This window comes from Ischnura elegans, chromosome 4 (genome assembly GCF_921293095.1).
Source record: "Ischnura elegans chromosome 4, ioIscEleg1.1, whole genome shotgun sequence".
Taxonomy (NCBI): domain Eukaryota; kingdom Metazoa; phylum Arthropoda; class Insecta; order Odonata; family Coenagrionidae; genus Ischnura; species Ischnura elegans.
Genome location: NC_060249.1, coordinates 102,237,805 through 102,309,893, shown reverse-complemented (window position 1 = coordinate 102,309,893; position 72,089 = coordinate 102,237,805).

Sequence of the window (72,089 nt, the reverse complement as noted above, 5' to 3'; positions counted from 1 at the left end):
TTTTACACTCGTGATTGTGATGAAGCTTATCGCATATCAAAGGAGAAATCCTTTAAGGTGAAAAGTAGTTAAGATGATGTAGGAAGAAAGGGCATTGCCATTGATGCAGAGTCATTCATGCCATTGGCAAGAGCTGTAGATCAAGAGAGCCATTGCGACCATCTTCATCCAATCCTTTTAACGTCCATTAAATGAAAAAAATATTAGATTTCTTTCTTTTTAAGTGAACGATGAACATACTGATTATTGATTTCAGTTAAGAGCGTTTCTTCAAGTTACTTCGTTGTATTTTATATGAACCTATTTGTTTCTTTTGTTTTGGAACTAACGCGGTTGATGATGTGTTGATGCATAAACTGCCATAGCTTTCTGTGATATCATTTATCCTTCCTGAATATATGGCCCTTGCGATCCATTGGAGAAAGTTTGTGTTTTTAATTGTCATGCTATTAGTTATTAAATCTTGGTAATCACATTAGCATGCCATTATTATGGTCGATAGTGAATCAATGCTTTAAAATTTAATTATTTAAACATCTTTTCGACTTTTATTTTGAATTATGTTTGTAAACGCTGATGAAATATTTAAAGAATTTCTTTTTCTTAAATTAAAGGTGGAAATAAATGTGTGTAAAATATTTAATATTAATTATGTGGAGGGATTGCGTTTTAAGATCATTCCTTCCTGCTGCTTTATTTGCTAAAATATTTCCACACTCCGATTCTAAATGATAACATAAGCTTTTTTGAATTACTACTTGCGCTAAAAATTCAAAACGCAATAGATTTCTCGCTATTTGGACTGACTGAGAAAGATATACATTTGAGCTTCTTTTCAAGCATTTCCCCCGGAAAGAAATCAATTTGGGCAAATTTCAAATGTCCCAGTTAAGAAGTCCGAAATAAACCGTAAGATAACAGAAATCCTTGGGTTCCTTTGAAACCCGAACGTGAATTTTCGCGCTATGAGGTTGGTGTATTTTCAAGTGATTAACAGCAGTCTGGCGTCTTTCGCGTTTGATGTCTCGCAAGATGCAATTCCTTTGACTTGTGGGATGACTCTTAGACTGCATAGTTTCTCTTCACCGACCTTTGCGGGTGGTTTAAATTTTTACCTGCGGCGGTAATTTATGCATTTGATGCCACATGTCCCGTGGAATAGACTGATGGGCGAAATCATGTTATGCTAAATTTAAAGTTCCACTGATGAAATACCAAGTCGAAAAACTTGAAACATGTTTTTTAATTTATGATTTCTTTGATTACAACAACGTGAGAAAGTCATTCGACGAAAATTATTATCTTTCACTGGTATTGATAAAATACGATGAGAGAACTATAACGCGGAACACCCGATGCATGAAGCGATATATTTTTTCCAATTTTCCGAATTTATTTATTTTTGGTCGTTTTGGTCTCACTGTCAAAAGAAATAGGATGAAGTGTAGAAATCTATAATTCGGATATGTTATTATTTTGAGTGAGACATTAGTTCTGATTACTATAGACTCCCACTATCCAATTTTTGTCTCATCCACCGGCAGAAATTTCTGCCATAGTTTTATAGCATATTGACAAAACCTGACTTATATTTGTGTGCCACGCCTAAATTTCGTATCATGTTGAGCATCTTTTTATAGTGGTGTGGCGTAGAATGGTATTTCGAATCATGCAGGTATTTATCAAATAACCATCGATACTCATGGACGAAGAGTTTACATGCTGTAGCGTTTTCAAACTTCGGGACACTTGATATGAGGTGACTTAAGACCTATTTTTTCATGCTTTTTTGCAACGAAATTCGATGACTTTACTACCTTCACTAAGCATTTTAGATCCACTCTCTTCGCATCGAAGTCTAAAAACTTGAAATGTGTTTTTTAATTTATGACATATTTGACTACAACAACGTGAGAAAGTCATTCGACGAAAATTATTATCATATATTTCGCCTTCCGTATTGAAATTTGAGAAAAAAATCAATCTAAAGAAAAGACTGAACGAATCGTAGTAAACCGAACGGAATGACAGATTAAAAGTATTCCCACGTGAAATTTAAGAGCACAAAAATCACTTCTCTTTTTCGTGTGCTCCTTTTATTTTGTCCCTCTTCGTTTACATCAGGAGGGAAATCATTTCGCCAAGGATCAGAGTGTAGGGAAGGGATTTTTTTGAGGGATCATGTACTCCTTCTCATTTCCACTACGACTTCGGGGTATTCACCTTCTTTTTTTCAGAGTTTTTGGAAAGTCTGGCATTGCAACCGTAAAGCGGCTCCATTGGATTGTTCGAGGGAGGGAGATATTCTCGCTGTCTCTCTTATCCTCTTTCCCTATTCTGTGTTTCTTTCTCTCTTCCCTCGGGGGATCGAGATAAAGTCATGTGGAGCCGTGGGGTGGGAATGTTGTGCGGGGAACGGGTAGGAAAAGGAAGGAGAAGATAAATAGACCGGGTGAATCAATGCTCGGTGCTGGACGCAAGCAGGAGAAATTTTCGGTGGGTATTGAGAGGAGAAGGTGACGTTGCCAGCGAATCCTCCAGGGTATTGTTTAAAAGTTGATTTATACGCGGTGGTGTTAGTTTACTCTTCAGGAAGAAGAGATTTTCAATGAATCGTAAGGTATTTTTCTTGATGAGATTAGTACGTCCTTCTCGCTGCTTGAAATTTATTTTCCGATTAATTATGACGAAGATTCTTCTCTTTACGAGATGGAAGCCGTTTTTTTTGCCTTTGACCTTACTGTTTTTGTGTATTTTGCGCAATACTACGGTTTAACCCGTGTTGATTGTTTGTTACTAATAGCATCGATAAACAAGAAAATATAAGTTAAAATCAATGCTGTGAATTCTTACGCATTCCGTACTTCTTCGAACGGAGTCAAAATATATTATAATATATTTGTTTTTCACTTGATAAGGGTATATTATTGCGAGATAACGTTTAGGTGTTACACTTTCATGTATAAGTGACTTATGAATTATTTTAATATTTATTGTCTATTCTCTTTATAAGGTGACACATTCAGTAACAGAATAATTATTTTTCGTCTACACGTGGGAATTTTAGAGTAATGGTATTTGTCGGAATAATATCTATTTGTGTTTCTTTTTCATTATATCTTTTATGCATCTTTTTATTCCGGTTTTCGTTGATATCTTTTTAGTATTTTTTTGTACTCAAATTGGTCTCTCAAATGCCTCCCCGTTCATTTCTATTCGAACGTAAGAATTTTTAAAATTACTATACCTATCTAAAGAAATCGAAATTTTGTTCTCTAATTCAGATGCTTGTCTTTGGAAATTTCTTATGATCAATGGGTACTAAAAAGCGTACTATTTGAGTACTTGAGTATTATTTATTAATATATATATATAATAAGTAGTACGCGTGCTGCTTTATGCTAACTGGGCGTTTTGTATACTATGCTATACTAAACGCTCTATCCGACCAATCATTATTTCTTCCTAAAAAAATTAATATTACGTAAGGAATACTATTAATCCCCTCTCCAACTTGTCAGCAAATGTAAGAAAACTTATAACTATCCCCCTCCCTAGCCTTTGGCTTAAGAAATTCTCGATCAGCCCCTAATGCGCATTGCTCACTATCACAGATATTTTTCAATTCGAATAGTTCCTTTGATCGGTGCCGGTTTTGGCAAGAGACTGTGGAATGGGATCGGGGGTGGATATTTTATGACAGGTATTTATTTTACTCCCGTTTCCTTCTCTCCGCGCGTCGTGTGGGTCAGGAATCGTAGTAACTGAAGGGTAGATGATTTGCACGGGTGTGTATAACCCGACAGGAGTCTTAGACTGCGGCGTGGCGTTGGCAAAGAGGCTCTCGGGGAGAGACTCTTACGGTCCCCACAGTAATTTAGCCTTCCCTACCTCTCGCCTGACTCCCTGACCGCTCGCAGCTCCTTCACCCTAGAGCCTGCTCTCTTGCACTACTCCCCACAGTGTATGCATCTCCGCCGCTACTATTTTCCCCACCTTTTCCTTGGCCGCACGTTATTCTGTGTATCCACGGTTCCACCTTTTTCAACGATTTCTTTCGTATCTCACAAGTCGTACGTAGAAACTTTCCCCACCGTTAAAATTATAATTGCAGTAGCTACTTGCGAACACTATACAACGTCACCTCTTGTTTTCCCTCATCACTCGATTTCATTTTTTGCCGAATAGTGCTTAATTGCATACTTTCCATGGTTCCATTTACATGACTATTATATTGCGGCTTCCAACGGTTGCAGTGGGGTTAATAAGGCTGAAAAGATTTTGGGAAAGGAAAAAATATCGGTGTGAAGTATTTCTTAGAGTGAAAGCATTATTATATGACACTAAAATATATAAAATACATAAAAAAGTATTCGTAATTAATTCAACGCGTAGAATTGCGTTATTTTTCCGAACGTAATGTGAATCGTGATGAGAGAAGATGGTGATCGACACCTGTTATTACAAATCTGTTATTAAAAGCCGAGTTTCTGTGATATAAGTGGAGTAAAAAGTGTTTATAATTTTGCGAGAAGTTATTAAGGAGGAGTTATTATTGGTATTATAAATCAGGGGCAGGGAAGAATAGGTTGGTAAAGGTAATGAAAAGAGAGGTATTGAAATTTGTAGGATAGAACAGGAGTATACCAGTGATAAAAAAATTAAGGTTTAAAAATGGAATATCTCAGCTAATTTTCAAGCTTAGTTGGTTAAAAAGTTAGGAGGATGTGTTGACACCGCTCATTTTATTTGGGGAGGCCTTATTCGTCATTGAGTAGAGAAAGTGTGACGTCTTTCTTCGCATTTAATAACTTTGTAAAAGCTAAACGTATGACTCTTTTAGATTAGCTATTCTTAGTTAGTCTTTCCGTAAATATGAGGTCTACAAAAGTCTATTTACAACTTTCATTTGAACGTATATGGCATGTGGTTTATAGCCACATTCATGAATTGCTTCGGCTATCTCATAAAATAAATTGTTTAAGCTTAAGTTGGGCTTCAAAATTTTCTTCAAGCTAAACCATTTTAGCTTCGCTTACCTTGAAATTGCAGTATTTTTTGTAATTCCAGTATAATTTATGGAAAATTAGTGATAGAATAAAGCTGTAAAAGTAAAGTAAAAGAATATGTAGCTGATAATTGCAATGCTGATTTGAAAACAGAAATCCAATTTCTCTGAAGCTTCAAGGTGGCTTTAAAATTTGATTTCATTCTGATTTGACGAACTATAACAAGGATCTTTCCCTTGAAATAGGGTAAGAATCACAATCATACATTGAACATGCAGCTTATGTTTAGGGGAACTGAAGCGGGACTGGACGAATCGGAAAAACTTATCAAATTTACTGAACTGTCAACTGTCCAAGTGGTTACGCAAGGTAGGACTTGGATTTCAATAAATTAATAGGCTCTCAATAATTAAATGGTCATGCGACGTCCCCTGTACGTTGTACTACTTTCTGCTACGAATTTAAGATAAGAAAATGGTCCAAATTGTGTGTGTAGATCGCAATCAGACGCCGCCAAGATTTTTTCCATACAAACTCTGGTCCCTAGTTCACTCATCATACAACTGGAACGACTGTACTTCCTTGCAATTACAATGCCCAATATATCAGCTAACATAAGTCCACGGATTCCCCGTCGAGAGTACACTCCAATCCGGGTGAGAAGTGAGCGAAACCTTAATTCGGAAGTTTTCGTTGTTTTATCCGTTAAGCAACGCCATACTGCGACGCATGTAATTGAATTTCCCTGGGATTTTGGGTATGTAGTTTAAAAATTCCCGATTGTTTGAGAACATTACGAGGACAAAATTTTATAGAGTGGCGTCTTGAATTAGTTCCTAAACTGGCCGTATTCAACGAGCTTTGCGTTAATTTTGTTCCACCACTTTTCCTACATGTGTTTGAATTTTCCCGTTACAAGGGGTATGTACTTTTAATATTCCAGGTTGACGAAGACGGCGTATGAGAACATTACAAGGACAAAATTTTGGCGGACGGACGTCTTGAAATAGTTTCTGGGCTGGCCGCAGACAGACTCTGATGAACTTGGCGTTAATTTTTTCCGACACTCCACCTACAACCTGAACACTTGCTCCGATACGCTGCCACCGCTCTCCTCTTCCACTCTTGATCTCCATAAACCTCCTCGACTTCGTGTTTAGGGGTTTCAGCCCCTCTCACCCTCTCCACACTGACCACGTAGCCACGCACCACTCCACCAAGTGCTCGCCCCCGTCGCCTTCTCTTTCACCCCGTATCTCTCCCCCTAACGCACTCCACTTCCAAAAAATCCACTCCACACACCACCTCCCCTCCGAACCCACTCATCTCCCTTAACTTCCACCCTCGCAGCGGCCATTCTTCTTCCATTTCGGACCCCTATTGTCTTTTTCCCCTTCTCGCTCTTCCTCCTCTTACCCTCAACTCTCTCATTCTCAACCTCACGACACCCCCCGCCGTCTTCGTGGGCTTTTATTTAATTCTTCGCCACCACTCCCCCTTCCCTTCACGTCACTTTTTATCGCGCAATTTATCCACCTTTTAAATCACCGAACTCCCAATGCTTCCTTAACTCAGCTCTATTACTCCTCTTCCCTCGCTCCTCTTTCCTAGTTTACTCTTTAATGGAGTCTGATTTCGGGTTCTGTGCGGTAAGAATCGACTCAGCTGCGGTAATAGGAGAAGTGTTTACATGATAAGTGACCATATATTATTTGTAAATTAAATATTTTATGAGAATATCGTGCATAACACGCATCATGGAGATTCAAATGGGAATTACTGCTTCATGTATGCAACTTTGATAGTTAATTTGTAGGCTCTTTAGCCAGGCTACATTTTTGCTTTACGTTTGTTGAGATTTTACACTAGAACACCGTAGGTAAGGCATGATGTTAAACATTTGTTTCAGAGAAAGAGCTACTTTACAGCATGAATCGGTAAAGTTAGAAATAAATATATGTTTGCGTGTATATAGCATACGTAGATGTATTTGAAATGTATATTTTTCGATTGCATACCTTGAAAATTATAATCATTTGGAAAAATGTACATCAAACAGTGAAGTTAGCTTGGAAATATCTATTTTGCGTTCCCTAAACCTGAGGCACTTTCCTTACTCTAGGTAAAAGTGCGATTCTATCCTTGTTTCGGATGACAGCCAATTCTGTTCGAATTTATTAGTGTCGATCTCACCGGCGTAGTATATTTTAGTCTCTTTAAAGCTACGAAGGACCATTAAAAGTCTTCCGGAAAATAAATTACGTCGCCCTATCAGTATAAGCTCAATTTGAAGGAAAATTATTCGTACTACTCTAAGAAATTTGAAGAGGGAACATGAGAGTTTACGAGATGAAACTTGCAAATCATTATGGTCATAGATAGAGTGTCGTGATAAATGTTGCCTGATTAGCTATGGAACTCGAATATTGCGATCATTTGCGCAGTGTATCGAAAAACCGAAGTCTGTAATTGGATTCTCAGTACAGGAATATTTTCCTCAGAAAAATTAATGCAAATTTAGCTTAATTTTCACGCGGCCGATTCAAACATAGTCACATATACCTCCAGGCTCGGAAGATGCGCTGTTGTGTGATTTCGCAGTGGTTTTGGCTTCTTTGAAGCCATTTGTCCTTTGTGTTGGCATCTTTGAAGGGCAGTGAAAGTATACAAGTTACTAGAATCACCTATTTTGTAGCAGTATCTATGTAAGAGTAGCATGAACATGGGGAAAATAGGTAGTTCTAAGAGTCAGGGCAGTGGCTTTAGGTCAATGGTGTGATTCGTGGAGTTTCCTCCTGGGGCAATCGCTTTCATCTTCGTGCATGCGGTTATTTCGCACCGAACGGGGCCAAAAGCTAATGTTAGTATCATTTATTACAGTTATTTCGTACATTTGCTTGCTTATTTATCCTTATTGTTTCGTGTTAGATGAAACGAAGTCAACTAGCATGTCAAAGTATCTTTCTCTTTCTTTAGTGGGTACTCGTATTATTGGTAAAAACTATCCTCCAAAAATATATTTGATTCTGCGGGCTTAACCTCCTCGTTCGTTGCGTTTTGTGGACACTGCATCGACGTTTGACTTTTTTACCGCTAGGCTATGTGAAATATAGTTACTGCAACTAGTTCCAAGCTTCCTGATATTTGACAACATCAAATAGAAGCATAGTTTACAAATATCGCTAATGTTTAATCATAACATTTAATTAGCCAGAAAACATGAAATTCAAACCAAATATAACCTTATATACGTCCCGGGATTGAGGAGGTAAAAAAATATGCTTTTTCCGCTTTACATCATCGACTGCGATCACTCTGCTGACCTCCTTCAAAGTAAGTCCAACCCCATGCCCCCCCAGTGCAAAAGCCGTGAACGGAAGCCTGCCTTTCGAATTCGCGCATGCTGTGCCCTCCTTCCTCCCCTCCTCCCCTTGCCTCTCTTCTCGCACCGACTCTCCCTGAGGGAATATCCCGTCCACCGAGGCGGGTTCGAACTCTTCGTAGGTACCTACCTCCTGCTCCCTACATCAATCTCCAGTCTCGTATAAGCCATTGTTGTCGCGCTAATCAATCACATACCCTCCCTCCACCTTATCCCTACCACTTTTTCATTCTTTTACCATCCCTTGCACACCTATGACCTCCCTGAACTCGTTCGATGCAATGTCTAGCGATTCTTTCTGATATGTTCTTGTTCATTCTTGCGTCTCTGGCATGCCTCTGTCTTTTGCTCCTTCAATGGTAAATTATCTTTCATTTTTTTCCGATTTCTCTTGATCTTAGCTTTTTTGTCACTCTATATCATCGTCATATGGCATTATAAATGGTATTTAATAGAAAATATTCATTTATTGTGTTGATCTAACATTTGAATGCATCCCATCAGTTGAGATTTTTATTTTTTCAGTATCCGAGCGTTTTAATCACGAAAAATTATAAAATCGAGGTATACATATAGCATTATGGTATGGCATCACGGTTTTTATTAGTTTTTATATTTATTTTCATCTTAAGTATTTTATAACTCATTTTCCTTCTCTTCGTGATCCACAAACCCTCCATAAGGCCGTTTTACACGGTACACGGAACTGCGCAATCTGCGTACGTGCGAAGGCGCAATCAAAATTGCGTCGTGTAAGCGGTGAATTGCTAGAATACATGCGAGAATGCGTGGATGCGAGACGGCAAAATAGCCCCTGTTCTAATTTCGTTCATGCATTCGCGCAATTCCACGCCATTTTAGTGATTAATGCAGCTCTAACCTGCGCAGCTCCGTGCCCCGTGTAAGACGGCCTTTACACGTCCCTTTTAGCATCTCATGAGTGTTTTAGTTGCTTAATGATCCACTCCGCTTCCTTTTCCCAATCTATAACTTCTACCGTGCAACACGTAGCTATCGTTCGCAATAACGTTTATTGTTCTGTGCTAAAACTATTTCCTCTCTTATTACCTTAATGCTGCCAATTCTACCTTCTCCTCCATTTAACATGTTATTGATCTTGTCTATTCTCACCCCAGTATCTTATATGAGGGGTTGAGATGCCAAGGGGTACAAATGATTGTTTTACAAACAGAGTTAGGTGCAGTTGATTGTTAGAAGAAATATACAAAAACTTGTTTGCCAAGAGTTACGAGTGAGTCTATGTGCTGTGCTGACATCTAGTGGAAGATCGAGTGCACTCCTAAATATCTAGCTTATTTTGTTTGTTTCCTTAACCTAATTTCTTTACCTAGCTGTGTTTGGAAAAAGAACTCACTTGTACCCCTTTGGCTTCTCACCAACTCATATGATAACGGAGACTTCCGCGGTGGGCGTTGAAGTTCTTCATTTCCGGTTGCTACCGCGTAAGTTTCTGTGGCGATGACAACATTTTCTTCATGAAGACGCTGGTGGAAGGGCTAGAGAAACTGTTGCTATCTCCACAGCAACCTACGCGGTATAAACCGGAAATGAAGAAGTCTATTGTCTAATAGTTGTTTGGTTTTGGGCTCTTTTCGAATCCGCACCATCTCAAGTACACAAACTGCCGTCACAATCATGTCATGTGCAAGTCCTACACTATCTAAAATGAAAAGAGTGCTTCTTATACCAAATGAGATAATGCTATTGCAACAACGAAACACGTCGCGTTCAAATAAACCCCGTGGAAATAGTTTAATGTCTCATTGAACTTATATTAAGAACTTCCACCACATTTTGCCGCATATCATAAAAGATAAGCAGCCATTGATGATAACTTCCATATTTTGATAACTGCTGGTGACAGACAAGTACCCTGCCTAACACATCTTTCCAATTCAATTATTCGCTGTTCTCTCCTCGTATTCTTACTCTTGCCATCCATGTTCATGATAAGTGCATAATCAGTCTTTCATACGTCTATACGCGTATACGCCTTTTTTATTGAAAATTCTCATCAGTTTATGCTTTTTAATGAAGTATTTTAAATATGGAGGGGTTTATAGAAACTGAGAACATATTTACCTTACATCTTTGATCTTACGGAGTAAATATTTCATTTACAAGACTAATTGTGATCACAAATTTGATGCACAAAAAACATACGATGATCCTACCGTAGATGTGAGAGATAAAATTGCATACTAAAGCTGTTTTATCTCCTTCAAATAAGAATTGATTTTTTAAATGTAATTATATGTTCACATATGCATGATATACATTAGCTCGTAGATAATTTTGACTTATACCAATTTTTGAGAATTTTATTTTTTTTAATTTTGAATATTATATAAAATTGCTGCTCTTCATTTTCATTATTATCCTTACCTTCGAAATTATTCATATGCGTTGTTGTTAAGCCGTTTAATCGTTAGAACTTGGGAAAAGAGAATTAAAGCCAATATAACGAATTTTATATCAATGCATAAATAAGTTACGACCGAAGTGTCATGCATTGATGCACTCTAATTACTCATGACTTCTAAGATGAACTTTTATCCTATTTAATTTATTATCCTTTTTTATTCTGTTCCAGCCAATATGTACATAGACAGTTATTTCTAAAAAAATGCGTTGCACATTTTATTAATTTATTTATTAGCAACTTGATAACATTTTAGTGCAACGTTGAGCGCTAAATGTCCACTAAATCTTGCTTTAAATGGTTAGCTAGGAACAATGCACACAGCGCATCAAACCTTTTGTTAACTAGTAAACGATTAAGGTACATCTCATTCCTATCCTCATTTTCCAAAGTCTCGTATTACTTATCACCTTTTTCATCCAATCCCATTTAATCACTTTTTCCTCTTTTCCCTTCAATATACGCCTTATTTCTCGAATATTGTCATGTGTTTATCCTATCTAACGCAGTATTTAAACTATAGATAGCTAAATGTCCACTAAATCGTACTGCAAAACGAAAGCAATTCTCATATGCACATAGAGCTGTTTGTTACCTAGTCTACGATTCAGGTACTTCGTATTCCTTACCTCATTCTCTAAACTCTCTTATTCTTTCTCACCTTCTCTATCCAAGCCCATTTTATCCTTCGTTATCTCTCTTTCTTCTTTTCCACCTCTTTCCTCTTTCGCTCTCCTGCAGTCCTCCCTAATTTTTCGTCTCTAGCCAGGGTCCTTAATCCTTGCCTCCGCTCCCGTCCCTTGCAGTCCCTTAACCCTCACCCCGTACCCTTCCTTCTTCCCGTTTGCCTTTCGAGCTGCGATCCCCAAGACCCCTCCTTCTCTCCTTGTCCCGTGAGAAGTTTTTACCCCACGTACGAGGCAGATTCGGATGCTGAGATTCGCATCTCCATTCTCTTGAGTGATTTCCAGCGGGGGAAAAAGGCCGGACGATTTTCATTTTATTTTCTTCTTTCTGGCTGAAGAAAATTACGATCGCAGGTGTTTCATTTTCCTCGTCTTTTCACTGCTAATAGTCTTTTGCCTAGAGCAGGGTCATAATGTGTAACAACAAGTGATTGCCTAAAGAATATCAATTGTTTGAGGACAGCGTGGTCTGTCATGCATTTTATACAACATTATATAGCTAAATTAATGGAAATTATCTTCAAACTATTGTTTTTGACTCTATTGCTTGCGATTTTTTGGTTGCTGCATAAATTCATTTAAATTAGAAAGTAATATGTTCGCGGAATCATTCGCTCGTACTTGTATTTTTATTTTTACACATTTTTTATTCTTTTAATTGAATTTGAACAATACTTCTACTTTTAGTCGATATAATTTTTCACCGTTGGTAAAAATGTTTTAGAACTGTAGAAAAGCATTAATTTGAACTCGACGTTAATGTATTCTAGTAAACTCGTTGCAGTATATTTCTATAAATGCTCAAAATTCACTGGATTTTTTTGTTAACTTTTCATTTGCTTTTTATTCCTTTTTGTGCCCCAAAAAAGAAAAGTTCTACCGATTTCTTCCAAAAGGAAGAATGTTTCCACCCTTCTTCAAGTTTCTCCCTTTCTCAACCGGCGTAGACAAAATTTTCCTGCCATTGGCCATGGTTCTAATCTCCGGCATTTTGCTCCCTCATTCATCTCCGTTCTCCCGTGTGCTCGTTTCCTTGCTCATTCACTTCTTCCATTTCCGCTCGTGCAATCGTGTGCACAATTTCCACCCCAAACTACAACTCTCCTTTTTCAGCTTCCCTCCCTTCCTCACATATATATATAATGCTCTATCTCACCGTATTTTTTCGCTTCCAACTTTTTTGCTTTCGTTATCTTCGTTCGCCCCCATGTGTGGCCCCAATCTAGTCCTTCCCGATGCTGTCTTCTCCTTCTTTTGCTCAAGCTTTCGCTTCGATTGAACGGTTCTCATTCTCTTCAGATCCATCTCCCTTCTTGGGACACCGTAAAAAAAAACTCATCGCCTTTCCTTTTACCCCTACTTCCGCGTCATCTAGGTCACCCCCGAGTGTTTTTCTATGCGAAGGTAATCTATGCATGTCTTGTTTTATCGTTTAATGGATGTGAGCATGATGAATGTCTAGGGCCCCTTGCACAAACACCAATTTTGGACGGCCAGTAAAATATAGGTGGTACATATTCCAGTTGTGGACAATGGGAAGGTATGGGAGGTTGCAATGCACACTGACCTACAACGCACCGGTAGAAATGCGATTAGCTGCCGGCCATTGTCACTGTGGATCACTGGCGTCGGCATAACAACCAAGCAAATGATCATTTGACCGATTAAAATACCACGTGTGTGCAAGCAGCGCTCCACCGGTAAAAATCGGTCGGTTTTTTATCTGCCGTCCAAAATCGGTGTGTGTGTGTGTGCAAGAGGCTGCCGGTGATGTGAGAATAATTGCTCAGTTTTACAGGATTAGGCTACTCTTTCAATGGGTGTCGATTCACAATGGTTTTGTTTTACTTACACTTGTCATCTTATTTTCGTATTTTGCTACAAAATGGGGTTAAAATTGAACCATTAGGAAATGCAATACTTCACCCTTTGCTCTGTCTATAATTAGCATAAATATACAAATCGATCTTAGAAATAGCCACATCACTGTGGAAATTTGCATGAAAAAAATTAGATTACGTTGTAGCTGATGATGACCAGAAACTGTGGGAAATATTTTCTAATTCCGGGTGTATCTAATTGGTTTTTCTCTGTATAATTCGTGGTTCTGTGCAAGTATAGTCTTCCCCCACATGTGAGATGAACCTCCGAATCCAAATTAGTACTTATCAGTGGGTCGAAAAATAACTTCTTTTCCGAATCAAATTTTCCCTGGGCGGGAAAGTTAACGTCTTATATAAGGATCTAAGATTCAAGTTTTTCGAAATTGTACAAATTCAATCACTGCTGTCCGATCCCTGAATTTTGAAATTTTGCGAAAATTTGGGCCGAATTTGGGGTCAAATACTCATGGTGAATAAATCTGGGCAACCCAGCCCTTTTCGAATAAACAATTGACTGGTCCAAATTAAGATTTATATTTACGAATTTCAGTATTTACCAAAAGAGTTTTATGTCTTGGCGTTGGGAGAGAATTATCAACAAATTTGTAATGTAGGCAACATGCATATCACCCTAAATGACTGGCTGTGTGTGGAATCACTTTACATTTTGCCTTTTGACGGCAGAATTTGGGGAAACTACTTAATGTAACTTTTCAACTGCTATTTAAAATACTATCCCTTCTTAAATGTCTCAATGAGAAGGAAAGAATTCTCAAATGGTGCCTAGCTTATCCTCAATTTTGAAATTATCTGGCTTGGAAATATGTATCCCAAATTTCTCGCCCCGAAAGTGTTTCAAAGATTGAACGTATCACAGAGCGTCCCAAAAGTGATAACCGGTAGCCTTAACGCATATTTAGGGATCATATGTTAATTTGGTGAATGGATGGTGCAATTGTAGAGACGGTGATGATGCTGATCGTGTCCTAAGCAACGACCTACTACTTGCTTTGACAGAAAGTGTCATATTCTCATTTGAAAGTGTTATCGCATTCCCGGCTCTCCTTGAAATTTAAATTATCGCTTTATAAGAAAGTCAGTCTCACGATCTAATTACCTTTTTGCTCACGATTCGATTCTTACCTACGTTTTTCCACTGAGTTCCAGTTCACATGACTTGCCATCTCATTTAGAAGGCTGCCTATGGATTTTTCCGGTTACACACAATAATGCTTTCTAATTCGAATTTGTTTGATAACGTAGAAAAACTGCAAGAAGTTATCTCTAGAGTGCTTTACTTTACATGACCACGGATAGCTCGAATTCTTTGTTTAAAATTACCTCCCTTCTTGAGTTTTAATTTGATTCAACCTAAATTTTTAGTCGCAATGAAATTAGTGTGTAAAAAGTATCATGGATAAAATGAGTCACCATTGCTGTCAAAGGATTCAACCAAGCGATTCGAGAAGATGTAGAGATGTAAAGTCACGTTATTTAGGCATATTTCATTTCAATCTTGGCTTCATGATCAGAGAACAAAAATACCTCATTACTATTCTTACTCTGAGGTCTTAACTTGGTCCTTATTTTTAACCACTTTCCTTTTTTATTCCATTTTCGCGTCCACGTTTGCGAGCAAGCCACACCCTAAAATAAGACACCCTACGTCTTCACTGCTAGCTCTCAACGGCCCTGCATCGGCATCCAGAACGTTCTTGAATCCTTTTGGAAAGAGAAAAAAAGAATCCTGCAGCAACAAATTCACTCACGGCACGCGGCAAAAAGACTGCGGGCACGATTTCGAGACTGTTACGCGCCGTCCGCCCGTGATCGACGGAGCGGAAAACTCGCAACCCTCGTTAACATGGCCCCGTTTCGTCGCTGTTTGCATTTTAAGTGCACCGCCGCACATCTTCGCGTCGGGTATCTAGCCTCTTGGGATGGAAACCGAGGAACCGGCGGATGAGGGAATAGAGAAACCGCCGGGATAAAGATATAAACCCCTCACGCCCTGGCGAGTTTTCCTTGCTTTTAGCGGCAGTTAATAAGAACCGAAAGAACTTAAACGTCCTGAAAGATGCTATCATAGGTAATGTATGCAGATTATTACTTAATTTATAATTAACTTTTTATGATGTTTCATGGAGTTTAGGTCAATTGAAACCAAGCTATAGCCAACGTTTCGATTTATGTAAAATCATCCTCAGGGCTATGAAAGTGAAAACATGAACAATATAAAATACAAAGATGACAACGATATACAATAGTTTTACATAAAAATGTTACGATCGCGTTTTTTTACAGTAATATAATTTAAAGTATACACTTATATATACAAGAACATAATAGAATACACAAAAAATTTTGACATACCTCTTAACTTTGTACATATTTATTGATGTTATGTTACTAAGGTATTGCAACACCTAGTTACCATTAATTTTGATTGATTAAATAAAAATAAATTTTACTGAGGTTATCTATGTCTGTTTTTTTATTACAACTGTTTTTTAAGATATGTAAACCATTTCTTTGAAAAGTCTTTTTTTCAATATAATCTCATTATCTAAAATTTTAGCGTTGTCAAAATCAAAAACATGGCCATTGCTTATGCTGTGGCTAGCAAGAGCACACAGTGTTATACCACCTTTTACTGTTGATTTATGCTGTGAAATCCTATTTTTCAAATATTGTGATGTTTGTCCTATATAGCAAGTGTTACAATCGAGACATGAAATTTTATATATTATATTATTTTTCAGATTTTTAAGGGTTTCAGATTTTAATTTTGTGTATAGGAGCTTGTTTAGAGTATTCTGATTTTTGTGTGCAATTTTATAATTTATTTTTTTGAATACCTTCGTAATTTGTTCAGATAATTTACCAATATAGATTATGCCACGGTATGAGGATGTTGTATTTGATGAATCTTTTTTGTTTAGTGAATTTTGAGCATGTGAAAATATAGCGTTGTTTCTGTGAAGTATAGAATGTATAAGTTTTTTTGGAAAATGATTTTTCTTCATAATATCCTCGATTATTTTAAGGTTTTTTCGTGAAATATGTTATCACTCAAATTCAAAGCTCTAAATTTTAGTGCAAGTGCTACATTTATTTTATGTTTAAGAGGGTGATGTGATTGGAAATTTAGAAATTGTCCGATTTGTGTGGTTTCTTCCACCAATCTACCTGAATGGACCCATCGTCATTTCTAATAGTTAGCATATCAAGAAATGGTAGAGTATTATTTTTTTCATATTCTATTGTAAATTGCAATTTAGGGTGGAAACTATTAAAATAATTTAAAATGGTGTCCTCTTTGATGTCATTGGGAACTGCTTAATATAAGTCATCCACAAACTTGTAAATGAAAGGAATTTTGAAAGGCAATCTAGTGATTATATTGTCTAAGAGATGGTTCAATTTACAATAGAATATGAAAAAAATAATACTCTACCATTGGGAATACTCTAAATGTTGGGAAAGTCTCTAATCAAAACGTTGGCCAACACCATGCAGACCCTGACTCGGTTGAAAACCCGAGAAGCTTTTATCCATGCCATTCACCGGGAAAAGCTCAGATTCTTCATTACTTAATTTATACACGCAGTCGTTGAGAGAGCCGCACATAATTTTAGGGTCTTCATTCTTGGTAACCTAGAGGATGAAAATTGCACAAGTTAAGGATATCGATGGCTAAGTTCTATCAACACGTAGTATCTCAAAAATAGCAATTTTTTAGGTGAGCAAAGAAACGATTAATGTTTTTGTACTTGTACACTGAAATTTAGAACCAAAAGTTCATTAAACTGACTAAGAAGCATTCATTTACTAACAGGGAGTTGTTTTTTGCTTGTATTTTATTTTTTTAATCTTATTACACTTTGTTTAAGATACCTGTCTCAAACCGGCCGAATTCGAGATACGTGTTGTTAGAACTTAGCCATCGATAAGTACTATTTTTGGTGAACTTTTCTCAGGATTCCCACCAGGTTTAAATATTCCATTATAGCCAACGCTTCGCGCTCCGACTTTGGTATCATCCTCAGGGCTGCTGAATACCGTTTTCTTTCACAACGAATTTCTGCAGTTCTGAGCATGAATCCTGATTCGGAGCCAAAAAGTCGGCTAAAATGGAATTTAACTCGGTGGGGATCCCAGGAAAAATTTAACCACATTATTCAACGGGAAAGCATCAAATCATGTCTTTATATGTACTATTATTTTTCCGTTGTATTTTAGCCGAGATGTTCGCCAGAAGCGTCCGCGTGCCTCTCATCCATCTTGCCTTGGATGTAACTGCCGACTTTATTGTGAATACGGGGGTGTTGAACACCATGACTCCTCAACAATGTTGCTCTAAGCTCACAAAACTCGGACAAAAACATTACAGTAGTATATTTTTTCACGACACTCAGAAAGTATTTTTCTACGAAGTGGGTCGAAAACGACCCACTGGGCATAAATGGGTTTAATGGTTTAGGTATTTCAATTGAATTCCATCATCTATGGCCGTCTATAAAGAACCTCACTACCTACAAATGTGAAAAGCAAGAATAAGACAAATCCGATTATATTACGATTTTTACTATTACTATCTTTTTACCACGGTTGCTATCACTATCATGGTAAAGGTTTTCGAAGTATAGTCTTGTGATGACGCACTAAAGCGTGAATGGGTATGAGAGCTAATGAAAATGAGTTGGGGATATTAAATAGTTAGGTAGTATAAATGAATGGAAAGAAGGCTAGGGAGAACTAGAATTTACGCATAGGTTCAAGTATTTCGCGGATGGAAAAATTTCTTTAAAATGATTGAGGAATTAATTAATTTTAAAAGACAGAATTTATCAATGATCAGTACAGAGAAGCATCCGAGCATTTTTATACAAACATAATCGATACCGAGAGTTCTATCCAGAAATATTTTTTGTCACCAAACACTTTGCTTTAAATAGGAAATGAAAAAAAACTGTAGCTAACAGTTAAATGAAATTATCTGCATGCCAAGTAATGCGTATAGGATCGTTGGGTATGTTTCTACCTAGTATTTTTTGTGACCGGTTAATTAGTGATTTATTCAATAAGAATATCGCGGGTATACTCGACTATGGCGTGTCTACTTTTATTTGAAGTTTTTTATAAGATTTGGATTGTGGGTCATACTTGTAATGCTATGATATAGGTATGATATTTATGCATTCGTTGATAAAAATTGCAAAAACCTAAATTTTTGCATTTTTTTAGATTCTATATTTTCTCAAACATATCCTTATGTTAGAGATTGAAAATATAGACAATTGTAGGAGCAGAATTGCTTTCTCTCTCAGTACAAGACCGAAAAATGTTCACGGTTGTTGCCACGTCCGCGCTAACGACCAAACGACCGCCATCTGTTGTATGGGCCATTCAACACCGACTCTAAGCTGCTTCCACGGTGAAAATTAATATTCTCCTTTGTCGGTGATTACGGTCATTCACATCATAAAATCACTCTGGAAAATATTGGGAAACTAGAGTGGCCTTCAAACCAGTGTGGCTTAAGACATTCCAGAGATAATAAGTAATCACGTACATTAATTTCATATGTGATGGATCGATTGCACGCCATATTAAACAACGAGTTTCATTCTAATTTCATTTCCTTTGAAATTTCAAATTTTACGCCACTTCAATGAGATTTAGGGGTTCACAAATTCTGTTCATTTTCGTAAACACATTTAATCATATGTTTGTGTCTGCGAAGCCTCGTAGGGTGCTTGGGAAATTTATTGCTGCCCTTCTGATGCTTTAGTGCTATTGCATGGCTTCTGGGCCCCCGTATGCCAATACTGAACAGCGTTGAATTTGTACCTTTCGGATGTAAGATAGGACTGTGGCCGGATTAAAGGAGATACCCATTGGGTAAGATTGTTCTCGTTTGCTTTATGGTAAAACGTCCAGGGCAAAGGATTCGGTTGATCTCGTGACTTCGAATGTGGGGTTATCTACGTCAGGGAGACTGGGAAAACGATATCCACTCAACTGAAGGAACATTGAAGACATTTCCGGATTTTCCAACAGGAATAATCAACAGTTGTCGAACACAGCCTGAATCAATATCATAAAATCGATTGCCATTAGGTGTGAGTAGTCTGGCGATCCAGTCAAATTTAAGGATCGATTATCAAAAAAGGGGAATACATGTAAGGTTTGAGAGAAAGAATTTCAACCGAGATACAGGTTAATTTATCAGCCGCTCTTGGAATAGAAGTGGGAAAGAGTTTAGAACGCCAGAGTTGAAGCCTCTTCAACTTCAAACTGGCGTCTGTAGCTTTGAGAACGTTGAGTTGGAGCCCGAAACATCGGCTGCCTTCAGTTTTTGATGCGGTGGCGAGCACGAGAATATTTCATTCGCATATTTTCTGGCACACTGGGCATACTAAGCTGGTAAATGTTATATGTACTAATTTATAAACAATTTGGCAAAATAAAATTAACATCGCATATTGTTTTCGGTTGTTATTATATTTTTTATTCAAGCGTTTTCAGTTAACGAATTATGGAATCATATAAGAAGAGAATGACATGGTATTGTTCAAAACATTTTTTCACCTGTGTTGCGTTTGTAATGCTAAGAGCCTATTGGGAAACTGATTTTCTTCTTGGAATATTTGTTTACCCCCTTACTTTTCCACTCCGAATGAATAATTGCCGGTTCTAAAATTTCCCTCACCGGTGCTACCATTCTCCCCACCGTCAGGATAATTAGATGTAAGCGACATGTTAGTGAGGCTCATAATAGCCGTTTCAAGGTATATCTGCAGTTGATTTACAAAGGTACGCAATATATGTTCTAGTATACGGTGTTTTACGTCTTTATACACTCAGGTAATTGTAGAACACTATTAAAAACCCTCATTTATCCTTATTAAAAAGTGTTATCGTAACTAAGTACGCAAGGAATAAAATAATAAGCTAGGTACTCCTAATATGGACTGTTATCTTATTATTGCCAGAGTAACTCCTATCTCTAGAGAAGTTTCAATTATGTATAAAAAATGCATATAAGTAGATTGCTCAAGTGAACAATCACAACATTGTTTAATTTAACTATCTGAAAACCTATTTTTTAATCCCTTATTAACACTTTTTGGGCATGGAGATTCAAAAATAGTGATTATATTAAGATAAATATCGTTGATATCCTAGTTTTATGCTCATCCATATAGGTTGTCTGATTGGTTTTTGATGTGTTTATTCGGCATCTTTAGTTCGTTGTGCTGCACCCTCAATGCCATTGTTGTTGAAGTAGTAATTCGACGTATTATAAAACCCTTCCTTTTGTTTCCTGCTTTACAAGCTCTCCATAACTGCTCACCCTCTTCACTCAACAGTTTTCTCTCGCTAATTATAGCCTTGAGCACGCCTAGCAGGATACGAGGATAAAATTGAAAACGCCGTTTCGTGGAGCTCGAAATTTCAGCCATAAGACCATCGAGCGAGCGCGTTCATAGTACACTGGTCGTAAATTGATGATGGCCTTCTCACATGTGACTTAAAAGCAATGTCAGTGGAAACGTCAAAAACCTCTCTTTACGTTCACAAGGCTGTGTGGTTCTCCTACTTCCTCAATAAATATCTTTCCGTATCCCCTTATTGCTGTTTCGACTATTCCCCTGCTGGATCTGTTTAGTAACATGTGCAGTTATTGACAACCGTTGTGGCCATAGGTAAAGGTTTTTATCCATTACCGCCTCTCTTGTGCTCTTTTAACGGCATAAAATTATGGCGATGACTTATGTTTCCATTCGGGTGAAACTTCAAAAGATTTGAGTCTAATATGGTGTTATTTTCACGACAATGATTAAAAAATTTCTAATATGATACGTTATTTAAGATGTTTAGAAATTAGATCTCACACGAATAGTCCTCAACGTTGACCTACTTTATAGTAAACTATTGATTAATAATCCTGTGAAAAATACATAATTACTTGCTCGGAAATTTGCAGCTAATCGAAGCATTTTCAAACTTCAGCAATCTCTTTTTCATTCACAAGCTTATTATGTTCAATTTCTCCCTCCACCCCATGTCTTTTAATGCCGTTTGATATGTAGCACAATTATTGACAACCGGTATGGTAGTAGGTCAAGGGATTTTATCAATAATTGCCTTTCTCGTCATGTTTAATGATATCCTTTAATGGCTGTGCATGAGATTTTCATATGAAACTATTAAGGATTTAAATCTCTCAAATTACATTTTAAACGTCTTGCGTTCAAAAATTTCTATACGTTGTGTTTTTGATATGTTGAGCTTTTTTTATAGATAATAATCCTCACTCACGTTAATGCAACGGTTTTTACTTGTTGCACAAAGGGCATAGCCGGATAAAGAGGGTGAAAAGTCCCCCCTCCAGGATTTTTCCCGTACTTGGGGTATGCGATTTGGGATCAAATAGGACAAACCTCCCCACATTTTCAGCCCACTAGAGGCCCACCAGGGCCGGCTAGATCGGCTTTTTTAAATATCTCGGTCAAGAAGGCATGTCTTTTAATGCCGTTTGCGGCATTTGAAACCTTATTTAATGGAGCATATTTCCAATTGGTTTCAAGAACTTTGAGCGGTACAAGAAGATATGGCGTTGATTTGAAAATTTCTAACGCATGTTTTATAAAATGTGTTTGAGAGGGCCAAAAAGAAAAAACGTTTTCTGGAGATGGTTTTTAATACCTTTCGGCTGGCGTATTGAAAAAATAATTTTTAGGTGGTGGAACACCGCGAAAAAATAAGATTAAAAATATGCAAATTTGGCCATTTGGCTCTATGGTCTGGCCTTTCCATAACACCCGTTTTTATTTATTATAGCATTCCGATCGATCCGATCGATTCCGATATTACCGATCAAGGCGCCCACCACAGGAACAGAATTGTATTCACCCTCTTTATCCAGCGATCACAATTCTGGGATATACCTATATCTGGAATAATCGTTTGTAACAAAAAGTTTGATGGAAGCATTATGAAACTGTAAACTTCAACAACTCATACATTTAGGCATATTTCAGTCGATAAATTTTTTGATGGTGAGATATTCCATGTATCGGTAACGCTATTAATTTAACCGTATTGGAATAAGAGCCCTATTGGAAGTATATCTTGTTGTAATTGTAATTTTCAGTTGTGTTCTATGTTTACTTCTTTATCGCAGATTTTTTTCCTTGTTGTTTGGCGAGCGAATGTATTTATTTATGTACATTCCTTATGTTATGTTCTATAAAGGAAGTGTCAATCGATCTGAGCTCAATTTTTACTATTCCTTTACGCTCTAACCAGTGTCCTTTAGCAGGAATATAAGTTTACGTCAATAAACTAATAGGTTATGGGCCCAGCCAACGCCACCTAAAGTAAAGGTTTACTTTAGGTAACGTTGGCCCTGCACGCTTCCACTAAAGTAGTTGCATTGATAGTTTGTCTGAAGGACTGAGTGCAGTCGTGTTTGAACCACCCGTTTCAGTTTTAAAAGTGTTGCGTTATTGCAAATTATTGAAAAAAATTTTTAGTTTAATTGAACGTTCCGGGTAAGTATACGCATTTTAATGGCCTTCCACTTCTTTCATTACCACAGCATTCCTTATGATTATCTCAATATTCTTAGGCGGTCTCTCTTATTGTCATGGAGGTTGCGTCGATATTTCCCCTTTTTGCAGTTCCTTAGAGAATAGAATTTTTGATCGCATAGCATATCTTAAAAGTAGCAGTCACTATTTCTTTGAACATGTCATATGGGTGTTTGTAATTACCAAATCCTTTGCGCCTTCAGTAGTCGTGAGCAATTTCCGGCGATAATGGAAAATCGTAATAATTTGGATGTTTCCATAGTGAAATGATTCATTAAGTTACCAGTAAAGGAAATATTGAATTATAATATCCATCTTTTTCCGATAAAATTCCAATTCGTAATGTCAATTCTCCATTTTTCTATAAAATGCTTATTAATTTATCGTACCACGTAAAATTATCTTTAAAGCCATCATATTTATCGCATGGACAGGTGGTAAACATGAAACCTCTCTCCTGTTGTATCCGCAGCGGATGTTTGCTTTACCTTGTCGCACGGTCATTTCGCTTTAGCGCCTGTGTTTGAACTTGGCTCCTTGTAATGGGGAAGGTCTGTTCGTACAGTCATTAGTAATGTCTGTGAACGACCATAAATCAGCCATGTGCGGGTCACTCTATAAGATGTAGCTTCCCATGCTCATCGTGTTTCGTCGCTCTGTGCCCTTTTCAGGCATTATTGTGAAATCGAAAGAAATTTTATTCAGATATAACAAAATGTGGTGTATATTACGGAAAAAGAAGTAAGGCGAGTTAAGTTGGTTGCAAATAAGTTCCCCGGAGGAAATAATTAAACCTTTATTTCTAAGGAGTAGCTTAGAGTAGCCATGATTCATTTTACCTGATTTATTCCATAATCGAAGACATTTGGAGTGGTGAACCTTTTTATTTTAGTCTTGGAAGACTTTTCTTACGATGCTCTAGAATTTATGTAATATCGAGGGTGATGGTATGAAGTTGAGTATATGGCGTTTCCTCTTTGCAAATCGTTTCTCTGTTCAGCAGAGTTTTGTAGATTCGACTTGTAATGCCATTTAATTATACTTCAAAGGAGGGATGTGAATAAATAGCGATTGTAGTAGCGTGAGTAATTAACAATATAGTGGTAATTATGACAGAAAAATATGAAATGTTCTTTTCAAGAAACCTTATGGTACGGTCCGGGACACTGAAATATTGTCATTTACTAGCCGAAAAGTTTGCACGCACAAAATAAACAAACAAAAATGCTTTCCGCGTAAGAAATGACGGTTATAGAACACTCCGTAACTAAACACCGTGAGGAATACACACGCTCGCTATGAGGTCAGCACTCCTGCGCACCTCATCTAATTCCCTTCCTCGATGAACTGCATACTCCTTTTTCACCATACCAAAGAAAAGGCCCTCCATCCCAACGCAGAGGGTTTGTTGTTCTTCGATGATGAGGCGTGGTTTATCAGTCTTCCCAATTCTGCGTCAATTCCGAAAATTTTCGGTTCCTGGGATGTTAGAATGAGATTTTTGTGTCCGAAACTGTCTATTATATTTACCTAGTAAGTAATAAGTCAGTGTTCTTAAATAGCTCACTTTATATGCCTTTAGAAATTTCGTGTACTAAAGGCTCGATATTCATCATAAATATCTTAGAAATTTACAACCGTACATACAAAATATACATAAATATATTCACTTGTTAAATCCGTTCTTAAATAATTAAAATCAAGCCATTTTTTAATTTCTCTGATTCAGTTAAAGTCGAATTGCAGTTAAAGGTGGTTGAGAATATTATTCGTAGAAATATTCTATTTTATTTATCTATGATTGGTAATTAAGCAAAAATTTGGGAATATTCACTCTTTGTTACTGATTTCTATTTACAAGATCAAAATCTTAAAAATCTATTTGGGCTATAAAATCTTAAAAATCTATCAAATTTTTTACTAAAACCTACGCCATTTTGTTTGTTGTTATTGGTTTGTATTTCATTCAGCTAATTTAGTGCGTTGACATTTTATTTTGGCTGCCTCTAATCTTCATTTGACGGCGACAGCAGTTATATGGTCGAGTCGAGTATTTTGTTGAATCAGCTCCATCGTCAGACTAAGGGAAACCCATAGTACCTATCAAATATAACATTTGAATCATCTTCCTGCCATGATGAGAAGTGTCCGTGATTTCTCTGATATTATGCGTCTCGAAGTACTTCGAATGTAAGCCGTTACATCATCTCACACTGATGACAATCAGAAATGTGAAATTAGTTTCGAGTGCTTGAGCATTTAGTGCCGATGGCTGTAGAGAGACGTTAGTTAGCTGATTATGCAGATTACCTGTTCAGTCAAATGGAGCATCGTAAATAGCTCTACGCAATCACAGCTCCGATACTTTCCCTATTGCACTAGTTTACCTCTGGTGAATCTTCACTTCCTATGAAGATATGCGCCGTCAATAAACCTCCTTACGGTATCGAGTGTAACGTCTCCTTCTCATTGGAGCGTAGTTGATGCAAGGGGTACCACCTGAAGTTGCATTAAACCCTGTGATTCAGGTGTCATTCACCATGGTCCATTCAAATTTATATATATTTCTCTCTTGTTGAAGTCGAATAAATTATTGCGTAAATTACTCATGCTGGATTGCCTTCGAAGCTGTATCTAAAATACTAGTGATCATTTCAAATGGGTTGATCATTTTGGATCAATTCTACCGGGTCACAATGCTTTGCGTTCCATTACGAGGAGAATCATAATTGAATTGTATTCCATCTCACAGTTATGATCCCTATCGAGGTGTGAGGTATAAGGCAATGGTGACCTACTAGTTTTCCTTTTATAAGTTAAAGTTGGTGGTTTCCGTCGATACTTTGTGGAATTTTCTGAACATTTTGGATGGATAAAATTAAAATTTGTTTTCCCACAGAATTTTTATGAAAGCACTACCACGGTTTCAACGTCTTATCTTATATAAGTTGTGCCTATTCCACATTAATAAGCAGGGAATATTCATGAATTTCTTATATTTAATTATCTACTCCTAAATTTTCAAGCGATTTGATGCATGTTTAAGGCAATTATCCACGACAGCTTGAACTGCCGGAATTCCATGATTCTCTTTTCCATATTTTTTGGGAGAAATGGAATGGGTCACACTCGTCACGAGTCGTGTCTTATCTGGATACTCATCAACGGATTAGGTGGAAAATCATGCAGCGGGGTAATAGGTAGCTAAATAATGTTGCAAAGCATTGTTCACCTTTCTTCAGGCGCAATTTTGTAATTGTTGAGCTAAGGCACATTGTGGCTGACAGACACAGATGTGGAAAACATTATTAACTCTTAGCACGGCTCAGTGGTTCACCTTTAAAGTTAAAGCCAACATCATTAGTGCACTCGAACACTTACGTGATGCCTTTCATGCTGTGAATACACCCCTTTACATGTCGTCTTAAGACCCCGGATCGATCCAGTAGGGTGCGATTTAACGTACTCTTTAGGCTAATATGTATCATAATATTATTATTTATTTTAGCATGTGGATTCAAAAGATCGGTGTTTATTTTATTTTGTTAACTTATTTAGCTAAAAATTCTTTTATTTTGCTTTATTCTGCCCCTATACTTTTTAATAATTCTAAATAATCCGCCACTGATCTGTCGGCATAAATGCGAAAAGTAAAAGGCTGCATTGAGCATGTCAAAACAAACATATTCAAGGTTCTATACCGCCTATTGTCACGAAGAAATAATAAAAAAAAACTTGCGCTGCGCCTGTCAGATCCATTGCGCCCGGTGGAACGTCGAGTGATTGACAAACGATATAATGTGATAATCAGGTGTATCATTGATGCTGACAATATGATATTGAGATGAGTGTTTTCTCGAAACAATTTGAATCATAAATTACCTCGCGTGCTAGAAAACCGTGCACTTTCCACCACACTCAATTTCTCACCTTAATGCATTTTAGAAAAATTAAGTAATTTATAGTCCACTTTGTGCAGCTAAAAATGTTTCCTTACAAGTAATTAATCGATACTTCCACTGCAAAAACGCTCAAAAATCGCCCTAAAAATTCCGCTCATCTTGTAGCCCAACAATACGTATTCGCTCATCTAGCAGTGTCCAGAGCATAAACGCTCATCTCCTATTCTTCTAGCTTGGAGGTGAGCGTTTATGCTCCAGACACAGCCAGCTGAGAGGATTCGTATCGTTGGGCTACTAGATGAGCGGATTTGATTTTAAGGGCGATTTTTGAGTGTTTTTGCAGTGGAAGTATCGTAATTATTCTTATCCTTTTATAAATCCCAAATAATTGTTTATAGCAACTTTTTGAACAATTTCCAACATAAGTAAGTCTATTGACTTTTCCAATTTAGTGACGTGAGGTCTCTCAGACCGCTAATCGAATTCAGTTACAAATTTACCGAAATAAATTATATGGACGTTAACTTTTTATCCTTATAACACAAAAATATGAAGCTAACGGGTGATAGAGAATTTTTAAAATAGTAGTTTTGAAAATATTCATAGCTTTAAAAACGCATCGGTCTCTCAGACCGCACGTCACTGGTTAAGAGTTAATCGTCTTTCCTTTGGCCAGGTCTACCTTCAATTCTTCTCTGCGTCATGCATCATTCACCCACATTCACCGAAGGAAATCCCAGCTCCAATACCGCGTTTTCCCATCTTACATAACCTTCGCAATATTTCCTTTCCTTCGACCCCGAAACCTGCTCCCGACTTTCAGAGCCACCTTTTTATAAGCGTTCAAGTAAATGTGTGTGCAAGTGTACATACATATACCCTTCAGCGCTGAAAGTTCTTTTTTTTAAATGATATCTTGTGCCCCCTTTCCCCGGCTTATGGCCGTGTAAGCTTTCTAATGTCACCCGGGCACGCGAAGAATTGAGGACCGGGTGGTTTAACGCCGGCGATAATGTGAGCACCGTGCGTGCATCTAAAGAGTGCGTTTGTGTCAAGCTACTGAACCGCTTCCTATAATCACGGTACCTTGAAGTTCCCTCTTTTCCTCGTCTTTCATTCTTAGCATGGATATTGGGATTGGAATTCCGCCGAGTTGTCCATTGAGTTCGGATTTAACGCGTATCTGTAAGTAATTGTGGTAAAAATTCCGCTGAGGAGACCTTTTTTAGCTTTATAATCCAATTTTCTGAGGATGCTACGAATGACAATCTGGAGAAAAATTCTTTGAATTAAGGATGTCTTCCCTCCTCAAACTTTCGTGGTTTTAACGCAATAAATCTCAAAGGCGTTCTCAGAAGAATCTTTCTAATGAGGGTAACCACTTGATGCAGGGGATATTCAATACCTCATTGTAAAGCGCCCTGAAATTCGGAAAATATAGCTCTCAAATGACATTTTGAGGGAGTTCGAAGCTTGAAATTCTTTTCATACGTAGTTGTTTTTTAATCTATGTTTTACTTTTTTTATCGATCAACCAATCCTCGGTACAAACGTTATTTCTTATATTATTTCTCTTGTTAAAACGAAGCAGGTGTGGACTTTCCAATTCTGTTTACTCCAATTCTTCCTGGATTGGCATAGGTATCTGCTAACTTGACCAGTTTTTATATGTGAAATTTAAGGAATTAATTCATATTGTGACCAGGAAAGCACCGAAATATATTTCTACCAGTTAAAAAATTTATCATTTCAGTTAGTTATACTCTTCATTACCACGTTTTATCGTCGAAATTGTACGTTATTACTAAATTTGAACTTGTGTTTATGACTGCAGTACCTACAATACAAGCTGCTCATTTAATTTTTATTCTCTTTACACATATAAATTTTTTCTATTTATAAAATATCTCATTTTAACCACTTCAGTTTGCGTTAGGAATCATAATAAAGGTTTTACGGAATTTGCAGTTAATGTTTTCATGCATAGTAGCAGCAAGCATTTCCCGCTGCTATTTTAAAAGGACGCCGTGTCGCTTCACGCAGAAGATATAACATAAAATATATATTTGTTGTCCAAATATCGTCTCGGTTTTCAGAAGCACTCGGGTAGAAATAAATTGTAGTTGCAATTTTCTGACGTTCCTCAGCCAGGAGGTACGTGATGCCCGTTGCGTGACAGCACATTTTGGAATGCAAAATATTTCGCCGTCGTTTATAATATTTATTCCGCAGAATAAATTTTAAAGATTTGCCAACTCTAAAACTGTGACCTTCTGTTCATCTCTCCGGAGCGCGCATCTTTGGTGACCTCATTTCACTCTCCGCTCTGTCTCTCATTTTCACTGCAGCGCTGCTAGGATGGCAAATGTAAAAGGGCGAAGAGAATAAAAAAATAAATAAAACACTCGCGGGAGATGCTGCTCGTTTAATATGACCCGTGTGAAGTGAGCACCTCGGGTGGCGTGTCGCGCAAATACGTCATTTAACTATTTAAAGATGAAATGCGAGAAAGGGGATGGGTAGAATGCATGCATTGCGCTTTAGGAAACAAATGTGCACGGTGGAACGATCCTCAAAGCGCTGTAAACTTAACCTATTATTCCCTGTGCGCTTTAATTAGGATGTGTGCGCGAAAAAAGGTATGCTCTGAGCATGATCGTCTATGTTATCACCTTTCACTACCATTCTGGTGCCGCGCCGTGTGCATTTCCACTTCTGTTTATGTGTAGATCATTAAAAATATATCAGCATAAGGAATCCCAACGAAAGCTCTACGAAAACCTGGATGTTCTAGAATTGGAATTCTTTTGAAATCCTATGTAAAGTCACGTTATGATATGAAAGTTCTATAGACAACTCCTCATCAGTTACTTTTATTATAGTTGGTTAAAATTTGATACTTAGAAAGAATATGGGTTATTATTTCTTAAAACGTGGTGTTATGTATAACAGTTTTTATCAGTGGTTAATATAAGTTTGCTTCTCCCGTTGCCGACATTTCTCTGGGTAACCGGACAGAGTCGATGCAATTTGAATTCTGATTTTTTTTATTTTTTTTGCCATATTGCTGCCAGGTAATCAGAATTCCTCTATATTTTCCTAAAAGAGTATAATTCAGTTAAGCTAAATATTCTAATATGTTTTTTAAGTGGCAATTCTTGTTTTCTTTGTGCAATTGCCAGATATTTTGCAACATACTTCGATATTCTGCTTTTCAAGCGGTACTTGTATTCGGAGTCAATCAAATCTCAAATTCATTTTCGATACATTTTGCAAGGTTTTTGCATAAAATAAATAATGCGTGTTTATAGAGACTTGAAAACAGCTCCTGCTTGACTTTTCCCTGTCAAAATCATAATAATTTAATTTGATAAATAGCTTCCATTTCTTCGATAAATTTATTTTTGCGTTTTAACTCACTGCCACGAGATACGCTAAAGAAAAGGACCTGATGGTAATTCCTTCCATTGAATGAAAACATTTCCAGACACAAAATGCCTCTAGGTGATACAAAATTCCGATAATGCTTATCGGCGTCTCCAAAACTTGTTAGTTACCAGGAAAATTGCTTGCTCGGGAAGTAGTAATGAATTATTAGTTAGTTTACCGGGGGAACTGACACGCTTATTTTTATTCCCTCATTCTTGCGTTTAAATTCTAGCTACGCCTGTTCTGTTTTTTGTTGTACTACTTACCGTATTTAACTTATTGTCGGCCAAGTGCAGGGTTCTCTTTGGGCATATTGCGGATGCAGAAATATTTTCAATCGGCGGTTTCTATAGAGAATGCTAGTATGTTATGGGAAGATGTCTATACTCCCCAACTCCTTGGTGCCATGCGTTTTCAACATGACTGGGTTCCCTCTAAGCCTACAGGGTAGACATTTTCTTACTAAAGTGCATTATATACTCTCTATCTTGATCGGAATGTGTCCATTTACGTTTCGATATTTAAGTTTAACCTCTTGCAAGAAATTTCAATTATAAATATATTTTTCAACAATATTTTAAAATATCTCCGTTCAATTTTCCCCATTATTGCAGAAAACTTAATCAAATTTACGGAGAAGTATATTATAGCACTCATTTTCATATTATCCCTAAAGAACCAGGAGGTTGTAAAAAGTTTTAATATAGCTCTATTGATTTAGGTAATTTCATGTCAGTTTTGAATTATTCAAAAATATTCTCAGTAGCGTGATTGTATATCCTTTAGTCACGCTGTGCTCGTCAGTAATAATTAATTCTTAGCAAATAGTCATTAGTGAGAAAGGAAAATAGGCGACATGCAACCAATGCAAGCAGGAGGAGAGAAGTTTACCCTCGCAGGATGCGCAACCGTAGACTGGGACGCTTAGCAAACTTATTAATTTCCTCATTGAGAGGCGGTCGAATCGGGAAAACGGAGACAGGCGAAAGTAAAGGCAAGTTGAGGCGGCTGGAGCTACAGGGCTGAGAAGGGAGGAAGATGCGCGGCCTAGACGAGTCCGCGTTGATTTGCAAACACTTTCCCCATTAAATTTTGAGATAAACTTGTAGTTGGCAATTTTTAACCATTTTCATGATAAATTTGGAAGGGACATTTTGCCTCTACCTATGGACTTGTTTACGATTTCTTTAAGAATATTATACTGCAATATTTCAATGCTTTTGTCGTATGTGTATTTTTCATTCTCCAGGATGACATTTGTCACATAAAGTTTTAATTTGTTAATTTCAAGCAAGGAATCCTCTGCCACTTCGAGTAATAAAACCATTCATCCATATCTAGAATTTGAGTTAACATTTTGAAATCATTTGTACCCTTTTCTCATATTTCTCATTTTTACCCTTAACTTACGGTTGCATCATGGATTCGTGCTCAATTGCCGTGCAATCTTAATTTCTCAATTTTATTAGCGAAGCAGATTTTTACCCTTGGCAACGTGACTGTTTCTTATGAATTAAGTGTTCACACTTTGTGTATGCATAGCACACGTACCTTGAAGTATACTTCTTAGTTGATTTTTTTTTCAAAACTAATGTCACCTCTCCGAACATTGGCATTGTAGCTTACGAAATGTTATACCATTGCTTCCCCGAGAAAATTTTATGATGACGTAGAAAATAATAATTAATATAGATGCATCGACAACTACTACATTTTAACTTCCTCGTCGGAAAATGTATTCACCGTGAAAGTAGCCAAGCTTCATGATTTATGAAATAATGTAGCGTGAGTCGACTGAGCTTATTATAGCCACTAATGCATTGATAGTATTTTGGAAGGCGTTAATAAAATTGTTCCTGCAAGAATTAATTTATGTGACTAGTTATTATTTCTAACAGATTGATATGGTTTTATATTTCGGTATTACATTTCCCGTCATTGGTGATGTCTATTTCTGATTATTTTCCTTTTTTAAGCCATGCAAGTGATCAAAATAGATGTTGGTGCATGACTCAATCATATGAAGCCTGCAATATTTGTAGTTGACATTTTGGCATCGAAAAATAGGGGAGAACTTAATTCTATTAGTAGGCTGTTAAGCTGAACAAAGAGTGTTTCTTAGCATAATTTTTACATAATTATAAGTATAAATATTAAATTTGTATCCCTGAACACTATGCTTAGATCGTAGGAGCGACTTATAGAAAAATGATGAGTGTCAAAACCGACCACACCTCAAGTTCGGTTGTGATAGTACTTCTGTTCGGTGTTGACTGGTTTCCAAAATACTCTAAAATGGTCAGAAATAATTTTAATTCCAAGAAATATTTAACATAAAACAGCATAATATTCTTGCTGAAAACATTGAAACTTAATAGCTAAAGAAATAAAATCTGGGAACACTCAATCATTTACTACTAATATGGTAGCATAGCATCAAAATGTATCATGTCAGTCTTCACTAGTACTTTATAGTTTATGCAGCAGTCTTCATTAGTTGAGAAGTCGAGTAAACATTTCCAGTTATGTTTTTTCAAGTTTTAATATAAAAATATAATTTCCATAAGGAGATAGTCCAAACTAAATGTCCGCGCTGTGTGTTTAGTATTTTGATGGCTGATGCTCTTGCTCTGCCGAAAGGGGAAAGCACTGTTGAGAGCGACATACCCCATGCTGACAATAGTATCAATTTTACTCGAGCCAGGGTTATTGCGTTTACGAACATATCTTATGTTAGCAAAGGTATGCGATTATCTTTGTACACTACCACAGCAATCCGAAAAAATAAGTCCTGCTTCAGTTCTTTTAAAACGTTCTCTTTTTTTAAAACGTTTTAAAACGTTTTCTTTGAGATATGCCACATTGTACTGTTTTTGTCTTTCTTTCGAATATCCTGGGCATCTCAAGCAAAAAAAAACAACTTTAATCGTGTCACAACCGTGCCTAGGGGAAATGTCACAGCCGTACCCATAGCACTCTTTTGCAAAAATAACGAACGCCATGCTGATACAAAATTAGTTACCAACAAAGTGATCGCTGCTATTGAACCAATAATGTCAATCTTATACCGAGGAAAATTTTTTAAAATTTTATCTGTATTCATGCATTAATAATTATCAAAAAAATCGAAAAAATGCTTACCTTTGACCGTTGAAAAGTAATATGGGCCTCTTCAAGCGTTTATGGCGAGTGGCGATTGACGCAGTACCGTCACTCAAGCTCAGACGTGCAAGCAGCTCCTCTAGCCCCTAGCATGCTCCGCTTTTATCTATAATTTTGCTAATACGACGACTGTCACTTCCGTACCCTGGCCCAGCCTACCCTATATCATTGATCAAAATCTATCTCAATGTGCTAATTTTCAATTACTGGTTATTCTAACTATGGGATAAATAAAAGTAGCTTTAGTCTTAAAAATTAAATGCTGGTTGAAATATCGTAGAGATAAGAATGAATTATGCATACTTGTGAGAATTCTCATAAGTATGCTCTCTTCGCCTGACCTCTGGAATTTGCTTGTGAAGGATTTTGATTTCTTGAAGTATCATTTTCACCTCGAAGTTCCGTATTTTAACAGCTTTATCCATAATTTTTTTTTTGTACTGAAAAGACTGCCAGCATAAGCCTGAAATAATATTTCTGGAGAAAGTTTCAAATTAAAATTCAAATTTGCAAGAATCATTTTCCAATCTTTCTGTTTTTTTAGTGCTTTAATTTTCTTTATAATGAGGTCTTGCCGAGCATAAAGTTGATGATCGCGATAGATAAGGCAGGATAGAACACCCCCTTATTGCAAAACGTAGTAACCGTGGTGGTATATTGAATGTATGTGATAATTTTTTTAGGATAATCTATATCGGCTTTTGGGGGATAGAAAGGCGACGGAGTGCGGAACAACACACCCCCATCGAAAGTTCGATGGCCGCCGACCGTGTGTGTTTTGTTCTTTTGTTATTCGTATGGCAAAAAGCGACCCCTACAGCCATCTCCGTGTATGTGGGAGGCCAAAAGCACTGCAGATAGGTGAAAGGGGTGACGAATGGTGTTGAGAGGCCTTTGTGGTGGAGGAGGGCCCGCGCTGTGTTTGTGTCCATGGATGCAGGGGTCGGTCGGCCGTTGTGTAGTGAAAAAAATGAGCCAAGCAGTGGAATTGTTGGCTCTGTGGTGCGCTAGGAGGGAGGAAAGGGCATCGAGGTTTGAAAAGACTGGCCAGAAGAACGGGAGCTATGAAAAATATAAGCTCATTCTTCATTCCCCGCTTTGGATCTCGTTTGACGATCGAATGTGCTGAAGAATTGCCGTACTGGTTACGGCGGAGGAGGGGAGAGGTCTTTCGGAAGAAGTCACTAAAAAATGCGAATGTTCTGTTGTCGTTGCACGAATTGTCTGAAAAATCGACTCATACCCGATTGGGAAAGGATAGTCACCTTCGTAAATTGGAGGGATGTGCTTGTGGTGATTATTTAAATGATGACCACAGCTATGATTATTAGATAAATCCGCGATTGCAATATTGCACCGAATCGATATTTTTGTTCAGCGTGATTCCTAGTCTTTTTTTCTGCTTCCTACCGAAAAATTATATACTTTTAGAAAATTTATATCTGGATCGTTATGTACATTCAAGTTAGAAAAATTTTCCTTTACAATTTAAAAAGCATTTGTAAAAAATTTGGAAACGCGAATGGAATTATTGTAAACTGTATCAATTTACCAATTCCATGCGTTAATAGATTCGTGCACACAAGCAGGTTATTAATTCTAGTGGGCATTTTGCATTTAGAGGAAGATTATCAGTCATCTAAAACGGTAATTTGAACTTTGAAGTTAATTTTTGGTTTATTTGTGAGAAATTTAATTGAAAAAGAACGTTTTTTTAATGCTAAAGGCTAAAGTTAAATGCCATCTGCTTTTCAATGTATATTTGGGTAACTAATTTTTGAGCGGGGAAAAGATGAAAATTTAGGTCGATATAGGAGTGCTGTAAATAATAATGAAAATTCATGTGTCCTTTGAGAAAAAATGGATATTGATTGTGAATGGTGAACGATTTGAAAATACTATGCCCGAACGATGAATGCCTATGTAACGAATAATTTAAATAATTCTTTCAACCGAGCAGAAGTTGAATTATCTTTCTGAAATCACTTCTACTTAAGAAAAAAAATTTAACCAAAAGTCAGATTCTACATAATTTCATGCCGAAAGTAAGTTAGGTGCATGCTTGTTTGTATTTCATTTCTGTTCGTCATTTTTAATGTAATGATTTTATCTGGATTTTATATTGTATGATACTTGCCTTTTCTCTCGAATATGTAATGAAGCATTTATTTTTATTCTAAATTTCTTTTTTAGTCACATTTTCTTTTTTTATTGTATAACACTGAAATAAATTAACTATATTGTGAAATAGTATCCATATTTTCGGGATTTTTCGGACTCTGCTCCTATGTTAGATGCCTAGGAAAAATTATGAACGAATTTTAGTTGAGCGTTGCTTCATATCTTGATTAACAGTAAAGTTAGCGGCAAAATGATTCTGACACCGTTATCTTCTTTTCCATTCCTCTCAACTGGCGATTCCCTCAAGGAAAAGGGGCACCTAACTGTTGATCGCTCTACTCCTAATGTCACTGTAGGGCTAGGGAAAGACTTGGTGACATTTTGCCGAATAAAAGCAATTTTCTTCCATACTTGTGAGATAATGGGCCTATAATTCGACTGGGAAATTTCAAATAAATCAAGTCAACATTCCCAATCCATCAGTTTCTCTATCGTGCTTTCTATGCATTTTTTCCCTCAAGACAATTATTGCTCATTTGCAACGGCTAGTGCTTAAATCATTCCATTAATTACTTTCTATGACTTATCACAATTAATAATGGCATGAGTAAGTGTCGTACAGTGTGTCAAAATATTTTTGAGCGACTAAGGGGTTGAATATTCTCAATTTGTTTTCTCAATTATATTTTTTATACATTACTTGAATTCATATAAGCCATAGTATTCACAAGAATCATGTTATGCGCTCAACCTTAAAAAATTCTATGCAATCATATTAAAATGTCTTAGCATGTGACTCATAAATATGTTTACACACATGAAATGGAAGTAAAATATTTTGGGTAAGAGTCTATTGTCTCCAGTCTTTCGGGAATGTATTTTATGCATAGATTTATATATCAACTTGGTGACGATACACTGAAATAGGTAAAACTCTTATTAAAATGGAATTTCCATGTTACAGTTTTCCTGGAGTACAAGCAAGGATCTTGGAGGTCCGAGGAATTGGGCCTCGGAGGACGAAGAGAGAGGAAGGGGGAGGGATGGCGACGGGGGTTTTACATAGAGATTGTGGAATCGTAGATGAGGACTGAGTAAGTAGGTGGAGCTGAGGGGGAAAAAGGAAAGGGAAGTGAAGTGCGGGGGTTTTCCAGGGTCCCCTGTTGGCGCATCGGGTAGACGCATTCTCTGTTGGTATTTTATTTATTGCCCTCTTTATCACCCTTGCGCGGAGGGGGAGCGGCCTTCTCCCGATTATGCAGCGGAGAGATGGTGGGATTTATTTGTGCCAGCGCTGCCACCTCCATCACCCGCCCGATTTAAGACCATCCCCTCCTCTTCTTTCCCTCCTACATGTACGTGCACCGTAGTCACCTCGTTCCCTGTATTTTTCTTCCTCCTTTCCTCCTTCCTCTATGCGCGGCGTAACCCTAACAGTTTCTACCGTTCTTGAATTTTGGCTATTCCTTTGCAACAGTGAGATCAATATTGGTGAATTTATAAATTTATTTGCTGGCTTTTGTCTCTCTCATTTTGCGTGGAAGAAGAGTGTTTCAGTAGATGAAGACTGTTCTTTGGCCATAATAAAATATAAACTACAAATGAAAATTTTCCATACTTTAACCCTTCCGTGACTGTGGTTAGAAAGCTTACGCGAATAACTGTGTGGGGTTTCTCAGGCACCACATTTGTAATTGAGATATGAAGTGCAACACTTTGCACTTTCCACATAAAAATGTATTAAACTACAGTCGACATGTTTCGCAATCTTGATAATGCTGCAGTTTATACAATGCTGTTTATAGACATGCTGTCGACTATAGTTTAATAAATTTTTATGAGGAAAGTGTAAAGTGCTTCACTTCATATCTCATAATGGATCTCCAAAAATTATCTGCCTCATGCACAGTGGCGCCGAATCCATGGGGCCTGAGGGGGCCCGAGCCCCCTCAAAAATTCCTTATGGCTGTGAGGAAAAAATGTGTCAGGCTTGTCGGTTTTCCCCGGACTGTTCAGATATCGAGATTCTAGTTATCAGGGTTCTAATTTTGACCATATGACTCTTATATATAAAATTTCCCGGGGCAGTATCCCCGGTTTGGGCCCCCCAATATTTTTTGTAAGTCGGCGTACCTGCTCATGCATCCAATTTACCATTTGTAATTCATGAATTATATTTTGTATTTTAGTCTTTCCTGTAATTCAACACCATGGCTTTTTTTAATGATATATTATCTTGTTTTGTGTAATTTATGAATACATTGTTGGCTACATTTAGGTTGTTAAATTGATTTTGTGCGAAATGGCAGGAATCTTTCATATGAAAAATACAAGTACAAAATTTGCAATCGTCCAGAATATTATCGTTATTGAAGTTATAATGTAATTAAAGTTATTGCATTCAACTTTTATCCACGCACTCATATAACAAACCACTATTTTTCCTTCCCACCATCAGCTGTGCGGAGCAAGTCAGTTACCCCACCAATAAATACTGAAGTTTTCAATAACAATTTAAATGCAAAAAAAATAATAATTCGTCGCCTGAATAACGACAAAGTGGTTGAGCTCAAACACCAAAAATATCAAACGCACAAAATAAAAATGTTATACTACATAAGCATAACTAAGGGTAACTGAGTTGCCCCGCAGAGTCACGGAAGGGTAAATGTAAAACTGCTCTACCGACCATGGTTTCGACATTGTATATCACTTTCAAGGTTATAAGGCTTAGCCATGGTCGGTAGTGGAATTTTACATTAAAGTGTGAATATTACAATTTGTAATTTTTATTTCTTCATGGATATATTACATTTTCACCAAGTCAAACCTGGTACATTGATTTCATACATTGTGCTTATGGATTTGAGATATTTATACGTCATTTATTTAGTATTACCACTTATACATAAGTGGCCACGTAAACTTATGAGCAAACTACTAAAAACACATCATAACCATATCTCTACCATTGCGTAGAATTCGATGACAGAGTTACAAACGTAAGAAGCATTCTATGAATTTTTTTTGCTTTTGCGTCTTCATAAACCTAAGGTCGTTTTTTTTATGGTATGAGTCTCTGACCTGGTATGAGACCTGCAATATGAGAGGTGCAGAATTTCCGTCAGGGAAAAATTATTTTTCTTGACCTGGAAGTATTATTTGTCCTTCGACTACATTTTGCACCAAGTTTGCACACTCTATTGGAATGTATGCGGTAATGTTTTGAAGACCAAATATAATTTAAATTTCTTCATTCAAAACACACTTGCGTTGTTATAACCGGTGTTTTAACCTTATATCCTCTTTTAATTCGAAATAAATTTTTTATTTAAATAGTAGCAATGCTTTTAGTACATTTAAGTAATAATTGGCATTTCCATCTATGGAAGCGAGGCTTGGACAGTGGCAGCAGCAAAGAAGTCAAGAGTGGATGTCGTGCTACTGAATAATATGGTGCTACTGAAGAATAATGAAGGTAAAATGGATCGACCGTGGTAGTGATGAGTAAGTGTTGAGAATAGTGGGAGAAATGAGAGGTCATCGAAAAACCTTAAGGAGAATATGAAACAACTTTGTTGGCCATATTATCAGGCTGATGAAAACACATATAGAATAATAAGTGGAGGGGAAGAAGGGCAAGGGACGGCCCCTAATGAGTTACATAGGACAGGTTATAAAGGATCTAAGAGAGAAGAAATGCGTGCCTATGAAAAGGCTAGCGGATAGGATAGAGAAATGGAGAGCTTCTTCAAACCATTCTTAGGATTGTTGACTAACAATGATATTATAATGATGGGAGTTGTGGAAACAAGGTATAGTTGGGGAGTTTCAGGTTTTCGCGGTATAATATGCTCGTAAGGGTTCTATCGCGTAACTTCCCTGGTCAGTTTATTCAGTTGGTCCGGACCTGAGTAGGATTGATCAGGAAAGATACAATCAGAGGCAGGCTGCGTGCCAGTGGGATACATAAAGTACGATATAAGGACAGACATTCTATGCACGACACCCAGTCCCTGAGGACAATAACAGAATAAGTTTCCAAAGCGTCGGAGGAGATGGGTCAACTGATCCTGGAAGTTACCCGAGAGACCTTCATGAGCAAGGTTCATTTAATTGAGTCGCACAGACTTGTAGCCAATTTAGCTACCCAGGCATCTTTCCCCTCCGTGGATTGAGGACTATGCACGACCGGTTATCGGGTCATCTGGGTTCGAATCCCGGTCAAGGCGAATTAATTTTTTCTCTGCGGAATTTTTGCACAATTGTTTGAATTTCGCGTGATTCTGTTAAGATATCACCGTGGCTAGTCCCGGTATACTTATTTTATACCAAAATTTTCAAAATATCGATAGCTTAACTAGGTAAAGCACTCGACTGGAAATTGGGAGATCTGGATTCGAACCCCTGTCTAGACGAATAATTTTTTATCAGTGGTATTTTCGCGCAATTTGTGCGCTGCGGGCGGCTAGTCCCGGTGTACTTAAATTAAATAAGGTTCAAGTGGCTTATTCTTGTACTCACGAATATTTTCAAAGGGCAGGGGCGCATCCAGGAACCACGGCTGGGGCGGGGGGGGGGGGGGTTTAGGTGAAACTAATTCAGGGGTGTGTGGGGGTATGGAATACCCACCAGGATAAGCGGTAGGTGCGAGATTAATAAATTGCGGAATATAAATGGTTCAAAATGGTGAGATTTACGGCTTTCTGAGGGATATTTTATTTATCCTTAGACTATTCTATTAGTAATATCAATCCAATTAAGTAAAATGGATTACAATTTCTCTGAGCTCTGGGGGGGTTTTATCCCCCAATACCCCTCCCTTGCTGCGCCTTTGCCAAATGGGATCCTCAAGTCGGCCCCCAAAATGTGATGTCACCCACTGCGCATTTGAATGGGTCAACGAAAGTCGCCACTCGTGTCACTGTCGGACAAAGTGATCCGAGTTCACGGGAAAATAAGGTATTAACCGAAATGTGCACACATGATGATGTGATCCATCAAATTCATTTCTCTTTAGTAGTATTATAGTATAGTATATGTTCAATAGTATAGTAATATTGGAAAAGAGACGGTCGCATTGCACTCCTCTCCGTGATGTGGATATTTTTGAAAACCGATTAAAATGCAATCGCAGTGGCAAAATAATTCTGCCTTCTATGGGTTGGAATTGGGCCTCTTCTATTTTGTCCCCTTGCTTGCTCTGCAAGAATCTCGCCGCTTGCAATAGTAGGTCGAAACTTCCCTTTGCCCCTGCGCAACACCCTACTCACAGCTGTTGGCATCGGCCACCCCCATTCCACGCGACCATCAATCCCTCCAGCGTCGAATAATTGTCTCGGAGGCCGGTTTCCCGCAATCCCCTTATCTCCAGCGCTCCATTCACCCACGGCAGCCTTTTCCCTGCTCGCCCCTCCTCGCGTTCAAACCCGCGCGCCATATAATCTCCCGTGCGTGCGATCTGATCGCGCCAAACCCGCCCTACTATGGCCACTCCGTCCTCCATTCAAACCGGCTCAACCGCCCACCCCACGCCATTCCGCTAAAACCTTTTTCCCTCCATTACTATAGCGATCTTTTTTCTCCCTTTCTACGTTTTAGGAAAATAAAATCGCTGCCCAGACTCGCCAACGTTAACGCTTGTGTCTAATTCGCTCTTCCCTTTTCTCTCAGTGTTTCCCTCACGCGTTTCCATAGAGTTTCTCTCCCTTCCGTGCCGGCCGTAAAAATATGAAATTATTGAGGATTGAAGGTGGTTGAAACTGCCTGCCTCGTGAAGCTTACGAATGGGTGGAGGCATTTTCTGGTGAAGCGCTTGGCTGTTCACAGATGTGTACATGCTTCAACTCCCGTGAGAAGCCTTTTAACGCCTCCTTCTCTCTCATATAAATAGAATGTCAAATTATTGGTTTCAGCATCAAAACTTCTTCGTGAAGAGAATACCCTGGAATACTAGAAAAAGCGTATTGACGCTTAAAGCGTTTCGCGTCTCACGATTCGCAATAAGCATGCAAACAAGCTGAAAAGCATGTGCTGAATAGGCTATTCAGGTGAAAATATTAGTGTGACCTTTGTGGTCAAAGTTGATGTTGGAATCAACAGCCTCAATGTGTTTGAGAGCTAAAAGGGCGCAAACAAAAGATCGATGGACACCCCAACTAAAAACTCAAGGCGGTCCCTGTAGAGGCTTTAACTACCTTACATGTTCCTAAATTAAAAGCTTATGGCTTTATCGGGGTTATTGTTATGGTTTATGGTTTACTCACCCTCTCGTCTCCCATATACACTTCAATCGGAGTGAATCGCAAAATGAAATGGCTGGCTGATTTCCCAAAAACTTGTTCATCCTAATTCCTTTCCTTTCTCGTACACCTATACTTTAATCTAATCATACCATTGATCTGTTATTGCTCCTAAAGCTTTCCATTCATTAACGCGGAAGTAGTAGTCCTACATTTGTTCATGTTCTCTCTGTTTACGAGGTTTTGGTAAACTTCATATGAAAACATTCTTTGGGTGGTTAATTATTTCAAATTAACTGTGAACGTTATTTTTCTACGGAGCAGAGCTTCATTTAATTTATTGAATGTTATGCTTTTAATGAGAGATTGAGTAATTTCATCGATTTTCAGCGAAAGCGTCATTCTCACATGCATATGGATATTAGAAAGAGTCAATTTTATTATAAATAAAGGAGAGGATAGTTTATTTGTATCAGAACTATACTTTGCTCTTATATTGTGGTAGATACCAACGTTTCAAAATTCCCAGGCCATGCGCTTGCAACTTAATTTATTTAATTTTATGCATTTTATGTGAAGTTGTGTAATGTAATTGACTTTCAGCAAAAGCGTCATTCTCTCACGCATTTGGTTGTGAGAAAGAGTCAGTTTTGTTTGAAGTAAAGGAGAGGTTAGTTTATTCATATCAGTACTATATTTTGCTGCTCTATTTTGCTTGTTGCCAACGCTTCAAAATTCCCAGGCCATGCGCTGGAGACTCAAAACATCGATAGCCGCTGATAAAGTACGTACTACGGAAAGCTACGGTGTACTTTAAGGCCTGGACTTTCTTCCCGCCGCCCCTTGCTTTTCATGTGTCCTCTCGACCGGCCCTCGGCAGCAGTGTGCTGAGGATTGCCAATTCGGCGAATCGGATGCACGGAGAGGGCTTTGTAGGAACCTGACTTTTAAAGCTGACCTCTCGAGAACCCGGGTAAGCAAATTTTGCATAGGACGGGCAGTGACTCTGGCAAAAAGTTTTAGTATAAACTTTTTATTAAATCTCAATAATTTCGTATGTAAGGTTCTTTAATACCAAATATATATTAACCAACGAATTAATCATGGAGGATAAAAGGTCAAAAGTTCGGGATAGTTTTACAAACATAATTATTCGCGAAATATTTGTGGAATGATTTTAAATTTTCGTGAATGATCATATTGTACATGGTATTTTTGTCAAAGCTTATATTACTAATGAGAATTTCATATAATGCAGTATTAGCCCTCATTTTTCTTTTAGCGGAACACACTTCATTTACCAGCTCCGTTTTCGTCACACAGAATGCCTATGTGCAATAATTACTATTTTATTGTGACATAAAGATAAAAAGCACTCTCGAATGTCGTTCGGTGTATTTTCAATTATATTTTAATAACATTACAAAGCGTTGCCAGAAAATATTTACTTAGGCTTACCGAGGTCTATTAAAATCCCAGGTTTTGAAAGGAAACTTACTCTTGAGCAATGTTAACTAAATCATTTTCATTTTTTCAAAGGACTGGATTTGCTACTCCTAAACTTTTTAATTCGTTAGTTTTACTTTGAAAGCCTTCATAGTTCACTTCATGCAGTTCCTTTTTTATTAATTCACTTGCAATTCAAGCCCAGATAAATTCATTTTATATTGTTTATAGGCTAATAAAAGGAGGAGCGTGGTGCTCCAGTCAGAATATCATTGGGCTGCTTGTCGAGGTGTCCTGCCTTCAAATCCCTAGTGAAGCCTTTGGACTCTCGAAACAAAAATCCTTGAGATGCTAGGTGTTCCAGGCAAAGGACCTTTACTTTCTGCACTTAATGCTTGAATTTTCACTCATTGGTGGATTATCCTAGGGTGTACTCTACCTTGATATATCCTAGCCAATCTCCTGGTGCAATCACTGAGTGTGTAAGGTACAGGATACAATGTGGACACGGGATAAATGATGGGTGATGAACCATTGCCATTTACGAATTAAATCAAATGGTTTTGGAGTGACTTTGTTGGAACGAGGAGATATTCATGGTAGAACATAAAACACAGTACTGCACCAAAAACTTTATGGTGATGTCGACTATTTTCGATGGTTATAGCGTCATTCTCTATTCAAAGAGTCTAAAGAAACTAGTCGACAAGTCAAGAGAACAGGAACTAGTCGACAGCATCGTATAGTTTGCGGAACTATGCTGTGATTTGTGTTCAAAAATGAGCTTTACCATTTAGTTTACAGAAATATACCATTGCTAAAAACATTTTCTTGTATCTTTACATAACGTGACTGCTACGTCTTACGTAGAATGTATGCTTATCATACGGTGAATCGATGAATTTAAATTGATCAGAGGTGATGTAAGCCTTCGAAATTTACTACCTTTACTTTTCTCATCAGAGAGCCCGAGCAACGTAACTCGAGGGTCATTTCTGTAGCGTTCCCGGTGTAAAAATTAAAAATGAGAAAAAAATTAGCCTTACAAAATGTTCACATATTTTTTGTTCTCCCTTTTCCGAATGTTTGAATTTTCACACCTTGATGGATTAGTGTACGGTAATCTTTGCCCTCATATATCCTAGTTAATCTTCAGGTTGAATCCCTGAGTGCGTCAGGTATAGGATACCATATGGATATGGGATATGTAATGGATGATGTACCATTACCATTTACTTGACACAAATGTACCATTCCTAAAAACATCTTCTTGCATCTTTACATAATGTGACTGCTACATCTGAAGTAGAATGTTCGCTTATCATACGAGGGATTTTGAATTGGATGAAGTTAAGTTGTCCAGATGTGATGTAAAGCTTGGAAATTTATTGCCTTAACTTTTCGCAACAGGGATACCGAACGATGTAACCCGAGAGAGTCCTTTCTGTAGCGCTCCCGGGGTTGGAATTAAAAAATGGGAGAAAAAAAATATTAGCCCCACAAAATTTTCACGTTTTCCCTCCGCCAACCGTTAAGTTCCCCCTTCCTCGCCACTTGAACTTATCCACTTGAGAAGTTTCTCAATTTTTTTCCGTCTCCCGCCCACTCATTCCTCCTGATCTCTGGCGATACGGTCCCTGTCCTCCTCTTCGACTTTCGCCGCCGAAGGAAGGTGGAGGGAGACTCCTCTCGTGCGTCCCTCCCTTTTCTCAGCTCCTCCTATCCGTCTTATATGAAGATGGTTCTCTCTCCCTCGCTCTCTGGAGAACGCCCCGGGCGCTCCAGGCCTTCCGCATGGCATCTCTTGCTGCATGCCCCGAGGCGGTCGGCGCGGCGTGGAGTGGCGCGGAGCGAAGTGGGGAGTGTGGTGGTCGTTCGCCCCCCGCCGACTTAGTCGATATTCATGGCAAGGCTGAGGTTTTCTAGGAGCACAAAGGTAGAAATAGGTAGAATACTTTTATGGAAATGAATGGTATTTCCTTTTTTCCTCAAATTTTAAATGCGCACGAAAGGTTTTGACTCACTGAGTCATCATCTCGTACAAGACAAGATGATATACCGGGTGTCTTGTACCAGATAATAGCTCTGTGCGTTCTAGGTAAAAATAGGTAGAATACTTTTATTCCAATGAAATATAGTCACACCCTTTCACAATTGTTTGATGCGTGCGATGCTTTTCGGCTCACAGAGCCATAATCTAGTTCAAGACCTCTGGTACATCATCTGGTACAAGACTATATAATGGCTCTGTAAGCCGATATGCGTGGTACGCATCAAATAACTGTGTAAAAGTATAACTATCTTTCATTGAAATGTGTCAAACTTTCACTTTATCACGCCCGAATCGGCTGAACTTATTCAGGATACTTTTAACAGCACGCTGGAGGAGGCAGAATGAATATCTATACCTTTATGTACCGTATTTTTTTTTTAGTGACCTAGTGTTTTTTCACGATTCTTGATTCTTCATGATTAATAACAATAATAATGATATTAAAATATAAATGGATATGGCATATAGTTGAACTATGTACATAACCTGTACCACACAGGTATGTATATAATTGAACTATCCATTGCTCTAGTTATTGGAGTTATTTTATGTGGATAATCAAAGTGAAAAAGGGAAGATCAAAGTTCCAACATGTCTTCTTAGTGCGGAGCTTACTTTTTGTAAAAGCAATGTTTTTACCTTCCTTTTTAAATAAACGCAATTAGCTAAATTCCTTATGACAGCGAAAATTGTTCCTCTCTTTGGTATACAATTGGCCTACGATTGTATTCCTATGTGTTTGACGTCCTCTAGATCTAGGGAATCATTTCATTCACCAGAGAATTTCAATATGCTCTCGGTTGTACAACTTCCGAGCGGCCATATCCTAGGGAAAGTTCGGAGTGAAGAGTTTTGACATATCCATTGCTTTAGTTGATTTTCAACCTTCAATCGTAGAAAACGTAAAAAGGCTTTCCTGGCATTATTATCTCTCTTCTATTTTAAGTACTTTAATTTTTCTCGGAACTTAAGGCTGTGTATTTTTTCAAGTTACAAATGACGCATGTATTCATGTCAATTGGGCGGTAAGATGGCCAAATTCAATTCAATAAAGGATAATAGATCTTAAAAATTGCCTTATTAAAAGTGATGTGAGTGATACACTGCTGGCTGAACATGTAGATAGCAATGCTAATCAGGCATTACAAGACTAAACTAATTTGATCTTTTATTATATAATTTTAGTATTATAATTTGCTCATTAGTTTTTAACCGATTTACCTGCTAAGGTGACCTATGAATGAAATTAAAAAGGTGGACAGGGTAGAGCGTTTACAGAAGAGTAAATATTTTTTATCTTAAAATACATTGTTACCAATCCGTAGAAAATTTTATTTTGTTTAATGCTTTGTTATTTATTTTTTCAGGAAAATATCAATGCATACATTTTTAATTCTCTAAATAATTCATTGCAAAGAAGTAAGTGGCAAAAACATGCTATATTCAGTTTTGCTGTAGGTACATAAACTGTGCGAAGGATGAGATTTCTTGTACTCTAGAGGTTTAAACTGCAAGGAGATTCTTTAAATTATTGAACAGAACTTTTATGGTTTTGTAAACTTCCAAGAATTCCTGGATAATGCAAATAATTATCACCCTGCGTCATGAATGCAACCGTTAATGTTTTAAGTCTTAAGACGGCAGAAAGAGATCCAGTTGCTATCACATCTTTCGACCTACATTCCGGGCTTGATAGGGGCCCAAAAGTTTCTCTCCTCTAAGAGTGAGGCTTTGTCGGGCAAATGTTTATTTTCCTTAATCTGACGTTTTCATATTTTGTCTCGAGCGACAAGGAACCCCGAGCAACTTCGGTGTACTTGAGACAGAGGAATGTTTTTATACTCCCCTAAGGCTTCTAATAACATTAATTAATATTGCACCGTAGCGGAAGAAATTATGCTTAAACGTCGTTTTGTAATGGCAAGAGGGGGAGAGAGAAAAAGGAAAATGGTGTATAATCCCATTTGTGTTTTATGCAAGGGCAGAAAACTTCAACGGGAGTTTTGGAGTTGTTGAGGAGGCTTCTTTCACGGGATTCCGTGGTAACCATAGGATGCATCCTCCTCCCCATCTCTAGCAGTACAAATTAATTACCGTTTCCCTGGTAACCTCTCTCCTCCCGCCTCCCTTGTCTTTCCACTCCGTCGCTTCCTCAAACGTGCCGCCTCCTCCCTTCTTCCCCCCGCTGCCGTGTCATATTCCCTTATGGCTCCTCAAACGCCTCAGCCGGGATAACTTCTATCCCGCACTCGCGACATATACATCTCCTCGAATGCACTTTTGCGCCAGAATTCCATTTTTCTGAGTTTTTTCCCCGAGCTATTACATAAACACGCAGTCTCAATGCGCTCGGATAAACTTTTAGCCGCAAACGGATGTGGATAGGGTATTACTATTACCTGAAGCTGTAGTTATGGAATTATTTGTAGAAGTTTTATTCTGTATTTAGATAATAAATGTTTCGAAAATTATTTAAATCTCTTGCTCCATGATTTTTTATTGCAATGAAGTAATTTTTAATTTCCCGAAGTGCTTCTTACCGTCTAAATTCTCGAAAAAGAATGGAATTTTCCCGAGTGTTCTGCATTTTGAATTACACGCCCATTTATCTTGCTTCACACTCATTTGATCCCACTCGAACTGTTATTTTGCATTTCCGAAGTTGTTATTGTTTAACATAGTGAAAGCACTTGTCTATTTCCACTAGTTTTTATTTCTACAGACCCCGGTTTTGGCAGATATTGCCATTTTCAAGGAGAAATCGTTATTATGAGCCGAAACATAAGTCACTAGAAAGAAATAAGTGTGGGAATGTACAATGGTTTTTTATGGTAGTTATTTCAAAGATTTCCACCGAATTGCGTCGGGAAATGTTTCATTTATCCTAATTGTTGCTGGCATGCCTTAATGAGGTAAGTAATTGTTAATATGTCAAAGGGATCAGCACGAAGAGGTAAAGAAGACCGAGAATTCGATACGTGAATTCTAATTGAAATTAAATGAAATGATCCGCGCATATATGGAGAAATATTTGTGTCCTCAAAGAAAGGGAACTTGTAAAGCATAGGTGATTTTTGCGTCGTAACTCAAACGCGCATCCTTTTGCTATCTCTTTATTATCGTGGTTAAGTTTATAAACTGGCTTCAAATTTTGTTTCCAAAGAAATACACAAATGTATCTCACCTGCGCTCAGCATACTTCCCCATTGATTTAAAGGTCAAAATTACGTAAAATGTAACTGCAATGCTTACATTATGATGTAAGTTACAATGTCTACGTACCAAATATTTTGTAACCATGGAAGGACCTGTTATAATCCTTTGGAATGAATCCGCTATTTACATTGGAATAGTGGCAAGTTACTTGATAAAAATTGTAAAGGATTCACGTTCGCTAACACGTTGCGTGGGTACGAATAATTAAATCCATTTCATGGGTACTTAGTTTTTGCTGTTATTATTTTCGACCGGTCGGTTGTGAATAGGGGTGAACAATATTTTGTTTCCATTGATATAATTGCAATCATACCTTTTAACTTTGTTGATACATTAAGGTAATGCTTTTATTTATAAAGAAAACCTCATCATCCTTATCATCAAAGGCTGATCAGTGATCAGTATTATTCGTGATTGAATACCTATCATCAAGTTTTGTATGATCGATTCAGACAATTACCCATAAAATTGGTGCTGCAGTGAATGATGAGTGGAGATTTTCCTGTCATTTTGCTTCAATGGCATGTGTGGAAAAGCAGCAACAAAAAGGCAAACTGCATTGTTTGATTGATATGTTTCATTCTTTCGGAAATTCATTTGATACATACCCAGCTGTGGTCTACAAAAATGTACTGAATACTGTCGAATGAAGTGGGGTGGAAATCAGTTAAATGGCTCGTCATCGATATGGTAAAATCAAATTATATAGCGTGACTTTTATTAAACGCTAGAAAAGAATTCATTGAAAAATGTTTCCACATATGTCGTGACTGGAGTTCCCATAGCAAGCTGTCATCCTCGGAACGAGTTTTAACTCGTGCCATTAATTTGCTTGTATCCACAACTAAACTAAAAATATAGGGAAACAATAGATTATTGTCAGTTTGAAAAGATATGTCATACTTAGTAAAATAAAACTCTCATTTCATCTGGTGTTTGCCTCGCGTGACACTCAAAAATTGATTGCTCTTGATGCTCGAATAGCAAGTAATCATTATCAATTTGGCAATGATTCAACGCTGCTGTAAAACTAGGGCACATAGAGATGACTGGTCATCGTTATAATGTGATTCTGTCATTAGAAGTCATTGGGGTTGTGGCTGCTCAGTTTAATTATCGAAAATATATTCTATCTCTATTCAATGAAATTGAAAATTTATTGAAAGTATGGATAAATTTTAGATTAGCCAAGGATTTTATTAAAATGCCTTTCGGAAGATCCCCTGAGGATGATCAGCAAGTCGCGGATCGAAACGTCGGGAGACATGGACGACATCAACCGGTGGAAAACCCGAGAAACTTTTCTGCAACTGATACGCCGGGAAAACCTGAGATCATAGACCACAAGAGGAATGTTTTGTTCCCCCTAGCGAAAAAAACATTTTCTCAAGTTGTGCTTGTAGTGCTAGTGCAGGGAAACCGCGTTGCTTGACTATTCTTTTGACTCCGCGATTAATGGTAGTTTATTCAATGAGATATAGTCAATATTTTATCACCTCTCAAAAATCAATTTCCCCTGAAACTCACTGCAAGGAAATTTCAGTCGAAATAACTCTTGCAGTAAATTAGTTGAAAACTAGACCATTAACATACTTTAACAGATACTGGGGCATAAATTATAGCATCTAATGCTGCATAAATATAACATTTCTTAGATGCCATATGTTGTAAAATTTAATGCGCTCTTCATTTGAGTGATTTCGTGACCTTGTATTTTAAATTTATCAGGTCATTTAGGTCATATCAGGTCAATTTTGACATCGACTTAAATTGATATTTCTATCTCTTTTCACACATTTTGCAGGGTTCCATAGTATTTTGGGATACCTTTGTTAATTTTGTGAATAATACTGCGCGCTCACAAAGTATCTTTTTGAAACTAAAAGAAATTGCTATCAAAACTTGGCTGATTGCAGCAGCTGAGTCTTGTTTTCTGATTTATCTTTTGCTGAATATTTATTTGTCGATTATATTTCTTACCGCAAAATTATTTGCTTTTAAATATATCCCTGTGATCATTATCTTGCTGTGTGAAGAGAAGTTTTCAATCGCAAAATGTATTGTCCATGATCTTTATTCGATGGTTATTTTTGTTTAATGTGTCAGGAAATTACTAAATTTTCAAAATTAATCCTCCATTAAGGCCTCAATTTCAAATTTTTGAGTCCATCAGCAGTTAGTTTTCTTGGATGTGAACTTTTGTAGTCTTACACAATTTTTCGATTTTCCTCAACAATAGGCCTTTGTTTCCGTACATCATCGTCTTGTTTAGCTATACCTTTTTTAGTCCTGTTAATATTGGTATCCATTATTCACACTCTATATTTATTCAGATAGCTTCTAAATATATACCGTGTACGTGTTTCGTTAAGTATAGCTAAATTTCGCAGCAACTGTGATTGCTTGAAGAAGAAAACGCTATGCAGCTATTCACATGGCCATGCTTGTTCATTTAGTCCATATTTCTATTATTATTTGCTCTTTATTCAAATAGTACCTCTCGAGTTTTTGGATAAGGCTTCTAACTGTTAGGAATAGCGGGTTCATAACGTTAAGAGAGGACTCCCATGCAAATAATTTAAACATGAATGATGATTTTACTACCTATCTCAGTCTATCAAAAAGGCGATACCGTTTCAATCTAGAGCGTTGGCTTGGGCGGCGATCCTAATTTAAGTCGATATCATCAAATCTTCGGCGTCATGTTGAGCGTCGGATTATGAAACTCAATTTGCATTTAGAACGCAATCGCTTACATCCGTTATAGGATCTCACCCAAGCTCCCGGCTCGGTTATTACTATGGATAGGTCATAATTCAGTTGAGAGGATGGGAGGAAACCCCGCGTGAATAAGAGCCATGTCAAAGTAGAATAGAATTCGAGTCATCAAATTGGGATGGGAAGATACTCGTTGAATCCACACCATGGCAAATCTGTGAGAAGATCGCATGTGTGAGTGACAACCTCACGGGAAAGCAACTCGTTCCTTCTTCGTGAGACTACGCCCCACCTCAATTGATACCTTTGTAACCTCGCTGCGCAACGTGGAAATTAACCAGAACCTAGGCATGGTACAAGAATAGTTTTAATTGTTCGAAAATATGCATTATGCCGTCTTTATCTGTTGTATGTAATGGCCTCATTTTTAAGCGAATGTAGGTCGAAGGAGACAAACTCAAGGGAATTACTTTGCTTTCTCATATTTTCCTTTTGCCTTGTTCTGAAGAGAGTAATGATCTTGAAATAATCAACAAAGAACAAACCCCGCTAAAAATTATAGTTCTTTATTGGTGAGATGGAGAAATCTCTGACCTTCTTAAAATACATAAGTTTTACGGAAATAAATTGTTCAAGAAGCAAAAATAAGAGAACTGTCACCAGAATGTTTGAGACATGGGTGTCGCAAATTTAGTGCAGATAATCCCATTCGTAACGATTTTCATGGTACAGAACCAAGGCGGATTTAAGAGACGGTCACGGGGGCACGTGCCCCCCTAGACGCTTAAAAAAATTGGCAAGATTTTTAATACGGTTATCATTACATTCGTTTTATTCTGTGTATCACGGAGCTTTAATCATTTAATTTAATATTAATAACTATCATATCAAAAAAAAGAGAATATTTTCTATAGTAATTGTTATATTTTGCTTTTAATCTCAAATATAAGGTGACCTGTCAAACCCTTGTGCCCCCAGAAAAAAATCCTGAATACGCCGCTGTACAGACCTGTAGCGGAACCATTATTAAGTGCATGTCAGTAAGGGCCCTGCAAGTGTGAAATAAGATCTGATGCTTTCTCACCTAAGCTGGCAGTGAAGGCTGCTCGGGTTCTCCACCGAGTAATCTCCATGGCTGCTGACATTTCGGGGTACGAGTCGTAATCCATCCTCGGGGCTGAATCAAGCCCTGAGGATGAATGGGCCCCGAGAATAAATCATGAGTGAATTCTCTGCCTTGCAAGTGTGTATTTATAAGTTTTCTTTGTTGTTTCCTGCACGGTGCTTCAAGGCAGCCATTTGGCTGGGAATAATCGATAAATAATTCTTAAAAAGTGAAAAACTGCTTAGTCTTGGTCTTCCTGCTCGGTGAGTTTTCAATCTCAGATATTCTTATGATTATTTAGACGGTAATACTCGTATGTAGAAAGGGACTCCTCAAGGATCATGCACCGAAGGAAGAAAAATGATGCAAGCGTATGTTCTATGAAACGTTTTGCGGCCAATCAAATGATATCCGCTCTGTTTAAAAATTTGTTGTCAATTGTTGTGTGCAATGACCATATTTTGGCGTAAACAAGTTCAATAAATATTTAAGTGTTTATTGAAGGGCATTTTTTTAAATAATTGTACAGATAACATCAAATAAAAGTCTCTTTCTTCTCTGAATGATGGTGAAAAATACTTTTTATATTATCATAATTAGTTTGTGAAAAAGAGTTAGTACTTCGTAATTACTTTGGGTAAGTGACTTCATGAGTACGTTTGGACAAGTACTCAGCTATGAATCGCTTGTATGAGTAATTCTCCAAGTTACTCAAGTTTTATTGACTAATTTGTTGATTTTTTAGCGGAGGAATGGTCTTAAAGCGTCACGTTCTTGCACTTAACAACTTCTTCTAGACACCAAACATTACGAGTAGGGTGGAGTATGTGACTTACGTTTTTGTAATTACACAGTGGAAGTGACTGTTATTAGAGCAATGGACCAATTATCATATTGATTATGGCAGGTCAACGGTTACACTTTTATATAGTTAGGCGTAAAATATTTGCAAATGTTTTTAATCTTCAGAGTATTCTTCAAGTTTCAATTCAGAGTAATTCTTTTTTTCGGAGTAGGGTTTATTTCCAACTCAGAGTAAGGTTCACTAATTCTTTCGCAGAGATCTCTACTGCGATTTATCAGCTAGCTTTAACACGAAAAAAATCATCATCTTTGAGTATGTTATGGACTTTTGGTGACCATGTATGCGTCCATCCGATTTTAACTCCGGTCTTCCGAAACTTACGGTCCGTTCGTCAACTCACATTTCACAGAACTATCATCCACCACCTCAAGGTGGTAGGAAGTGCTGAGCGGAGGGAGTCGAAACAGAAGGTGCGTTGCACTCGAGGTCCTCGCTGGGAGTGGAGGAGATATATGTAGTCACAAGTCTTGTGTTTGATAGAGCGCGGAGGTGGTGGGTAGGGAGAGCAAGAGGGAGGAACCGTTTGAGAAGGGTTTTCTGGGGCGGTGACGGTGGATTTCTCGAAGAAAGGAAGGAGCCGAATGAGAAAGTGGAAGATAAGCCATTTCGGCGGGGTTGTGGAGGTTGCGGGACGTCGTTGGTGTAGGAAGAATGTCCACTACGGTAGGGTACGGGTAATGCATGTATGATGGTAAAGACATGAAATTTGCAACGGTGGATGTAGAGGAGAAATATATGAAAGTCATCTCTGAGGAACGAAGACAGCAATTGTTATCTCGTGAAATCGTAACATGCTTGACTTGGTGGAAATACATTATATCCATGACAAAATAAGAGCTAAAAATTATTAATTTATTTAGAAATTACTATTAAAACCCCTTATATAGACCAATATTTCCATGGAAATGACGTAAAATGTGGAAACCATGGTTGGTAGTGGAGTTTTATATGAAAGTGTGGAAATTACCATTTGTACTTTATATTTTATCGTCGTAATTATCATAATTGGAGAGAAGGTGAATGAAAAAATGGAAGTGTAATTGCGCAGAAATGGAAGGAAAAATAGTGCGATAGGTTGTATGTTTTTTGGAAAAATATCCTGTGGTCGGCGATTCTTCTTTTAGAGGTGCAGTTGATCAATTTTTGAAATGATTATTTTCTCTAATTAAGGCAGGAAGTTGATACGACTCAGTGCGGGAAAAATCCTTTACCGTGAAAGACATTGGAGACTGTAATAGAGAGTAGTCATAAAATATATAATTTCAATAGAAAATAGCGCTCTAAGGATAGTATGGAAAGAAATAGAGTATAAAAGAATTTGAAAACTGCTTTATCTTATCTGCATTGAACATTTGGGGAATATTTGGCGGAAAGAAAGTGAGTTTATTTGTGGAGGTTATTTCGCAAAAATAGGAATTATTTGAAACCCTTTTTTCATTTAAATGCCATATGGGAAATATAAAATTCATTTTTCTCAAATATAGATTTATATCTTTGTTTCATAACGGAAACGCCCTCTTCAATTCATTGACTATTCTAGATTGCGAAAAAGAAAACATTGATGAGCAAAGCCACCCAATCGTGAATGTGAGGGTTAAATTTAGTAGAAAATGAGACGGCCTTATGCTTGCGTCATTTTTCCCGTAATCCCTTTCTTATTCTCTGGAGAGTATGCACCATTGCGTCTCCTGTGTGTCTTTATTTTTTCTTTCCACTCGTGCCACGTGGCGTCCTTGAGATAGTGGGAGATACCTTTGTTTGGGGTGCTTGGAGATCGGGCAGGTGTGGTGGCTAGAGTGTTGGCTTCCCACCCCGAGGACTCGGGTTCAAATCCCGGGTGGTAGAGAATTTTCAGAGACTGCCTGATCCCTGCTTGAGTGTTGTCTGGAAGGCATTGCACGCGCAACACTCCGTCCGTCGCATGGGACATTAAGGCGTGGTCCCCGTGGCGCCTTACCCTAAGAGTAGGCTAATGCCGACGCCAGGTTTCTCTCCAACCTTCCTTCCCTTATGGGGCAAACCAGCTTATCTGTTGGTCGATTCCTCCAATTACCATGTTTAGGGTGCGTTCAGGACTGTTTGCGTTAGCGATAGTCAGGGTGATATTTTGAGTACTCAAGATATTTAGTGCTTATTTATATTTAATTCTTACATGCCTGAGAGTAACGTGAAACAGGTTAGGTGCCACTCAAGAACTAAGAGTCCATTGAACGAGTGAAATAATGCAACGTAGGAAACATAAAACAGGAAGGTAGATGGATTGTGAGGTTTGGGGCGGGAGGATGATGGAAGGAGAATGGAGACAAGGTTTGGGAGAGAAAGGGAATATTGGAAGGGAGAGCGGAGACGTGGAAGAAGGAAGCTGAAAGAGGCCCTTTCCTCTTCGCATATTGGAAATAAATAAGAAACAGGGGAAATTGGTTTAGAAAGGATGAGAGACAAAGAGGGTTGCAGCTGGATTCAAGGGTAAAGGAAACAGTATGCTGTTTCACTATACGGCATCAGGTTAACGGAATATTTAATGAACTTAAAATCATCCTTTTCAAAGCGCTCCTCTAAGGCGCCCTTGACAAACAGAGCGTAAAAGTAAATAAATCGTGTAATATGGTTTTGAAAATGAAGAGTCACTTTTTGCCACAAAATTTCTCTTCTAATGTTTCCCTAAAATTGCAACTTACTTCTTTGTAACTATCTTTTAACTATGCGATTCTTCGACAAATAACCTTATTTTTTTACACATCTTGGTAACTAACTGGCTCTTTTCCTCATGTTCTACCTCTGCTAGTCCTATACATTATTAATTGATTCTCTGGAGTATGAAAAAATGTTTACATCAATCATAAAAATTTTGTAATCTGTGTTTGAATTTTAATTTTATGTCTTATTGGAAACCTGTTTTTTTCAATAATGAAAAATCCTGCCAGTGCTAGTGCAAAGTATAAAGCTAGCCCAAAATATTTGCTTCAATTGATAGTTATTTAAAATACACATTTTTAGATGAAAATGCGCTTTGGGATATTGATTGTTTGGGAACAGGTTACCTAGGATAAAAGTAATTTGCATTGGCTTAGGGAAAACAAACATGTAACAGAGACATATGCCGAAGGTATATGTGAGAGAATGAAGAAGGATGATCATAAGCGACAACGTACGGGAGTAAACGCCGCGGAGAAGCAATGGAGTTGTGTTCCGAGAATAAATTGAGAGGGGGAAAACGATGAGGAACAGCAATGTCTTTGTTTACCTACCGTGGAGAATAGCAAGAGGGAGGAGATATTTTAGGGGAGAGAATCCGCAAAAAGAAAGTCGATCCAGGAAGGAGGAGGAATGGGAAGTTTTCGTCAGAGGGAAAAGGGAAAGAGTCGAAAGAGAAGGAGAGGAAGACGGGAGTGAGGGGCTGGGATGACTTCGGGAACGCCAACTATTCGAATTGCGATCGGATGGCATAGGCTAGGGCGGGGAAGGGATGAAGGAAGACGGCGGAGGCTCTCTTTTTTCTCTCTCACCTCCCTCCCCAGCATGGGAAAGGAATGGAGGATAAGGCTGGAATGGGGAGTGGTATATGGACCTGAGTTTTGGATGCTTTACGTTGCCTGAGTGTTGGGGGGGGGGGTTCTTTGGAGATGGGGTTATTCAGGGATTTAAGGTAAGGCAGGAATCGCGTGGGTTTGGGGGAAGGGGAGGCGTGGAAGGGTGGTTGAAAGGGGGATGGGTTTTGTCTGAGAGAGAAAAGGCCCTGGGGCGGTGCACTGATTTGTGTTTTTGTTTTGGTAAGATCTCCATCGTCGGAGCAGCTGAGATTCCAGGTTTATGACATGGTAATATGTCTCTCCCTCCCTTTACCTCTTATAATCGACCGACGCAGAAAACTTGATAGTTTATCCCCAAAATCCCGCGATGGAAATCTCCTTGTTTTTCATTATTCATTTTCGCCGAATGCCTCCTACTTGCGGTGAACAATAAACAGCGTGACTGTTCGCACGCATAAATTTAGCCCTCAAGGTCGCCGAACGGAAAATTATCCGGGACATAAATAGCTCCTCGCCTTCGTTAATAAAAAAGTTCGGAATGAATAATTCGAATCTATCTTAGGATTGTTGATTTATGACGATGATGAGCACTAAGGTTGTTGGTAGGTAAGGGTTTTACTAAGTTTTCCTGGATATCACACAATTACTTATACCAATTCTTTTTTACAGAATGCGACCCGGGTTTCAATGAACTATCATCATCTTCATGCGCAAATCATGATTTGTATAAAGGAGGTATTGGTATTTGTATATGTATTTGTATTGTGATTTTTGAAAGAAATGGTATAAGTAATTGTGTGATATCCAGGAAAACTTATAATGGAATGCCTTAAAGTTAATCAAGACTTTGAATTTGGAAGGTTTTTACTGTTGATGGTAAATGATTTTTTTAGAATACCTAAGCGCGTATGAAGCATGGTTTAAAATATTTTGCCCTCTTAATAAATTCTTGCTCAATCTAATGTAATCAGTTATGTTCTTTTGAGGGAAAAATGAAAGAAAAAGAGCCATTGACGGTGCATAGTGGTTTTAAATCCCTGTAATATTCCATAAAAATTTTAAAGTTGGATATTTGAATGGGAAATCTTTTTTAAGAAAATATTCTACATCAGTAACTCGCATACATGCATAAGTATATCCTTTAACAATCAAATTAAATTTTTTTAAGCAGTTTATATTTTTTCATTTATGTTAAGTTTATTTCTGGCAATATGGAATAATAATGGAAATTTAAATTGCAAATTTCTGAACAAATTAATTTTTGCTCCTTATTGCATTCAATGTTAAAACGTATTTTTGAGCTGTTACTCCGCTTCGTTTGTTCGTACATATTTTCCATTCTGCTATTCAAATGCACTCCTCAGTATGGACTTGAAGACATGGGTTGGTGTTATTCAATAAATGACCGAATGTAAGTTGTCATGAAGGGTTTTTATTTAGAACGCCCGTCCTTGCCTGAAAAGAACAACGGCAATGCGGCAGATACACTTTCTATAAATCCAGTAGAATATGAGGATGATGTTGGAGCGTAAACATCATCTTTTTTTCATACTCAAAAACGCAAGTTCCGTTCTACTCGTGAGTCCATAGCATCTGCCGTAATCACACACTTTCGTCAAATTAATAGTATTAGGTGTTTTTACTATAGCTCATCCACCATTGCTGAGTAAGAAAGTAACCTAGATAGTCAATATTTCATTTTTTTCTGTTTTCACAGCGATGATTCAACTGTGACACTGGTGAGAGCTCTTCTCAGAGGCACAAAGATTTCAAAATGCATCCAGACATGAGAGAGTGACCTATTTTTATTGGGTCCAATGACTGGTACAAAGGCAACCGCGTTGATTCCCAACCTTCTTTAATCACGAGTACTACATCCACCCGGAAAGAGTTACAACCTTCCTTCACAAAATATGCACCCAGCATGGAGGGATCGTCTAACGTCCAGCAAACGTAAGTCCTTATTTGTACCCCTCTTGTGCCCTATAACTCTTTATTTCTTCCATCCCTCTCTTTCAACCTTGTCTTTGCATCATCGCCGGACACAAATCCAACCCTTATGTATAGTATGTACAATGTCTCGTAAGAAATTCGACGCGAAAAATAGTGTTATTTGATAAGATCTGAATTCTAATATGTAGGTATCTGCCGTAGCTATGATATCTGAGTACGCACCCCACTCAATTCGCATGATGCTTTTTTATTGAATGACTTCCATCAGTGATTGTCAGAAATGTTATTAAAAATATTATTAGATTTTTTTGAGTGATGGCGTGTTACCGCGTAAAAAGTCATTCCCGTAGACACTGATTGTAGAAAATATTTATGATGCTTGTACAAGTAAATAAGAAAATGGAAAGACATTAATGATCATCTGCAAAGCCCTATGTCTCCTAAAAATCACATCGCTAGAGTTTGCATGAGATAATTGAGTGAAGTAAGAAAACTACCTTTTTATATAAGTTTTACGAGACAATTTTGTCTAGTTACATGAAAATTTTATTCAGCGTCTAGGATAGATTTTCTTCCATATCCCTGCCTTTCAAGATCGGATTTTGAAACAAACGGTACACAATTTGGAGGCCTTAGGAACGTATGTTATGTGATTATATAACATCAACCGCGTGTGCCGATGTAAATATATTAGCGATTTTCAAATATACGAAGCATGGTTGATTTTTTTAGCCCTGAAAATTTATTTCTGCGTATTGATTCCCTTTCCATGTTAGTTTTTACTTGTAGTGAAACAATTAAAATAAAATAACTTCACGAGTAATGAGGATGGACCTTCCTTTTTAGACATTTTTTAATTGAACTCTTTTACATTTTATTGAGTGAAATTATACGTTGGTATCAGATATTTGTTGCTGAAACTATGCTGCTTTTTAATTTAAAGCTGATGTTTAAAATCCAGTTCATGGAGCATATGCCTGTCGGAAGATTTTTTTTGGGGGAATCTTATGCATAAGGGTCGCTCGTGGATTTATAATTAAATTTTGTGTACTTGTAATCCATTTCAAGCTATGAAGCACCTAGTAATACACCATAATTTCTCTAATTTATGTTCCAATTCGTAGAAAATCATCATTATAGTTGCATTAAATACGAGGGCATATTTTTCAACCTCCGAAGACTCAGCAAAAACACCATACATGCGATAAGCGGGTACTTCGTGGATAGGACAACTGCGCGCCCTCCGCACAACACGTTCAAGTCATTTATGGCCGTAAGTTGCTAGTTCAAGGTTAGTAGGAATCTCATTAACTAGCAATCTCACTACCGCCATTGATTCTCCCGCCAAGTGTGCACTGCGGAGCGTCAGCCAGAAAACTCGCCGAATGGCTTCATCATTCACATATCTTGACAATTATGCTGTAAAAGAGAATTTTTAAATGCACTGTGGCTAGATTGTGTAACAGTATGAAACATTAGGCCAATTCCCATTCAAAACAAAAGAGATATGTTGACTTCTGGAAGTTCTCTTATCCATGACAACTACCGCCATATCAGCGCTGATGCAGCCCAACTGCTCATTGAGAAGGCTCAATGACGCATTTTCAAACACACCGCGCAATGCCAACCTACTGCCTTGTGACTTCCATCTTTACATTGAAATAAAGATGTAGTTTGGGAAACGTTTTCAATCAGGCGATGAGCTTCAAGATAAAGGCAAAAATTATTGGTAGACATTGGCGGAAACATCCTATGAAAAAGTTATAGTAAAGCTTGGCCACAAGCACAACCGATTCCTTGAACGCCGAGGCATTTATGTTATAAGGACACCAGAAGTGTGCACAATATTTACCTATGAAATAATTTTTAATTATTCTATTCTCTATTTCCTCTAAATTTGTATTGAAAATTTAACTTTTCTATAAATACCGGTACAGGTTCACCTCTTATGAACTTGCAGCAAACGAGTAAGAGTCTGTAGACAATGGAAATTCTGATGAAATAAGGGCTTTCATTCTCTTCAAACTTGTTCCCATTGTTCTATTATAATTGCTTGTAAACCTCTGAAAAAGACTTCGTATGAAGGAGATAAATGATTTGTTTTTGAAGCCATTCAAAGTAGGAATTTATTGTTTCATCGAATTTAAAAGTAATCAATTTTCATGTTTAGACGTCTCTGAAATATTTTTCACGCTGGATTTTCCGAAAACTGGAAAATGATTGACGCCATACAAGTTAAGAAAATTACTTCATAAAATAATCCTTATATCGCCTTTGTTCGGTCTTTTATTTGATTGGCAGTCGCATAGGATTTACTGTCGTGATTTATATTATTTCCTAATGGAAGCTTAGGTGTAAGGATACCTAAGCAAATGATTCATCTATCGGTTTAATTGACTGGGGTTTTACCATAGCCCCTGCTGGATCCGCAATGCAATGGATCGCAAACACTGTCGAGTGTATTTATGAGATTTTACCACCTTCCTATAATGCGAGAAATTTGTTTCTTTTTATAATTAATAGTAGCGGGCGTAACTTGGTGGAAATCCATAATCGAAGGAATAGAAGGAGTAATAACTTTGCTATTTCCTCATGGTAATTTATTGAGACCAACCATGGTTTCGCTACGGCGTAAAATTGTCAAAATGTTTTGACAATGTTACGCTGTAACGAAACCATGGTCGGTCTCAATAAATTACCATGTGGAAATAGCAAAGTTATCATTCCTTCTATACCATGATTATTTTTGATCCGGGAATGGGTTGTCTAGAATCAAGATAGACAGCAAGCAGGGGTGGTGAAGGAGAATTTCTACACCAATTCACTTACGCTCTGATTCAACCCGAAGGAAAGGATGAGGTGTGGGTTGGTTTTGTGTGAACTTTACATTTTCATGGTAGGGCGCTAGCTCCTTTCTCTGTGCCACCTCGTACTTCGAGGATTTTTAATGGCGTTTAAAAATTTTACCCGCGGTGTCCCTAATGTCCAGTGGTGTGCGCAGTAACTTTTCTTAAATAGCAGTTAGTCAATAACTATCAATCAATAACATTCCTCATTACATTTTCCACCAAAATTGAAATGTCTGCACGGTTAACAAGAGACGGAAGGGTCCGAAAGAAGTACAAGGTGTTACAAGGTTCTCCACGTAGATTTCAAACAGCCTGAAAATCTCAAAAAAATTTAAATATTTATTTATCTGTTATTATTAGTATTTACTACATATACTTAATCTTTGTGGTTCAACTCCAAATAGATTTCAAGATCTGTTGCCTGTCAGCATTTAGTTACATTGAGTTTCCTTTTTGGGATCTAGGATTATTCTTCTTCTTATCTGAGCATTTTTCAAGCTGAAGTCTTCTGCAAAAGAGAGAAAATCGCCTGTCATTGGGCAATACTTGGTTAGGGAACATTTTTGAAAAATATTTTAACGTCAGTGCTAATGCTTAGCCCATTTCTTCTTGTTATCTTGTGCCCAGAAAGTAGCATTGATTGATAAGAGAATTGAATTTATATGTATTTATCGGAACTCAAGGATAAAATTACATTAGTAACTATGATAGCCGCTATTTATACACATAAATTTGTTTCCAATCGTAGTTCGATGTTTGATGAATTTTAATGCATTCCTTATTTTACTTGCATAAGTTTCAGTTTATAGTTTTTGTTCATTTTCTCATTTCATTGATCAAAAGGCAAAAAAATAAAGAAATTCAGTCAAGAGGAATGTAGCTAAATACTCGAAGGAGAGAAAACTTTTCCAGATAGATACGATGTATGGTTCTCTTCTGTATTTTATTTTTATTTTATTTTATTCTCAAACCACCGGATACAGCTTTTATTGGCCATTTTGCACCGGGGTGTTCAACAAATGTAACAAGTAAACGTACACAAACGACCATACTCCGGATCGGAGAAACCTACCCAGGTGGGACTCGAACCCGCGACCTCTTGTTTGGCGAAAACGTTACCCCACCGGTACCCCGCCGGTATGTTTTGATACAGGTGTTACAGATATATGTGAAGTAAGGAATACAGCCGTTTCAATACTTTATCTAACAGTGATCTTTAACTTTCACTGCATACACCTTCTATCTATTCAAGGGGTGATACTAGTTCTATGAGGCTATTAATTTAGTTTAAATTAAGGTTCATGCTAGCATTAATGTACAAACGGAAGTTACGCACATAAAACAATAACAGTTCCTTTATTTGAAAAATTAAAACACTTCATCATTCTCTATTGTTTCTTTTTCCCAGTGTACTCCGACTTTTACGTGATAGATTCACGTATCGGTTACGGCAAAAATTATGACTGCTCTCAACTCTCCTCCATGTCCGAAATCGATCTGCCGGTGTGACCTTCCAGGGTCCTCTCCTCATTCCTACGCGTGATGTTTGTAGGCCAGCTCGATAACTTAGTTAGGTCGGTGCGGTCGGAGTTCACTTGGTTTCCGTGGCTCCACTCCCGAAAGTTTCGAACGAGGAGGAGAAGGAGAGGAAGTGGTCGTAGATGGGAAGCCCTCTCGAATGGGACACGCAGAACACTCACCTACGCCCCCTAGTCCAAACTTCAAAGATTGGTCAACGCCACTTCACGGGACCGCTTCGTTTCGGGAAGAGCGAATGCGGGATAGGAACGGGGGCTTGGGGGGTCAGGGGGAAAGGATACCGGCTACGAGTGGAGACGCAAGGGACTGGACATGATGGGATGAAATGGGAAGGGAGAGTAAAAATGGCAAGGGGGGATGAAAAGAATGTATATCGCCCCAGGGGGACGGCGTGGAAATGTAGAGATCCTCTTCCGGACGAGTGAACATGGATGAAATTTTACGCACGCTTTAATCGTGTGAAGGTTAGCTGGTGTTTTTTTTCTCTCTCCCTCGGGGCTATGTTTCTGTCACCGAAAACATGCCCCATTCCAAGGTGTACTGGGTGCGTTCGTTCTTCTACCCATCGCGTTCGCAACCCTGTAACCTCTACCCTGTAAATCGTTCCACTTTCTCTTCGTCGATTTGTACCTGTGTCATCTTCAATCGCCCCTAAATTTATCGCTCCCGTACGTCATCTACTCTGTCTTCTATTTTTTTCGAAATTTACTATTCACCCGGAAAAAATATATCGGATATCTTTGAATAGGAAAAGTTTTTGAGTACACCGTGACGAAGGGAAAGTCTCCCTAAGAAGATCAAAGGAACCTGCCCTTTGGAAAGGTCAAAATACAAGGAAAAAAGTACTACAAGAAAGTAAAATAACTATGCAAATGTGTAAAAAAAACGAATATATGCAGAAAATCAAGTTTCGGGGTAAGCCACTATCTTTTCAGTTTCCAAAGATTGGGTTGATATTCCTCTCCAATGTATTTTGTTCAACTTTGAAGAACAAACCACACAAGTACCCAATACGTTTTACGTAAAAGATCATTTTGGTGGCTATATTCGTAAATGTGTTATTTTTCGACGCATAACAGTGGGCATAAAAGTTGAGATATGTGAAATGAGTTAGAATTAAGATCCTGTAAATACAAAAGGAGTTAATATCCATATTTACACATCTCATTTTCTTGCATTCTCGAAATCGAAACGGCACTGAAAAGTCATACTTTTTCATTGCGTAATGCTGCACCACCCAAGAAAGTATTAACAACATTCGGTTTTTGTTGTCTTGCTGTCTTGATGCCCCAGTCCGGGAATGTTCTTTTATAATCGCTGTGGCAGTTATTTAGATTTACGTTCCATAGATCATTTTAATATCGCAAACCGTTATTTAACTTCGAAAAAATACTCCGCGGTTTACGTGAAAGAATGGTTTTAATTTTATACTTTTACTTGCTTTGAAGTATTTATTTCATGTATTATAGTTTTTATTTCCAATTGCCTTTACAATGGATTTCATATTTTGGGTTTTATACTTAGATTTTTGACGTATAAATATGCAAATAAGGAAACTTGCGCAATTGATTGCAAGGTTTGATTTCTCCAACTGCGATGTCTATATGTAATTAGGGGATAACTGTCTTTTTACCTAGATATTCTGCTTAAATCAGGAAAAAATTAAAATAATGAAATTGTGGTATCATCGTGATAGATGCATGAGTTTGCGATTTGTTTACCTCACTGTTAATATAAAAGACTTTTTTTCAGATCAAGATCATGGTTTTCAGACGTAAATTCGTTTCTTATTTTACTTATTACAGAATCAGGTAATAAATTCAATTCCTGTCTTTCGAATTTAGCTCGGCATGAACGAAACTGGATCACACAAAAATTAAAATTTTTGTCACACATGTCGGATGTCTTAATTACTAGCTGGGAAATACATCGCATTTAACCTTACGCAGACAAGTACACAGCTTTTAAATAGTTTGCACAACATTTTGATTAATGTAATAATACTTCGAAGTAAATGGGATAAATAGAATTTCCTTTAAGCGATAATTTTGTCGTAGGTATGATTAATCATTTAATGTCCAACTATTTAAACTATTTAATTTCCAACATCGTAGTTTCATGTTCGCCTAGATGTTGATCGGTGGTATATTATTAGGAGGAAGCATGTAACAGTCGAGTATTTCATTCGTGCTATCGAGTGGTAGTGCGTGCTCTGATTGAAATTTCCTTCCCACATCTCACAAACCGTCATTAATCGGTACCACTGCCGTCTGCTCTATTTAAAGCTGGACTGGGATTAATATCTAACATTGGAAAAAATCTTCTAAAGAGCTCCTCAGATCTAGTATGTTTCTACATAATTTTAGTGGAGGATGATGCATCATGATTTTTCGTAACTTGGCAATTCACTGATCAGGTGATATCATATCTGTTGGAATATTTCGACTCTATATCTCGTCAAATGCATGCATGCAAGATCTCTTTACCTTGAGGAATTTACTCTCTTTATTTGTCAAATAAAAAAGTGATTCTATATTATATACTATGGTACAGATTAAGTTATTAATGGCTGTTAGATATTATGTGGAAGTAGTAATCGCAATTTTTTCCTCGTAGTTTCTCAATTGATTTTCGTCGTTGAAGTCACTCTGTAGTTAGCTTTACTGAAGATAGCACCATAGTCTTATCAATGTATAAAGGTACAGATCACTGCAGAAAATCCGTCCATTTGCCTATCATGGCCTTTCCTTTAGAAAGTATAAAATTAATTTAATATCGTAGACTGTCAGCATGGCTAGTTACACTGGGCATTGCCACGAACTATTATGAAACAACTAATACACTTTAGTGTTAAATACATGTATTAAATGCAAACTGCTTAATTTTATCGGTAGTGAGTTCCATATTCCGGCAGATGTTACCATGAATGATTTATTAAGGTAAGATGTTCTGTGGTGAGGAATATGAATGTCAAATTGTGATTTCTGGTGGGTATTAAATTAATATTTCTTTTTCCAAATAAATTTTTTGCACAGATATGGCGGGTTACCAGAAGAAGGTATTTTGAATCTAAAGCAGGTGAGATGATAAAGGCGTGTTGTTTGAATTTCATCCAGTTTAGGCGGGCATACGAGCTATTAATCCGATGACATTTTTTGAAGTCAAAAATAAATCGAATTGTTGAGTTTATTGTCACTTGCAGTTTATTGCTGTTTTCTTCGTCTATATTGGTAAGCAACGAAGAGCAGTCAGTAATCCAGATGTGGAAGGATTAGGATGTTTGTAGAAGGATAGCGCCTATTTAAAGGGGTATAATATTCTTTCATCTATACAGCTGGTTTAATATATCTAGGGTTTTCTGCTTAGTACTTTGTACTTGTTGCTTCCAAATAAGTTGTTTATCAAATGTTACGCCAAGGTTTTTTATTGCTTCTTCATATAGTATGATGTAGTTTCCGATTTTAAGGTTTGGCAAAGATAAAATGTCTATTTGAGCATACAGGTAACTTTGCCCAGTTGTTATTGACTTTGTTTTACATTCATTTGATCGGAGGTGGGTTTTCAGTGTCCAGGATGCCATTCGCTCAACATCTTCATTGATCAGCGCAATTGTAGATTGTAAGTCCGGAATTGACAAAAGGCAATATATCTGGAAATCATCAGCGTGAAGATGGTATTTATAGTGTTTTATCACTTCGGGGAGATCATTCATGAATAACGAGAAAAAAAAGCATTAGGTGTATAGATGGCAGTTATTATGTTTTGAATTTAAAATTCCTAAATGTCTGACAGCTTCTATAAGTCTTTCTGGCATAACAAAGTGCTTTTTTTTTGAAAAATTGCCTTCGTTGTTACATCATTCCTATACTATTCGACGCATTCTCTCCCCTTATTGGTTACTCCTTATGCGCGTTACAAAGCACTTGGTGTAAACGACGGTTTAGGTGAAAAGGAGGTAATAGTGAAGTAAAGTAACTAGTAATAGAAATCATTTCACTTAAAAGTCTTAGAATTAAATTTTCTAAACATAGTGAATGTGGAAGCAGTCCTTCATTCGTTATAATAAGAGATGCGTGAAAATCGCAAATACGATAAATGCAATATATATGCGATGTGCGCAAATAAATGCGACATAGATGCGATGACTGGACTTATGTGATATGTTTACGCAAATTTGCCTTTTCGACGACAAAATTCGTACATTTTGTGGCGATCGCAATTTAAATACTCCACCGGAACTCACCGCTTAAAGCACGTGAGCGAATGACCAGCTGCTAGTTGGCTTGGACTACATGGCTGCGAACTACAAGTGGCCGCGGGCAAGCTACACCTCCGCCACTACATGTTTTATTCCTTAATTTATTATTGTTTTACAACAAATAAGGTATTTAAAATATTCTGTATTTTGTCATATATCTGTGTTTCACTACATTTTATCGTCATCCACCTCATTATGAAAATAAAAAAGTAGACGCTACAAAATGCGATTAACTGTTATTGAAAGTACGATAAAATGAAAATGAGAGTGCGATTTTCACGTATCTCTAGTAATAATATCAGTAAGCTTATAGAATTTCACACAAATGTACTTGCCTTGTTCCGATTCTGAAACGTATTATTTCAAATTCATCAGTGGAAATAAGTATTTATTTTGTACTGCGCTTTCTCGAGGCGTAGACGATAGTTTGAGTAAGATTTTATGTAGCCATACATGCGAGTACTAAATAAGATTGTCTCGTGGGATTCAGACTTGATATTCGTCATTTACCATCATCGGAACGTGAATCGATAAAAGCTTCAGCTTTAACTTCTATTTTTGGAGTTACAAGAACGTGCGATATTCGTCCTGCATTCCTTGATAACGGAGCTTGATTTTAACCGGAAATTTCATTCAAAGCTTATTAAAAGGAACAAATTTTCCTCACGGCGGCGGAGGACTTCAACGCCGGCACACTTGCCTATCGCATGCGCTCCGCGTACGAACCGGATCACTTCCAGCAGACCTCGCTACACTCCGTTGGTCGTCTTCCGCGTGGGAGGCAATCGTCGCTCGAATTCGGGATTCTCCGAGAGTGGAGCATTTCGTTTGAGATCCTTCCTCATCGTTTCCGCGATTCCTCTGACCTCGCCCTGCGCTGCACGGGCGGAGGTTCCTCGTACCGTTTTTATGAGTGAAGGGGGCCGGATAGAGGGGGTATGGTATTCGAAGCGGGTATCCTCGTTCGGAGTCGAGACGGCGCGGAGGTGACGAAGATGGGCTCATGAGGGTGGTCGGGCGATTCCGCGTGGCTGGAGCTCTTTCGCAAGGTTGAATGGAGAGGAGATGAGGTAGAGGATTCGTTGGGTAACGTTATTCCCGTGTATTGCCCGGCTATGAGAATAGTGCCTCTAAGTCAATAGCATATGCTGACAATAACTCAACACCTATGTATAAAAATGGCACGTCTTGCTGAACATTCAACACAAGAACCGCAAAATTAAAAAGAAAGGTAGAAATGTGGGCCCATACTCAACCATATGTTGATAAAGTTTCATCGAACGAATGGGCGTCATTGGGTAAACTTTATGGAGAAACTGGAGGGTTCATGATTACTACACAAGGCCATCTTATCCTCACCAAAAAACATATAATGCAAAATATGTACTGAGTGGTAAAAGCACAACATATGACAAATGTAGGATGTAAAATATTTTCAGGTGCCAGAAACAAATCAACACATCTTATCATGCTGTAAGATGTTACCTAACACAGAATACTTAAATAGACATAATCATGTTGAAAAAATCATGTACTAAAAACTGGCCTACCAACACAAATTAATAGATTCCAGGACCCGATATTATAAATAACATCCCGAAACTGTGCTTGAAAACAGTTTTAGTTTAACTTTACCATGAGTTTTGATTCAAACAAATGAAATCACTGTCAAAAATAGGCCAAATATAATGTTTATTGACAAAAAAGGTCTAAATTTATTACATATTAGCTGATATTATGGTACAACTCTCACATAACACCGAAAATACAGGAAAATAACAAGCACCAAGAATTGGCAATAGAAATAAAAATAATATGGATTATGGAACAGGTTTTTATTGCTCCAATTCTCATCTCGGCTACCGGTATCATCCCAGAACATATGTTGCAAATTGTATTAAATATACTCAGCTTTCATCCAAATATGTTCATTAAGTTGCAAAAGGCCATAAACATTTTAACTTCCCATGTCAGTAAAAAATTAATCAACAACAATAGAACAATGAATAGTTATCATGGTGAGAAGCCGTACTCTTTATATAAAAAAGCAGCAATTTTAATTACATGACGCACTGTCAGAAAATTTTAATAATTAAAATCGCTGATCTTCGAGAGTCCCTATTAATAATATTTACCGATACGCTCACTAAATATTTATGCTTATAATCTACATTGTACTGGGACAGATAGTTAAAGATTCCATTAGTTAATCTGTCAGCAGTGGATATTACAAAATTTCTGATACTTTTGACGAATTTGAACCTATATTTTGCTTATCAATGGTCTTTAATGTCAGGAAATTCTAATAACACTATATATTGTCCATTCTTTCATGCAAAACCTTGTTTCGATTATTTTCTGAAAACAATCTTATTTTGTGATCTATATCACTCTTGGAATAAGTTATTATCGTTTACCAATGAATAATTCGGCAATTATGAGGTTTAATTATTTTCCAAAAGATGATAATCAATTTTTGGTATTTTGGTACTCTTTTTACGTTTATAGTGTGTTACCGTAACTTACAACGATTGTGCAAAGTCTGTTATTAATCCGTACGTGAAAAAAAAGCCCCGGCCACCTTAAATCAGAAAAATTAGAAGGAAAAATATAATCTTTTTAATAGGTATGGCATTTATGAAACGTATCCCTCATCATATTTTCATTTACGGTTAATTCATATTTCATGGTCGCATTCCCAAACGGATTAGTGAAATGGACACTAATTCTATTAGTTCCGGTCATCTATTAATTCCCGTAATTACCGATTACTGAAACTCATTTACTTATATTATTAAATTATATTTATCGTATATTTGCATTCCTGAACGTATAAATGCGTTATTTTTGAGCAGCATTATTTACTTTTAGTTCCGATAGTTTGCGATTAGTTATTATTTCATGATTTTCAATATCATTCAATATAATCCGAATAACCATTTTAAGCTATGATTAATGCTAATGTATGTTTTTGCTCAAACGGCAAATCGATATCTATTTGATGTTTTTTTTTTGACGCTACTCATTGCAGGTCAAATTGTTCATAAACCCAAATATATCTAATTAAGTCATGAGCGTTATATTTTCCTGACGTCTCTCTTGTTTCGTTTTATGTTGAGGGGGAGATGGATAATGTTAAATTTCATTTCCCAAGCTTGGAAAAATTCTGTATTCAAGATGGAGGACGAGGAGAAAACATCAGATACGGAAGTATTAACTTTACTATAAGACCAACGATAATATCAAACTCAACCTCCAGTGATATCTAGCATTAACTTTGAGCCTTATTTTTGGACCAGTGAAAATCTATTGGTCACTTTTATAATTTTTAACCGTGATTCAAATCCTGATCGCGCCCACCTCCTCATTTCAACTACATGTGCTTAGAATTTAGCGTTAGTTATATATTTCAGCACATTATGGAATAGCAAAATTTATGGCTTTCTGTAATAGACATGTTTACATCATTACAAAGTGTGAAAATATCACTGCCATGAGCGTATTTGTGGAAAACGTCAAATGCCAAACTCGTGGCTTCTATGAGAGACGTGCTACAATGCTACGTAAAGTGGATATCAAATCCATATTGTGGTTATATTACCGTGGTGAAAATAGGAGTAGAAAACGCCAATTGCCAACTTCTTGCAGCATGGAAAGATTTGGAGAAGTGATTTTGCCGTGATTAGGCTGGGGATATAACCTGAGTTGAGGGTTTGTATGTGCAAGGGGTTTTGGGCTCTCGTGTTCCGCCGTGTGTCCGTGTGTCGCGGCGATGATTGGGGCTTGGGTGGAGGAGAAGATTTCGTATTTGTCTGGAAACGTTTTTGAGGACGCGAGGGAGGAGTTCCGCCGCCGCCGCTGCTCGCCCTGAAAGGGTTAGTCCTCGGTGGAGTAGTGGGGAAGATCTCGGCTCTGGGCGAGCTTTCACTGGAGTGGAAGTAAAGGGGGGTGTCGTCTGAGAGTAAGGAAAGGCAACCCACCCGATTAGAATTCCCCGAGTTCGGAATTGTTTTTCCGGGGTTCCCGGGATAAGCTCCGCGGAATGGCTGGTCGCCTCGTTTGTCCCTTCGATTCGGGTACGTGCCGCCCGGATTGGATGGAATAGCCGCCCGATGTGGCGCAGTTTTTTTAGGTGTAGGTGCAGGATGGGGATGGGAGAGAGAAAGGAGTTTTTAGGCACAAGGGTTTGGTGGTTTAAGGAAACGGAGTGAAAAAAAAGGGGGAATAGTAGATGTGTAAGGTTTGTTTATAAAGAGAGAAAATGGGAAGGGATTGGTGGACGAGGAAGAGAGAGAGAGAGAGATAGAGAGGGTTGAATAAAAAAAGAGAAGAGTAAGAAAATCCGCAATTTGTTCCCTTAGTCTGGTGAGGGTAGTGAGGATTCTTTACTTGGGCGGGACGTGCTCGACTGCGAGGGAGTTGGTGGGCGCGGTTATAGATGCTATTCCTGTTGCCCTCTCTTCTTATCCTTCCTTCGCTTAGAGAATTGAATAATAAATGAATGAATTAGGAATAAAACTAGCGATAAATTATTAAACGACACTAAAGTCAAGAATCCTGTGCAATATTTATTGGTAGATTCTATGACTCTATCGTAGGTTTCCTCCACTGAACAAAAGGAGGGTAGGCGGCCAAAAAATATTCACTAATGACTTTGCTCTGTTCACAAGGATGGCAAACGGTGCAGCCAGCCACA